Source organism: Cupressus sempervirens, chromosome 10 (genome assembly GCF_028749045.1).
Source record: "Cupressus sempervirens isolate cs-2001-9-10 chromosome 10, ASM2874904v1, whole genome shotgun sequence".
In the NCBI taxonomy this organism is placed as follows: Eukaryota; Viridiplantae; Streptophyta; class Pinopsida; order Cupressales; family Cupressaceae; genus Cupressus; species Cupressus sempervirens.
The window spans coordinates 392,573,787-392,645,875 of record NC_143127.1 but is presented as its reverse complement, the minus strand read 5'-3'; positions in this window follow the sequence as shown (position 1 = coordinate 392,645,875).

Genomic DNA, 72,089 nt, shown 5'->3' with positions numbered 1-72,089 from the left:
ATGGAAGCAGTGAAAATGACACAACAAGATTTTTCTGCAGTCAAGCAAACTATTTTTGGAATGAAACATGTTGGAAAAGAGAACATCTTGTACGTGCCACAATTGGTAGCAATAATACCTTCATCATCAACACCATCATTAGCATAATGAGTTACAATTGTTGAACTATCAAAAAAACCATCATCCATCCCCTATGTAGCAGTTGCACAAGTGAAACCACATATTATCCCTCCTTCACCAGTTTAACATAGTTTAGAGGAAGAGGAAGAAGTAAGCATTATTGAAGTCAAATAATTTGAAGGCACTAGGAAGTCTACAACATTCGCACAAGTTAATAAGGAACCATTGAGGCCACAAAGTACATGTGAGTGAAGCAATTTTTTATTGGACTTGGAAAAAGGCCTAAGACAATAATGGGAAAATAGAGAAAGAAGACTCCCATAGTTGAATCAAAATCAAAATCGAAGGAATTAGAAAGAGAGGATGTAGAGGAAGAAAAGGAAGAGAAAAAAAAAAGGAAAGGAAAAAAATAGAGGCAACAAGAAAAGGAAGGAAACAATAGAAACTCAAGATTGAAAAGATAAGTTGTATGATCATTGATGATGAAAATTTCACATAGCTGAATTTTTTTATGATTTGTATAGTAACTTTGAGAAATTTCAATTAGAGAATGTAGTGATTAGACACATGATTTTGAATAATAAGAAGTTTACTAATATACCGGGACTTATTCCTAAGGACTTCTATGCAAGACTTGTAAATAGGAAGAAAAGACTGACAAAGGAAGATAGGGACATAAGAGAAAGACCAGTTAGAAAATATTGCATGTAATAGAGAGTAAAGGAAATTTTCAAAAGATATTGAAGAATCGTGAACCTCTATTAAGCAGAAAGAATAGAGTCATTTTGATCATGGGAGGTAAATATGAAGAGGTAAATAAAAAAATAGAGGAGGCAATAGTAAAAGTTGTGAAATAATTTCAAAATTCTCCTATGCCCAAAATATAGGATAGTCACAAGGCTCATCACTATCCCAGGGCATAAAAGAAAAAGACCAAGGCTCCTGATACCTTAGAAAAAGCTAAGAAGATATCCTTCCCCTCTCACCCTTCTGTAAGGCCCCGCCAAGGGATCCAAAAGAATTAACCTAAAGTTTCACTAAGTTTTCTAAACATTTTTTTTAAAAGTAAGAATGTATAACATACACATCAAACACATAGTAGCGGAAGCAATAACATGTAATCATCAACAAACATACATTGCAAGTTACATTTCTTAAAGATCCCAAGACATTGAGTCACGTTTAAATTTAATTAATTCTAAGTCTAACAACTATCACATACATATGAAAGAATAATCAGAAACTCCAATGATCATAATATACATTTGTTCCAAATGCTCCTTGGCAAATTAATTCGGAATGCTCAATCATCCACTGTACAAGTCACAGGGTATGAAAGGCTTAAAAGAATATACATATGTAAAGATAAAGATACATCATCCTCAAATCCATGATACAAAGTACAGTAAAATAAATAAAATCATCCACCATACATGATACATCAATACATCCATAATGATAAAACATCTATCATAAAATCTAACCATCCATCATAATAATCCAAGAATATAGTGAAGGTAAATGCCAATCACGAAAACTCCAGCCACGATGACCACGGAACGGATCTCAATGGTAAGAGTAAAAGTACTACCACTCGACCGCGTGGAACCTAAATGGTCCACTCCCACCGCACTGAGGAGATAGTCTCAAGTCCCAAATAGGATAACAAAACCTATAATCATAAATACTCTCTAAGCCCAGGAAATCCTATAAGTATGCTAACTCAAGGGTTCTTAAAAAGATCGACATCTAAATCCCAGAGGTACCACAAGACACGTAGGAAACCTAATATGCAAGGGGGAAAGTGTCATCGCAAAAGTCACGTAGAAGTTACCCGAGAAATCCCTTAGGAATCTCGGGTCCCTACTGATCCTGCAGTCACTAGTATCCTCTTGTACTGACGAGGCCTACTATGGAATGCAAGGTTGTAACCAAGCGTCCTCTCTACCCCATCCTAGCCTGTACTAGCACTCAAGGCATGGGAGAGAACATACAATTATCTTGTTAGGCTCATTTTCTCTCATTTAGTGTAAATGTTTTCACTTATTAAAAATGACTTACAATGGGTTTCTCAAGGAAGCCTCTTAGGGCTCCGACCCCCATTACAAGCCACTTCCCGACTCTACACATAGATAACCTACCCTAGGCTCATGAAAAAATAAATCAAAGAATCATAATAAAACCACCTCAGTTCTATACAAGCAACTAAAAAACATCATAAAAGATAAGCCACAAAATTACATCAGTTCTTCATGAGCAACAGATAAGCATCAAATAACAATCACATGATCACGACAATTCTCTATCAGCAACTGAAGGTATCAATGATAGATCACAAAATCCAAGGGTTCTCCAATAAGTAACCAGAAAGTATCCCAATAGTGAATTACAATACTGATCGAAGACTCCAAAATGGTCATCAAATATAACTGATCGAGACTTGAAAATGGTTAAGTCAAGTATCTCAAATACGTACATCTCAGCTTCACACAAGGAAATTGGAAAGCAATAACAAACAGTAAATACAATCATGTCATAGAGCACTTCATCACGTTACCATGGTCAGGTTAAGAAAGATCGAAACCAAATCATCATGACATCACATTCACAACCCCGAGCCTCTGGTAACAACCTAAACTGGTCAACGTTAAACCAACCCCATAACATTCAAAGCACAAAGAAAACATCAAAGTCTCAAAGATTGGATTTGAAAGTATATTATTGAGTTAAGGTAAGGTTTATGTTTTAGTTTCCAGTGTTTATATTCAAGTAAAAAGTTTTATAGTTCAATTTGATTGATAATATACTATTGCGTTAATGTGAGGTTTCCATTTCCAGTTGAACGTAAGTTTTAAACAGATAGAACCCATAGTTCACCTTTACAAATTATCCCGTTCCTAACTCCAAATGAAACACCTAATTACCCTTAATTGATTTTAAGTCAAAGTCCTAAAACAATCTAAGGTAATAATTAAATTATTAATAATCCTTGTTGATTATAATAATCTATGCTTCCATTAAAATCAGTGTTATAATATTAAATTTTCTTAAACAAATTTTCAATTTAATTAATCCTAATTAAGTCAAACCTAAATAAGATTAATTAATGATACATAAAGAATCATATGATGTTTATTAATAATTTATTTATTTATAAAATTATTAATAAACAATAAAATTTCAATATAATTTAAAGTTTAATAAATTTTAAATTAACTAAAAATAATATTTAATAAAATAATTATAAAAAATGATTTAAAAAAAAGAAAACGTAATATGAAATTACGGCGTTTTTAAAGGCCCACCGACCTGTCGTCCACCTGCGGCCACAGGAGTTACTGCTGTGCAGCAGTACCACCTGCTGCGGCAGCGTGGGGAAAGGTGTGGGGCGTGGGAAGTGGTGGCCCCGCCCCACCCAAAATATATTATACATATATATATTTTTAAAAATTTTTTTTTAATATTTAAAGCAAATCTCCAATTTCAATTTTAATAAAAGTATAAAATAAATTAGTTTTATTTTTAAATGGATTTATTTAATTTTATTAAAACAATAAATATATATATATATATAAAATAAATAATGTTTATTTTAAATTTAGTTTTATTTAATTTTCATTAAGACAATATCCTCCAAGGAAAATATATATATATATATATTTTTAAAAATTAGAACTTTCAATTTTACATTCAAAACCCTTACCTAATCAAATCTTAATTTCTAAATCAAGAAAATAAGGGTTCTAATAATTCATCCAGTCTCCATGGATACAGAAATTATTGACGAACAATTAATAAATTCACAATATTGAAAGCTTAAAACTTTCATCACAGAGAATTCGGATTTACAAACCCCAGACACGAAGAAGACAGGAAAGGATAATTGCGTATTTAATCGATAATCAACAACACAAGACCCTACCTGATCCTGATGCTATTATGAAATCCCCGGGAACTGTAAGAGAATTCGCTCCTCTCAATAAACTTCTTCCCAAAATCTTTCTTTGGTATTCGCCTTCAGAAAATCGCTTCCAAAAGATGTCTCCCCAAAAATTCCCGTCCAACTTCGTATATCTCAAAAAATGAACCCCCAAAGCTGTGATAAGCAATTTCTCCTAAAATCGGGGCACTAATTGTGCGTTTACCCGAGAAGACTCTTTGCACAATTCAGTTAACTCCAAATTAACCTTTATTATCTTTTCTTTTATTTTGCATTCAACTTTCATGCACATTAAGTTGAATTATTAAATAACTTTATTTAATATTCCACTTGACTTCTATTTTTAATTAATTTATTACTTTAATCTTATGTGCACTTTTAAGAAATTAAAATAACATTATTAATTTCTATAATTTAATCTTTTAATTTAATTCTCATATTTAAACTCATGCTTAGATCATGCGATCTAGAATTCTTAATAATTTAATATCTTTCAACTTTTAATTTATTTTAGAACTTAATTGATAACATATTTAATTAATTTAAATAACAATAATATTTAGCATTTATTTAAAAATGAACTCCAAATATATTATTATTAAATTAAATAAATATTATCCTGTTCTAAATTTATCTTTGAACTTTAATCTCCAAATTTAATTCTTTTATTTAATTAATTTCTCAATTAATTAAATATAAAGATATCATAATAATTCTCTATTAAATTAAATCATTAATTAATATTTTTAATTAGAATTAATTAATAGAAAAATACACCAAGGACTCATAAAGCAACATACGAAAACCCATCATAGAAAAATACATACCAAATCAAACAAAAGGGTTATAATCACGAAATTACATCATTTGATGCATTTGGAGGGTACTTAACTCAGATACTTGTCCTAATTATCAATTAGGACAATTGACTAAAGGGTTTAGGATTTGGACTTAAGATTTTATCTCCCCTCTCTTACCATTGAGACAGTGTGATAGGGTATGCTCATCCTGACAATTCAGGGAAGTCGATACCCGGTACTTGCAACCTGCATAAAATCCACGCATGTACAAACACAATATTCTAAGCTAAACAGACAATGGCAGGAAGTGGTGCATCGTGTAGATCCCGACTAGCAGGTGACTACGACTCCCTTCCTTAACCATATCAGAAACACCATACATAAATAAAACTTGGAATGGTGCCATGCCAATAGAACTGTGATACCCATTGTTGTAAGAAAACTCCACTAGGTAGAGATAGTCCTCCCAAAGAGTCTGCCTATCCATCACGTACATCCTTAACATATCTTTGAGAACCTAATTCACTCTCTCTGTCTGCCCATCTGTCTCTGGGTGATATGCTGAACTGAAATTCAACTGCGCTCCAAGATCATGCTATAGTGATGTCCAAAATGCGGAAGTGAAAACATGATCCCTATCCGAAATGATCTTTCGGGGAATACCATGTAGTCTCACAATGTAACGCATGAAGACATTAGCTACTGAAGCTGCAGTGTAGGAAGACCTCATTGGTGCAAAATGTGCCACCTTGGTCAATTGGTCAACGGTGACCATGATAGCATCATGACGACAAAGAGTCATAGGTAATCCTACTATGAAATCCATAGAGATGATGTCCCACTTCCATGAAGGAGCGAGATTTGGTTGCAAAAGTCTTGCTGGATGCTGGTGTTTTCCTTGACTCTTTGACACTCAAGACATCTAGCCACAAAATCAGCAATGTCACGCTTCATCCCAGACCAATAGAATAAACGTCGCAAATCTGCATGCATCTTCTTGACACCTGGATGTGCCGAGTAAGGTGCACGATGGGCCTCTGATAGGATCAATATGTGAAGCTCATCCAGTAGCGGCACATAGATCCTTCCTGAATGTCTCAAAAGGCAATTTGACTCAAGGACATAGCCTGAAAACTTACCCTCCAAGGGTCTCCTGAATTGATCTCACTGCACACCTCCAGATACCATGAATCAATGGGGAGTGCCTGAAGTATTTGACACCTCAAATCGACACTAAGAGTCATAGATGATATCACATGTTTCCTACGACTCAAAGCATCAGCTACAACATTCTCCTTCCCCTGGATATATTTTACCTCAAAGTCATACTCGCACAAAAACTCCATCCAACGCCTTTTCCTAGCATTCAGATTAGGCTGCGTGAATATGTACTGAAGACTATGATGATCGCTATGTAGTTCAAATCTATGTCCCAACAAGAAATGTCTCCATCTCACTAAGGCATGAACTACTGTGGCTAACTCAAGGTCATGTGTAGGATAATTCAACTCATGATCCTTGAGTTTGCGTGATTCATAAGCAATCACTCGACCATTCTGCATTAGAACTGCTCCAATACCCTCAAGGGAAGCATCTGTACACACCATGAAATCACCTTCTAGATCAAGTACTGCTAAGATCGGTGCACTAGTCAGAAGCTCCTTGAGTTTCTGAAATGCTTCTACACATTTTTTTGTCCAAAGAAACTTCTTTCCTTTCCTCTGAAGGAAGGTAATAGGGTGTGCTATTCTGGAGAAGTTTTGAACAAATCTGTGATAATACCCAGCTAGACCCATGAAACTATGAATCTTTGACACAGTAGTGAGTGCAGGCCAATCTACTATTGTCTGGATCTTCGCAGGGTCTACAGAGATACCTTCGCCTGAAATAACGTGTCCCAAATACTATATCTTTGATTGAAAGAAATCACACTTTGCCGCATTGGCATAAAGTTGATTATCTCTCAAGCACTGCAAAACTAAACTCAAATGTTCCTCATGTTCCTTTTGGGACCTAGAATATATCAGAATATCATTGAGGAACACAAGAACAAATCTATCAAGATAGGAATGGAACACCCCATTCATTAAGCACATGAAAATTGATGGAGTGTTTGTCAGCCCAAAGGGTACCACTGTGAACTCATAATGCCCATAGCAAGTTTGGAAGGCATTCTTATGAATATCAACCTCCTTGATGCGAAGTTGATGGTATCCTGACTTAAGATCAATCTTAGAGAACACTGTAGCCCCCTTGATCTGATCAAATAAATCATCAATCCTTGGTAAAGGATACCTGTTCTTTATTGTCACCTTATTCAGCTATTTTTAATCAATGCAAAGGCACAAAGAACCATCCTTCTTCTTCACGAAGAGCACTGGAGCTCCCCATGGTGATACACTAGGTCAAATAATACCCTTGGCCAAAAGTTCCTCTAACTGCAAATGCAACTCACTTAACTCTTGAGTGGTCATACGGTAAGGAGCTCTAGAGATAGGTTCCGCTCCTGGAGTGAGCTCAATGCTAAAATCAATGTCTCTCTTTGGAGGCATGCCTGGAATCTCACTCAGAAAGACATCAGCATACTCCTGTAAAATAGGGTGATCTAGGGTCTTCCTCATAGAGTCTAACAAAAGAGTTGGAGGGGCATGTATCCAAGTTCATCTCAACAGAGCCCTCATCTCTCCTAGGTGGCTTCAGACTCACTCCTGCAGACTATCCCTTCTCCCTAGAGTTGGCTCAAATCACTCCCCTATTTCTCTTTCTATTACCTCCCTTATTGTCAAAAGGACTTTTCCTTTTCACTTCGAGAAAATGTTGATAATGCACCTAACTTTGGCACCTAAGATTTCTTCATGGTGGAACATTGAGATCAAAGGAACTTCCATGTATAGGGTTGCCCAGAAATTGAAAAATGTTAAAAGAAACATTAAAATTTGGAATAAAATTGACTTCGGCCATATTTTCTAGGATAAAGATAAGAAGACTGCTTAGCTTAGCTCTATCCAAGAAGAAATTTACCACATTGGTTATAATGATCAGAACAAACTAGAAGAGAGAGCCAATAGATCTCCATAACCTCATTTCAAAGGAAGAACATTATTAGAAAAAAAAATTTAGAGTTAATTGGTTAAAAGAAGGTGACCAAAACTCAAGGTTCTTTCATTTGACCACCCTAAAACCTCGAGAAAATAACAAGATCTCTTCCATTAAGAAAGGTCAGGCTCATTTAACCAAGGATGATGAGATTGTAGATGAAGCTATTTAGTTCTTCTCCTCCCTCCTTTCCAAGGATCCTTCTCTCTTGAATCTCAACAAAGTTGACATTTTGTCTGCTATCCCATCCTTGTTGCAACCACACCACAATTCAATGTTGAAAGCTATCCCCTCCCCAAAGGAAATATTCCTAGCTCTAATTCTCTCTTGGGAGACAAAGCCCCAAGCTTAGATGGCTTCCCAACTTTATTTTTCCAAGTCTTTTGGGAAGTGGTCAAGAAGGATTTTATTAAGGCAATGCAAGAATTCTTTGGCACCAAAAATCTTCTGAAAGAACTAAATGCCTCCTTCCTAGTTCTCATCCCTAAGACTTTGGGAGTTGACTTGATGGATAATTTTAGGCCCATAAGCCTTTGCAACTCTTTGTACAAAATTATTTCAAAGGTTCTTACCTGAAGACTCCGCAACATCATCCCTTTGATTATTTCTCCTTAGCAAACTGGCTTTATTCCTGAGAGACAGATTCTTGACTCCATTATCATGGTCCATGAGGTCATCTGCTCTCTTTAGGCTGGTAAGAAGGAAGGTTTCTTGCTCAAACTAGATATGTCTAAAGCCTATGATAGGGTGGACTAGAATTTGCTTCTGGTGGTTCTACAGGCTTTTGGTTTTCATGCCTAGGTTTGCAAGCTCATCTCTCAACTTGTTACTTCTCCTTCTTTATCTATTTTGGTTAATGGTTCCCCTTCTCTTTTCTTCTTTCCTTTGAGAGGACTAAGATAGGGCAACCCTATTTCCCCTGTTCTTTTCATCATAATGGCTGAATGCTTAGGAAGACTCATCTAGAGGAAATGTTAGGATAGGAGTTTGCTTGGTCTAAAGCCCTCTTTGGGTCCCTCAACCTTCACTCACCATCAATTTTTGTATGATACCATTTTGTGGGATGAAGCCTGTATCAGTGAGGCTAGAGTTTTCAATGGCCTCCTGAATACCTACACTAGGGGCTTAGGCCAGGCGATCAATTGGGAAAAGAGCTCGGTCTTCTTCATCAACACTCCCTTGGAGAGATAAAGGAATATTTCCCACATCTTGGGAAGTAGTATTGGGTCTCTTCCTACCAACTATCTTGGCCTACCCTTGGGCACCAGACCCCAAAATTCTTTTTGGAATAGCATCCTAGATAGATTCAACAAGAAACTCGCAACATAGAAAGGTGCCACCCTAAGCCAAGCTGGCAGGTGCACTTTGGTTAAATCCATCTTTTAGAACCTTCCAACTTATGCCTTAAGCCTTTTTGGCATCCTAGTCAAGCATGCTGATAGGATGGAGAAGATTCAAAGGGACTTTCTCTGGTCAAGATTTGATGACCATAAGAGATATCACCTCATTGTCTCGGATCTTGTTTGTCTCCCTAAATGCTATGGTGGTCTTGGCATCATAAAAATTAGACATCTCAACAATGCTCTCCTAGCTAAGTAGATATGGCACATTTTTCAAAGTTTAGGTGTCTAGAGGGATATCTTGACTGAGAAATACTTGAGAAGGAAGTCCCTCAACTCCCTATTTGATGGGTCTAAGATTCCCCATGGGTCCTACATTTGGAATGGGATTTTGAAGGCAAAGTCTTTGGCCAAATCTAAGGTTAGGTGGAAAGTTGGCAATAGGGACAATATCCTTTTTTGGCATGACAAATAGACATTTCAAGGACCTCTAAGCAATCATCCTTGTTTTGGTAGATGGGTTGAACAAAGCATAGAAAGATATGGTCTATATGTTAGAGATTACAGATCTAGAAATGATTGACATGACTTGTCCAAGCTATCCCTGGACCTTGATTCTCTAATGAATTATCTGAAAACCACCTTCCTCAACAATAGTAGGGATACCCTCATTTGGGGGAATTCTTTGGGTGGGTAGTACTCTGTTGCCTCAAGATATTTCTCCATATGGGATAGGATGGAGAAGCCAATTTGGGATAAAGCTTAGATTTTTGGTCTCACTCCTAAAATCAACATTTTCTTCTAGCTTCTCTTGCAAGACAAAATCCTAACCCTAAATAATTTAGCCAAGAGAGGCCAAATTATTCCCAATAGATGCAGCCTCTACAAACATGATCTGGAAACAGTTAATCATTTTTTTATTCACTGCCCTTTCTCTTCCAAGTTGTGGAACCTCCTAACCAGGGACCTTAGTTTTAGTTGGTGCCCCCCGGTTAGTTTCCAGGACTTCTTTAGCCAATGGAGAAGCCACCAATCTAGTAAGAATTCACATTTATTTAGCTTATGGATTCTCCCACACTTCTATTGGAGAATCTGGAAAGAGCACAACAATATAATATTCAAAGAAAGGGAATCTCCAGAATTCATAATTGGTGAGAAAATTAAAGGTCTCACCTTGGAGAACTATGCTATAACCAAGGGTAGAAACATCAAGGAAGGAGGGAACTATAAAGCTAGAAAGGAATATAGGGACAAGAGGAAATAGGAAGCCAGATGGTCCTTTCCCACTAAGGACTAGCATAAAACAAACTTTGATGGGGCAGTAAAGGGGAATTCCAATCTTGCTAGAAGTGGAGGCATTATTAGAAATAGTTTGGGTAGAGGAATTGTTATTATTTCCATCCCTCTTAATCACTAGACTAACCACTTCACTAAAGGTAGGCAGCCAACCATATTGTTAAACTGGCTTTGGCTTCAAGAATTGAGCATCTCTAGCTTGAGGGCGATTCCTTAAACATCATCAACTGTATCAAAAGTCTCACCATGCCATCTTAGACTATTGCCAATATCATTGAGGATATCAAATTCAACCTAGGAAAGTTAAAAAAGACTTACATCAGCCATATTTTTAGGGAGGCCAACCCAATTTTTGACTAGTTTGCCAACGATGCAATCACAAGAAATTCGGTGATGATGTGGAGGAACAGTGACAAATTTTTGGTTTTGGCAACTGAGTTACTCTAGCTAGACTAAATCTAGGGCACAAATATATTTCCTTTTTAATCATGACTAGATTTTCCAAATTGCACATCAGAAGAAGAGTAATAAGAAGTAATGTGGAGCCCTGTTCAAGATATAATTACACATATGAAAGGCACGCTTTGAAGGCAGGCTCGAATAGAACCACTAAAAATCATTAAAATGTTTTTATTTTTTGCATCCCAACCAATTATGTTCTTTGTAATACTACTAGTGGTTTTGAGTTTGTTGAGCCAAAGACTACCATGTTGGGTGAAAGGATTAGAAGAGAGCCTTCGAGGGAGGCAAAGAGTTGGAGGGAGAAGAAGAAGGCTTGGCGTAAGCTTGGAAAAGGTGGAATAACCAAGTTCATGGAGAAGTTGCATGGTTTTGACACTAGGGTTATGAAGGTCATGGTGGATTCTTGGAGCAATGGGAGAGTTAAAATTGATGGTTTAACCCACCAAATCTCTAAGGACTTAATCGCAAAGGTGATAGAAATCACACTAGATGACATAAAATTTTATAGGGACAAAAAGATTTCAACCAATGCTGTAAATGTATTTGTCAAGGATGATAAGGAGAGAGACAAGCTCATCAAGATTGACACCTACTATGATATTGAATCCATCAAGAAATTATGGAGGTATGTCCTCAGAATCCTCATTGAGTACATTACTCTTGATCTCAGGTTTGACAAGATAAGAACACACCATTTCGTTTTGTTGAACCACTTTAGGCATGGTGTTAAAATTTCTTTTCTCTTCTATCTTTACACTTCCATGTCTAAGTGTATTGACGGTTTCAAGAATTTTTTTTTTTACTAATCCTGCCCTCCACAAATGCCTTCTTCTCCTGTTTTATGAGTTTTTGAAAACCCAAACTAGAGGAAAATCCCTTGGTGACCCAGGTAGTGAATCAGAGGATACTACTAGTTCAAACTCAAAGGATGTTCAAGTCATTAAAATAGAGGAATCCAAAGCCACCTCTATTGCTTGCAACCCCAGTATGCCTAGTAGAAAGAGTCCTAGAAGTTGTCCCCCCCCTGCACCTCGCACCCACCCCACCACCCCCCAAGCTTGAGCCTCAAGAGGAGAAAATTGATAGTGAGGAAGAGGAGGAGATGGAAACTAATTCAGAGGAAGAGGAAAAGGAGCTAGGGAAGGACAATGTGAGTGAGGAGGAGAAGGGGAGGGTTAGTGACAAGGAGGAGGCTACCCCTGTTTCCCCTCCATGTATCCCTAGGAAAAGAAAGGTTGACTAGGCCCTAATTTAGGAAGAATCCTAGATTCCTAAAACCCATGGCCCTATCTCACCCATATCCCTGCTTGAGGAGATGAATGAAATTATGGTGGAAAGAAGTGGGGAGGTGGTAAGGAAGAATAGGAGGAGGGCTTGGAGAAATTTCAACATGGACAAAACTAGGCTAGGTATTGTTAGAGAATCGGTGAACATCCACGTGTTGGAGGACCTTGATGGCAGAACCCACTATGATGAGTTAATTGACCCTGCTATGTTGGTTATCTCCAACAACACACAAGAAATTGGATTCAATTTCATGAATAATGCAAAGAATTGCTTGGTAGAAAATTTTTCATTCTATGAAATGACTATTTTAGGAAATTGAGGCCCTTAAGGAAAAGAACAACCAAGACACCAGTCAGAATACTTGTAGGGTTCAAGAGACCACAAGAAAGAATACTACCTGGGTTGGTAACCAAAAGATCCGCGACAGCTAGGACACTAGGGATAGACAAGAGGATAGACTCTCCTTGATTGAACAAAAAGTCTAGAAGTTTGAATCCATCCACCAGGTGCTGACTAAACAAATTGTGGACACCCTATGCACTTTGAATGAGAATATTGTCAACTTGGGTGACTCTCTAATGAGAGCTGGCTTAGGTAGGGAAATTACATAGAGGACTAGGATGGATTTTGGGCAAGTGGAGTTTTCTTAGACTGAAGCCAGGGACCAGGTGAACAAGGCAGACTAGGTGGAGACCGAAAATAGGAACTAAGAAGGAACAAATAGTCAGAAGGACAAAAAAGTTGCAAAAACTCTACAGGACCTAGAGAAGGACAACCAATAGTTTGCTTTACTTTTGGTTTTGTTTTTTGTTTTGGTTTCTAGCCTTTGCCTCTTGGCCTCGGGCCTTTTGTCAATTTTTGGCTTTTAGCAATAGTCTCTTGTTAGCTAGAATTTTTAATTTTCTTTCTATTATGATGTAAACTTTTGGGTTTCAAGATCCTTGTAAAACCTATTTTACTTAATAAAAAACATAGAGGATAGTATGAATTTAGGGGAAGCAGTCCCTATTCCTACCCCAACAACAACAATACTAAAGCAAGCAAAAACAAAAGTAAGGAAGGAAAAACCATCAACAACACATGCCACAATAGCCATAATAGGAATAGATACACCAATGAAATAACTAGAGGCAACAACATCAAAGACTCCATAGATCACCATTGTCACAAACACAATGAACATTGATAGAACTAATATTATTATTGATGTAGAATAATATCCATTCAAGGATTATGGACCTAGTGTTGACAATTTGGTAGGGTATGCTAGTTGTGAGAATGGAGAAGAAGAGAAAGAAGATATACAGAAAAAGGAAAGAAGAAAGAAAGATGAAGCTAAGACGAAAGATGAGGTAGAAGAAAACAAAGTGGAAATCCAAACAATATCAGAAGAAGAAAAGGAGAGAAGTGAGAAAGAAAATAGTCAAAATTTATAGTTGCAGCTAGTCACTCATATTAGAGATGTGAGGCAAGAGACAAAAAGTTCTACAAAGTCATCAATGGAGATTTTGATGGAAATTTTAATAAGTTCTACCCCATTGAACTCATTAGAAGACCCTAAATTGGAATTCTTAAGTAGTTATTAGTGTTAACAACCAACACAATAATAGAGAAAAGAAAACACATAAAAGGAACTTAAGAAAATCTTGAGAAGATGTCAAAAAGGATGGAAAGTCTAATCAATATTCAAGTTCATGATAATAGAATTTTAGAAAAGGGAAGTAAAGGTATTGGAAGAATTTGACAACCATTTCAAGACATTGATAGAGGTAACAACAACAAAAGTGTAAGTAAGGCATGATGTAAATTTTTTGCAAAGGTATGTCAAAATGTCAAAGATTATTTGAAAAATATTGACACATGGATCAAAGAATTGTGAGGTTATAGTCATGAATGCAAGGAGCTCTATGGGAAATGTGTTCTTATAGATGAATATTGTTAATTTGTGGTGACTGATCAGGGAAGTACTATACATACTTCATAAACTCTTTGGGGTTTAGGGCATCACCCTAGAAATTTTTTTTGGTACTATTCATTGATTCACCACTAAAGTTTGGGCTAATATTTGCTAATTTATGACTGACATGTTGTAACCCTAAAGTAGAAAAATACTTGTATAAAAGGCTTAGGGCTAGGGATTGTTTCAGTGTGAGTGATGTGAAAATTGGTTCTTGTGGTAGTATTGAGCTATAAGGGATTACGAATTGTAATCAGGTTGTAATCACTAGATCATAATAATATCAAACTTGTTGTTTGGTGGACATAGCCCAGGGATTGGGTGAACCACGTTAAATCTTGGTGTCTTGTGGTCTTTCTTGTAATCTATTATTTTCTAATATTGGTTATATTTGCATGTAATTGTTATTTCTATCTGAGGTTTAATCCTAACAAGTAGTATCAGATCCTAGTTGTTTTATAGTTATTCAATGCAGGAAAGTCTCATAGTTGAGTGAGAGTCTCACGGTTGAGTGGGAGCAATGGAAGATGAGGGTAAGCTAAAGGTGGAGAAGTTTAATAGGTAGAAATTTCAGTTATGGAAGATATAAATGGAGGACTATCTTTATCAGAAGGATTTATGGAAGTCGTTGGAAGAAAAATCCAATAAACAAGGAACTACGTTAGATGTGGACTAGGAGATTTTAGATAGAAAGGCACTTGGAAGCATTCAATTATGCTTGGCACCATCAATGACATTTAACATTACAAAATTGAAGATGATTGAAGAGTTGATGGAAACCCTAGCGAAACTGTATGAAAAACCCTCCACTTCAAATAAGGTATTTCTTATGAAGCATGTAGTTAATATGAAAATGGTAGAAGGTGGATCTATTGTAGATCATTTAAATAAGTTCAATACTATTACTAGTCTGTTATCTTTTATGGGTGTTAATTTTGATGAAGAAATTAGGGATCTATTGATTTTATGTTCTTTCCCTGAAAGTTGGAATGGCTTGGCAATGGTTGTGAGTAATTCTATTTTTGGATCTAGTACCCTAAAATTTGATGATGTCATCAGTGTTATAATGAGTGAGGAAACTCATGGGAAATCCTCAGGTGGATCTACATTAGAAAGTGCTTTGAATGCGCAAAGTCGAGGCAAAATGACTGAGAGAGGAAGCAAATTCAAAAATTGTGGGAAATCAAAGGGGAGAAGGTCTCAATCGAGAGGACCAAACAACTATTGGTATTGTGGGAAACCAGGGCATATAAAGAAAGATTGTTGGACTCAAAATAAAAATGAAGGAGATAAACCAAATGGAGACAAGGAGGAAAATGTGGTAAGTAACAAATTTGAAGAGGATGCTTTGCTTCTATTTTTAAAAAGTGTTGATGATTCATGGGTTTTAGATTCTAGTGCTTCATTTAATGCTACACCTCACAGAGGTTATTTCATTAATTATGTCCAAGGGGATTTTGGACTTGTTTATTTGTGGGATAATGAACCCTATTAGATTTTTGGAAAGGGAAAAATTAAGATTAAGTTGAAGAATGGGAATCATTGGCTACTACATGAGGTAAGAAATGTTCAAATGCTGAGTAGGAATTTAATTTCAGTAGGGTAATTCGGTGATGAGGATTGTGTAGTTACTATTAATGATAAAAATTGAAAGGTTTCAAAATGTTCCCTTGTAGTAGAAAAAGGTGTGAAATTAGGCACCTTATATCTTTATAAAGGTCATATTGTTTCTTCTACTTTAATTTTTTTTATAGAAAAATGAATGTTGAAGAATAGTTGTTGTAGTTGAGTAGGGAGAACAAAAAGCTTCTATAAATTTTGATATGGCGCTATGGCATAATAGACTTGGGCACGAGTGAGAAACATATGAAAGTACCTCATTCAAAGAATGTTTTACCATGTCTGAAATGTGTTAATATGGATTTCTATGAAAGTTGTGTATATGGTGTTGGTGTTTTGAAATGCTAAAGGTTTCAAATTACCCTAATGAGAAAAAGACACATCTAGCAGTAGCTAACTCCCATTTTCAACATATCCTTTCAGACACCAGGCCAACTATAAGGTAAGACCCTTCTACTTCAGGCTCTATAAAACCTAGGTGGGTGGACCTCAAATTTTAATTATATGGTACTAGTGCAAAAAAATATTCTTGAATCTAACAAAGTAGATAAAAACCCTTATATCTCCTAATACTTATGCAATAACATAGATCTACAATAGCTAAATGCAAATCTATGAAATTCACAAGCTAAGTGAGGACATTCTATTTTGGCTCTTCAATATAAAATAAAAAGATGATTTGAATTTTATTTGATTTTATGTGTGTGGGGAATGTGGATAAAACCAAATATAGACAACAAGCTAATGATCCTGTAGCTGATCAGTGCATGATCCATTGGGAAAATTCATAAATCTGTCTTATACATTTTTGATATCCTAGACACATATCCTATGCCAAGACTCTAGATCTATCCATTTACCTTGTAAATTGGATATCAGTGTTCAATCTAAATCTCATTCTTACCTGCTATCCTCCTCAATAAACTTGCAACCCTATTGATTTCTCTGAAGCATTTACATAATTCCTTGAATTACAAGCAATAATGAAACAACATACAACCTTAAGGGACTGCAACTATCATCTAGGCTCTTTGGTCAAAGATCATAAAACATTACACATCACTAAGAAAGGAGACAAGATTTAACATGAAACTAAACACTTGCTCTTCTTTGTATTGATTTCCTTAAAATAATACATGAAAATGCATAAAATTGTCTCAAAAGATACCTAATAAACTATACTATATAATAACATATGCTATCATACAAGAGAGAAAATGGTTGAAATGAGGAATTGATGGGATGGGAAGGGGGTATCGCAGCCAAAGCAAAGCTTCATGGTGTTGAACCAGTACATCCTAGATCTTTCCATTTAGACTTCATCAATTCCAAAGCCAATTCTGCTAAATATTTTCATTCTAGAATTTCCAATATTTTCTAACCCTCTAAAATGGATGAGAAAGAAGAAGATACAGACAAGGAATGAATTCTTGGATCTAATCTAAAGATGACATGTGTCCACTTGAAATTCCACCCCTGTAGTGAAAAGAATCTCTCTAATCCCTCTCTATAACTTCATATGAAATCTTCAATCATTTTGGCCTCCAAAAGCAAGAAATATCTAAGATATTTGATGGAAATCATAACCAATTTCAAAAGACAAAGAATTTTGAAAAATTCCATCAAAATCAAGCAAATTGTGAAATACTTGCAGTAAAACACATCATTATGCATCAAATTTTGAACAAACTGAGCCAACAAAGCATATCAAATGAATCCCAACTAAATTCTATAACTACATTGATGAAATCATTGCTTGGAACTAAGTATCCCACTAAAAACACAAAACCTCCTATAGCACACATCGGTGACTATTTGTGTTAAAACTAGCTGCAAAAATAGATAGCTTATCTCCTCTCAGTTCCAATAGTATGCTACACTGCATATTTTGGACAAAAATTGTGCCCCTGAGATGAGTTCAAAATTCTAGCTGCCAGACTGAACAAAGAATTAAAATTTAAAAATTTAAAATATTATATAGTATAGAGACTATAACATCATTAAATCATTTAAATCTTTTAAATCATTTGAAATTCTAAGCATTGAAAATATTTGAATTTTGATTTTTTTATATTCATTTTATTCCCTCTCCAATATGCCATCACCACATGTCCATCCTCCATTGGTTGATATGCTCAAGCAGGGCCCACATTAATCATGCATTTGAAATATACAAAATTTTGAATATACAATAGTATGATGAAACCGTAATATCATAGCTAATGCATTTAATATCCCTGACCATATGACAAGCTCAAATTTTGGGACATCATAAACATTTGAAATGAACTCCATGATATTACAAAAATTCATAATATCATATCCCTTATAACTCCATTTCCCAACCATACGATAAGTGGCTTCATAGCATCATAGGTGACCTTCACATTTAACTTCACGATCATAGGACAACCTGATGCTACGATGAAATCTTTCCCTGGCGCAACATCACAACCCTTCAAATTTTGCTTGGTGATCCTACAATGACCATATAAACCATAACATCTTATGCCTTGGATCTAAGCCTCCTGACAATATGATGTCATCATAACATCACACACCCATAGATTTCACTTTACGATCTCATGGAAACATTTCATTCTCCTTCCCAATCACATGATAATTGGCCCATCATAGCATCTTAAGGATTTAAGTCTTACCTTATGATCAAATGAAAACCACCTTAGCATAGGATCATAGGCCCTTAAACTTGATCTCTCAACCATACGACATGGTCATAATATCACACATCTCAGACTGAGCCTCTCAATCCTATGATTACATCGTGGGATCATAGACCTCCATCTTTCACTTTATGATTTGGTGATGAGCCCTTAGCATAAGATCATAGGCCTTCAATCTTTCCATTCCTAAACTCACAATCATTTCTTCTTTCTCCAATCACATGACAATGGATTTGTTGTTGCATAGGGGTCTTGAATTTATGCTTTACAATCTCATGATTTCTTGATCTTATGATGAAATAATAACATCACGCATCTTTAAAAACTAACTCCCAATCTCCCAACTGGCCCCATTTTCATAACATCATAGGGCTTCAATTTTGGCCATCCAACCTTGTGATCAGTAACATCGAGGTACTTCAAGTTTTGCTTGGCGATTCTATAATTGATTGTAAGATCATAGATCCTCCTCATTTGGTTTTATGACCTCACAATGGGGCTCCCAAAAATTCCATGTGGCATACTTCAACCTACGTCCTCTTTCAAAATATGTTGACTTATATGCCAATTGGCTACACACACAGGCCCCTCCACATACTTGCTGCACCTGCCACAAAGAAATGTGTCTTTTGAAGACAACTTAAAATTGTGTGTTTGGGCATTTAAAATGGTAACAACTCTCCCTCATCCCCAATATGGGATAAAATGTGCCTACACGTGGTCTCCATTTATGCTATGGCCTTCCTCTCTACTATGGTCTTCCTTCAAAAATGTGGATTGCTGCCTTGGGCGTGAATGACTCTCCTTTGACCTATAGTAATGCATCTACCCTATAGCCATGGACATGCCCTTCCTCTTTGCTTGGGATATAGCTCAAAACATGGGTGCTCTCTCACTTGTATGTTGTTTCCAGCTAGGGTAATTCTCTTTTTGCCAAATGTAACTTGAGCAGCTTCAATCCATACATAATTTCATCCATCTAATGTAATCAGTTGTGTACTCAAGGAAGAAAATGCATTTATAGGGCTTGATTTTTTCAAAATTTTCAATACATGACTAAAAATTGACCATGCAATTTTTAGTCCCAATAGTGGGTCTATATAGAGATGCATGTCCCTTGTGGGCATGACAAGGATTCAGATCTCTACAAGAAGTAGACAACTCAAAATTTCTCTCGAACAACTTTATTGAAAGCAAGAAACAACTACTCCTACTATGTACAAATGATGGCCCCGGGCCACTGGGAAGTTTTCAAAACTCCTTACCTCTTTCATACACTTGATTCTCATTATAATCTTCTTGAGGTAAACTGAAACTTTCATTTACATCAAATTCACCACATACATTAGATCTTCTCATCAATAGATTAGGTGAAACAAAATCATTCTCATAGTGCATATAAAAACTTGAATTACTTTCTTTGTCTTGCTCACTATGAAAATATGAATCAATGCAATCATTATATCCATTGACATCAAACTGCAATTGATCATCACTAACTGAATCATAGAAACCTTCAACTAAAAACACAAAAGTTACATGAATCAAATTGCAAATCACCTTGTGCATCTGGATATGAAAAAAATGTAAATCTGATTTCTCCTCATTTGCAACATTAGTAGTCTATAAATTAGACTGAACATTTGTTGCAACCTCTTCACACTCAAACAACTAATTAGATACCAAATCAAAATAATCATCATGAAATTGTATGTTCACAATATGCTAATCTGTATCAATGTTCCCCTCAAATAACTCATTAGAGTAAACCATTTTATTACTATTACTTTCCTCCTCATATGAGCAATCTGAATGTATCTCAACCTCATGAAAAAAAGAAGAAATTGAACTAGCAACAGACCTTATCTCTACATCTTTCTTCTCAACATAGAAGTCATCATGTGTATTGATGTATGAACTACCATCACATACACCTCCAAAACTTGATAGAGAATATTATGAAACTATATCTTCTTCAACATCAAATTTAGGGCAAATGACTTCATCATATGTAAATGCAAAACATGGCAAAGCACAAGCATCCTTGGATAAGTTAGCATACCTTTCAAAATAATGAGCCAACAAATCTGAAATCTCATCAACACTTAACAAAACTTCATTATCAGTTTCTTTTCCTTTGCTATGATTATTATCTAGATAGCTTGACACATTTATAAAAATAGACTCGTTAGTAATACATTCTGAAAAATTAGAACTCTGATCATCACATAAATCTTCTTCTTTAGACAATACCTCAATAAATAATATCTTAGCATATTCACACTCATCACTAGAAGAAAGACTCTTACTTCTGTTATACTTTTTCTCTTCTTTACAATCATCATCATAACAAGATGATTCCACATTATACATATAATAAAATTGTTTATCATTGTCCTTTGATTCATAAAATTGAGACTCTTCATTTTCAACATCATTTTCAATGGATTCATTGCATTCACTAACTTTAGATTCATTAGCATTCAAAGCACTTTCAATCTCTATGACAAAATCTTGGATTTTAGTAATCTTTTCTAACCTTGACTTCACTGACCAATCAATTGAATGTAGTATAAAAACTTCTAAGAGTGATATTGGCCATGAAGACTCCTCAGGTCTAAAAAACTCATCAAGATTCATAACTACTTAATTAACTTCATATAAATTTGAAATCCACTAAGACCCTTAATATCACCAATTGTGTTTCTTATCATTATAACAATATTATCATGAATCTTTCTTTTTAGCTTAACAATATTTGCACAGACATTTTCAAGAGTTGGCACATCACTTTCAGACCTAGACCCTGAATCCATCTTATAAACTATTGAACACCTACCTCTATTTCTTAGTGTTGAAACCACTAGATGGAGGCAACCATTCTATTCATTCAACTTTCATGAAGGACAAATACATGAAAATTGTAAATACCTTTACATGTTGCTGGATGAAACCTCTAATCTACTGATTGGCATGGGCATAAACATGAAATTCTTCACACCATAGATAAAATCCTTATAGAGCCACCACCTCCTTGGAGAATAAAATGAAATCATAGCAGTGATTCACCTTTTGAAATCAATTACTTTAGCAAATACAAACAACCACATAAACCATTGATCAAGAACTTATACTTCCTCTTTTCAAACAAACTAGATCTACTCATAAATACTGAAAGCCTCTGATATTAAAATAAAACATGCATTGGCACAAAGATTTAGACTAGAGTCACCACTCACACTTAGTGAGAAAATATTTTTAAAACAATTTACCACTTGTAAATTCTGAACTAGAATTTCAATATGGAAAAACTTGCAAATCACTAACACCTTGAAAAGAGAATACACTTCATAATTTAATTCTTGACTCCAAAATTTTCTAAATAAAAAATGTGAAAACTAAACTAACTAAAGATACACTCATAGTAGTGATAAAAAATAATTTACATCCAATTTTCACAACATACTACTATCCATGAATAAAACTTAATTGGGGTGCATGATATTGTGAATAAGAAGACTAGAGAACACATCAGACAACTTACTGCTATGACTTTTTATACACTTCTCCTACTATATTGAATCTCTTCTTTTAAATTCTCAAGGTTTGTCTACCATTAAAATTCAATACAATTCCCCAACAGAGTCACCATTTTTTTGGTTACTTGGATAGGCAAAACAATATTGAAAATAGGATTAAAATATTTAATTAACACCAAAGATCCTTATCCTTTCAACAAAATGTAATGCCATCTTATCTCCCCAAAAAAGTCACCATTTTGTTAGTGTATTGAAATGCTACAGGTTTCAAATTACCTTGATGAGAACAAGACACATCTAGGGGTAGCTAACTTCCATTTTCAACATATCCTTTTAGACACTGCACCAACTATAAGGCAAGACCCTTCTTCTACTTCAAGCTTTGCAAAACCTAGGCAGGTGGAGCTCAGATTCAATTATATAGTACCAGTGAAAAAACATATACCTAAATCTAACAAAGTAGATAAAAACCCTTATATCTCCTAATACTCATGTAATAACAAAGAATTACAATAGCTAAATGAAAATCTATGAAACTCACAAGCTGAGTGAGGGCATTCGATTTTGGCTCTTCAACATAAAATATAAAGATGATTTGAATTTGATTCTAATGATTTTATGTGGGTGGGGAAAGTGGATGAAAACTAAGTATAGACAACAAGTTAATGATCGTGTATCTAATCAGTGCCTGATCCATTGGGAAAATTCATAAATCTCTCTTATACATTTTTGATATCCTAGACACATATCCTATGCCAAGACTCTAGATCTATCCATTTACCTTGTAAATTGGATATCAGTGTTCAATCTAAATCTCATTCTTACCTGATATCCTCCTCAATAAACTTGCAACCCTCTTGATTTCTCTGAAGCATTTATATAAATCCTTGAATTACAAGCAACAATGAAACAACAATACAACCTTAAGGGATAGCAACTATGATCTAGGCTCTTTGTTCAAAAATCATAAAACATTACACATCACTGAGAAAGGAGACAAGATTTAACATAAAACTCAACACTTGCTATTCTTTGTATTGATTTCCTTGAAATAATACATGAAAATGCATATAATTTACTCACAAGATACCTAATAAACTAGACTATACAATAACATATGTTATCATACATGAAAGAAAATGGTTGAAATGAGAAACTGATAGGATGGGAAGGGGGTATCATAGCCAAAGCAAAGCTTCATGGTCTAGAACTAGCACATCCCACATCTTTCCATTCAAACTTCATCAATTTCGGAGCCAATTCTGCTAAAAATTTTCATTCTAGAATTTTCAATATTTTCGATCCCTCTACAATGGATGAGAAAGAAGAAGATATAGACAAGGAATGAATTCCTAGATCTGATCTCAACAAGACATGTGTCCACTTAAAATTTCATCTCTTGTAGTGAAAAGAATCTCTCTAATCTCTCTCTATAACTGCATATCAAATCTTCAATCATTTTAGCCTCCAAAAGCAAGAAATATCTGAGATATTTGATGGAAATCGTTACTAATTGCAAAAGACAAAGAATTCTAGGAAATTCCATCAAAATCAAAAAAATTGTGAAATACTTGCAGTAAAACACATCATTATGCATCAAATTTAAAACAAACAGAGCCAACAAAGCATATCAAATGCATCCCAACTAAATTTTGTAACTGCATTGATAAAATCATTGCCTGGAATTGAGCATCCCACTAAAAACACAAAACCTCTTGTAGCACACACCGGCGACCATCTATGTTAAAACTGGCTCCAGAAATGGATAGCTTATCTCCTTCTAGTTCCAACGGTATGCTTTACAACATATTTTGGACAAAAATCATGCCCCTAAGATGAGTTCAAAATTTTGGCTCCCAAATTGAATAGAGCATTAAATTGAAAAATTGAAAATATCATATTATATAAACTATATAACATCATTAATCATTTAAATCTTTTAAACCATTTGAAACTCTAAGTGTTGAAAATATTTGAATTTTGATTTTTTATATTCATTTCATTCCCTCTCCAATATGCCATTGCCACATGTCCATCCTCCATTGGTTGATATGCTCAAGCAGGGCCCACATTAATTATGCATTTGAAATATATGAAATTTTGAATATACAATATTACGATGAAATCATAATATCATAGCTAATGCATTTAACATCCTTGACCATATGACAAACTTGAATTTCAAAGCATTGTCAAAATTTGAAATGAACTCCATGATATTACAAAAATTGTGTAATATCATATCCCTTATAACTCCATTTCCTGACCATATGACAATTCGCTTCATATCATCACGGATCACCTTCACATTTAACTTCACGATCATACGACAACATGATGCTATGATGAAATCTTTCCTCAAATTCTGCTTTGCAATCCTTTGATGACCATATAAATCATAATATCTCATGCCTTTGATTTGAGCCTCCCAACAAGACGATGTCATCCTAACATTCCCACACCCCCGAATTTCACTTTATATTCTCATGGCAACATTTCTTTCTCCTTCTCGATCACATGACAACCAGCCCATCATATCATCTTAAGGCTTTAAGCCTTACCTTACAATTAGATGATGACCACCTTAGCATAGGATTATAGGCCCTTAAACTTGCTCTCTTGACCATATGACATGGTCGTAATATCGCACATCTTAGACTAAGCCTCTTGATCCTATGACTACATCGTGGGATTATAGACCTCCATCTTTCAATTCACAATCTGACAATGAGCCCGTAGCATAAGATCGTAGGCCTTCAATCTTTACATTCTCAAACTCACAATCATTTCTTCTTTCTCTAATCACATGACAATGGATTTTTTGTGGCATCAAGGCCTTGAATTTATGCTTTTCAATCTCATGATTTTTTGATCTTACGATGAAATTGTAACATCATGCATCTTTAAAAACTGACTCCTGATCTATTGACTGACCTCATTTTCATAACATCATAGGGCTTTAATTTTGGCCATCTAACCCTAAAATCAATCGTAACATTAGGGCACTTCAAATTTTACTTGGAAATCCTATGATTTGTTGTAAGATTGTAGATCCTCCTCATTTGGTTTTACAACCTCACTACAGGGCTCCCAAAAATGCTATGTGGCATACTTTGACCTATGTCCTCTTTCAAAGTATGTTGACTTATATGCCAACTAGTTGCACACATGGGCCTCTCCACATACTTGTTACACCTACCACAAAGAAACATGTCTTTTGAAGAAAACTTACAATTGCATGTTTGGGCATTTGAAATGGTAACAAATCTCCCTCATCCCCAATGTGGCATAAAATGTGCCTACACATGGCCTCCATTTATGTTGTGTCCTTCCTCTCTACTATGGTCTTCCTACAAAAATGTGGATTCCTACCTTGGGCATGAATGACTCTCCTTTGACCTGTAGTAATGCATCTACCCTATAGCCATGGATATGCCCTTCCTATTTTCCTGGGATATAGCTCAAAATGTGGGTGCTCTCTCAAATGTATGTCATTTCTAGCAATGGGAATTCTCTTGTTGTTAAATGAAACTTGAGCAACTTCAATCCATACATAATCTCATCCATCTAATATAATTAGTTAGGTACTCAAGCAAGAAAGTGCATTTATAGGGCTTATTTTTTCAAAAATTTCAATACATGACTAAAAATTAACCATGCAATTTTTAGTACCAACATATGGAAAGAAAAAGAGAGTGAGTTTTGTGAACACTGGGAAGGAAAACAAAAGAGAGAAATTAGAGCTTGTGCATACCGATGTATGGGGACCAGCTCAAGTATCTTCCCTTGGTGGCTCTCATTATTATGTTACATTTATTGATGATGCAACTAGAAAAGTCTGGATTTTTTTCCTTAAATAGAAATATAATTTATTTTAAACTTTTAAGAAATGGAAATGCTTGGTTGAAAATGACACTAGTAAGAAATTAAAATGTCTGATATCTGATAATGGTGGTGAGTATTGTAGTCATGAATTTGAAGATTATTGCTCCACTAATGGTATTCCTAAACAGAAAACTTTTCTAAGGACTCTATAGGAATCTGGAGTTTTTGAATGCATGAATAGACCTATAATGGAGCGTGCAAGGAGCATGAGGTTGCATCCTGGGTTGCCCTTACACATGTGGGTAGAGGCTATCAATACTATTGTACATTTAATTAATAGAGGTGCCTCTACTCCTTTGGATTGTGGTATTCAAGAGGACGCGTGGACTAGTAAGAAGGTGAGTTATTCTTTTCCCAAAACCTTCAATTGTGAAGCATTTGCTCATATAGGTTCTAAAAATAGAACCAAGCTAGAAGCTAAGTCAAAGAAATGTATATTTATTGGATATGGCATTAATGAATTTGGTTATAAGCTTTGGGATTTTGAAAATCATAAAATTGTAAAAAGAAAGGATGTAGTATTAAATGAGAAAGTGTTGTACAAAGATTTGTTGCAGCAACAAGAGAAGAAAGAAGATGATTATGTATTGCTAGATGATACTCCAAAAGATGATGTTCCATCCATTCCTCATGATGCACAACAATTGCAACAACAAATACCACACACACCAGTGAATGTTAGATAGTCAACAAGGCAAATTAGACCTCCAAAAAGATTTTTTCCCTCTTTGTATTCTATTTTTACTAACAAATGCTAATGAACCTAAATGTTATGATAAATTTGTGTAGGTGGATGCTAAGATTTAGTGGGAGTCTATAATGAAAGATAAAATGGATTCTTTGCTGAAAAATAGGACATGGGATTTATGCAAGTTTCTTGTAGGTAAAAGAGCTTTACAGAATAAGTGGATTTACAAGTTAAAAGAAGAGAATGGAGGTAATAAAAGATGTAAAGCTAGGTTAGTGGTAAAAGGATTTGCATAGAAAAAGGACATTGATTTTGATGAGATATTTTCTCCTATTGTTAAAATAACTTCTATCCATATTGATTTAAGTATTGTGGCTACTAAAGATTTGCATTTAGAGCAGCTTGATGCTAAAACAACCTTCCTTCATGGTGATTTGGATGAAGAGATATATATGGCTTATCCGTGGGGATTTGAGGTTAAAGGTAAGGAGAACTTAGTGTGCAGATTGAAGAAAATTTTATATGGCTTGAAGCAAGCATCTAGGCAATGGTATCTGAAATTTGAGAGTTGTATGCATGAGAATGGATATAGTAGTTGTCATTCATATCATTGTGTTTATTTTTAAGAGGTTGGATGATGAAAGCTATATTATTTTATGTTTATATTTTGATGATATGTTTTTAGTTGGGTCTAACATGGATCACATTAAGGGGCTGAAATGCTAGTTACAACATGCATTTTCTTTGAAGGATTTGGGGGCAACAAAGAAAATCCTTGGTATGAAGATTTGTAGAGATAGGAAGAATAGGAAATTGACACTATCTTAGGCTAATTATGTTGAGAAGATGTTGCAATGTTTCTCTATGGAGAATGCTAATGTAGTTAGCACACCTTTACTTGGTTATTTGAAGTTGACTAGGGAGATCTGTCTTAAGACACAAGAAGAGGTTAAAATGTCCAAGGTACCCTATGCTTTAGCTATAGGAAGCTTGATGTATGCTATGGTATGTACAAGGCTAGATATTGCATATGCAGTGGGAGTCGTTAGCAAATATATGAGTCATCCATGAATTGAGCATTGGAATGAAGTAAAAAGGATTCTCAGATATTTGAGAGGAACATCTAGTAAGTGTTTACACTATGGGGGCCCTACTACTAACTTACAAGGATATGTTAACTTAGATTTGGTAGGAGATATTGATACCAGGTGGAGTACTATAGGCTATGTATTTACTATTGGTGGGATGGTAGCGAGCTAGGTTTCTAGGTTACAAAAGGTTAATTCTTTATCCACCTCAAAGGTAGAGTATGTTGCTACTATAGAGACAGCCAAGGAGATGATATGGGTTCAGTTCTTCTTAGAAGAATTGGGACACCCTCAGAGGCATAATTTTTTGTTTATAGATAGTTAGAGTGCCATTCATCTTGCAAAGAATTCAGCTTTGCATTCAAAGACTAAACACATTTAATTATGGTACCATTTCATTTAGTTAGTTTTGGATGATGGCCAGTTAAAGCTGGATAAGATAACATATAGATGAAAATCTAGTGGATATCTTTACAAAGATAGTGACAAGGGAGAAGTTGAATTCTTCTTCAGCTTTGTTTGGTCTTCTAGACTAATCAGAAATAAAAGAAGAACAATTTCTAGGGAGGTTTGATCCAGTAGGAGCCCATGTGGTAGTAGTATTGCTACAAGATCAGTCTCCAAGTTGGAGATTGTTGTCTAATGTGGAGTCTAATCAGTCCCCAAGTGGGAGATTGTTAGTTTGTGGTGACTATTAAGGGAAGTATTGTACATACTTCATAAATTCTTTGGGGTTTGGGGCATCAACTCAAAAAAAAATTGGTATTATTCATCCATTTGCCACTAAAGTTTTGGCTAATATTTACCAATTTATGGCTGAAATGTTGTAACCCTAAAGTGGAAAAAAAACTTGTATAAAAGGGCTTAGGGTTAGGGATTGTTTCAATATAAGTGATGTAAAAATTGGTTCTTATGATAGTATTGAGCTGTAAGGGATTACGGATTGTAATCAGGTTGTAATCATTGGATCGTAATAATATCAGACTTGCTATTTGGTGGACGTAGCCCAAGGATTGGATGAACCATGTTATATCTTGGTGTATTGTGTTCTTTTCTATGATCTATTATTTTTTTATTTTGGTTATATTTGCATGTAATTGTTATTTTTGTTTGAGGTTTAATCCTAACAAATATATGAGCACATTTAATGCACAAATAATGAAAAATGAGGATGAGCTAAAGTTTGAAACTAGTGAGTTGAAAAAGATGAATGTTTAAGTCATGTAGTTGGAATAGAGGATTTGAAATCTACATGATGAGAGAAGGATATTATAAATCAATAGAGAGAGAAAAATTTGTAGAGATTTTTTAGGATTAAACCATAGATAGAAATAACAATTACATGCAAATCTAAACAATATCAGAAAATAATAGATGACAAAGAAAAGAACACAAGACACCAAGATTTAACATGGTTCACCCAATCCTTGGGCTACCTCCACCAAATAGCAAGTCCAATATTGTTACAATCCAATGATTACAAATTGATTACAATTTGTAATCCCTTACAGCTCAATGCTACCACAAGAACCAATTTTTACATCACAAGACTAAAACAATCCCTAACCCTAAAAAAAATTTATACAAATATTTTTATTGCTTTAGGATTATAATTAATAATTACATGTTGGCCCAAAATCCTGATAAAATAGGGCACAATTTTATTTTTCCAGGTCAATGCCCTAAGCCCAAATTTTTTTATGAAGTATATATAAAACTTTCCTAATCATTCACCACAAACTAACAATCTTCCACTTGGTGACTGATCAGGCTCCACACTAAACAACAATTTCCCACTTGGAGACTGATCCTATAGCAATATCACTACCACATGGGGATCCCACTAGATCAAACCACCTTGGACTCTACTATTCTTTTATTCATGTACAGTATAGTAGACCAATTGAAGGTGAAGAGGAATTCAAATTCTCCCTTTTCACTACCTTTGTAAACATATCTATTGGATTGTCATATGCATGTATCTCATCCAGCTTTAACTGTCCATCATCCAAAACTAATCGAATGAAATGGTACCACAACTGTATGTGTTTGGTCTTTGAACGTAGAGCTGAATTCTTTGCAAGATGAATGACACTCTAACTATTTGTAAACAAATAATTATTCTTTTGAGGGTGTTCCAATTCTTCCAAAAGGAACTGAAGCCATATTATCTCCTTGGCTTCCTCTATAGTAGCAGCATACTCTGCCTCAGTAGTGGATAAAGCATTAACCTTCTTTGACCTTGAAACCCATCTCACGATTGCCCCACCAATAGTTAATATATAACCTATAGACTCTGGCTGGAATCAATATCTCCTACCAAATATGAGTCAACATAACCATGTAAATTAGTAGTAGAGCTCTCAAAGTGTAAACACTTATTGGATGTTCCTCTCAAATATCTGAGAATCCATTTAACTACATTCCAATGCTCAATTCCCAAATGAATCATAAACCTGCTAACAACTCCCACTCCATGTGTAATATCTGGTCTTATACATATTGTAGCATACATCAAGCTTCCTACAACTAAAGCATAAGGTACCTTGGACATCTTATCCTCCTCTTCTTATTTCTTGGGACACATCTCCTTGGTTAACTTCAAATAACTAGGTAAAGGTGTGTTGACAACTTTAGCATTCTCCATAGAGAAACATTGCAACACCTTTTTAACATAATTAGCCTAAGATAGCATCAATTTCCTATTCTTCCTATCTCTATAAATCTTCATACTAAGGATTCTTTTTTCTACCCCCAAATCATTCATAGCAAATGCATGTGCTAACTGGCATTTTAGCCCCTTAATTTGATCCATGTTAAACACAACTACAAGCATATCATCAACATATAAACATAAAATAATGTAGCTGTCATCATCCAACCTCTTAAAAATAAATACAATGATCTGAATGACACCTACTATATCCATGATCATGCATAAAACTATCAAATTTCATATACCATTGTCAAGGTGCTTGCTTCAAGCCATATAAACTTTTCTTCAATTTTCACTCTAAGTTATCCCTACCTTTCACCTCAAATCCCTGTGGCTCGGCCATATATATCTCTGCATCCAAATCACCATGATAGAAGGCTATTTTAACATCAAGCTTCTCTAAATGAAAATCTTCAGTAGCCATGGTACTTAAAATAGTATAGATAGAAGTCATCTTTACAACAAAAAAAAATATCTCATCAAAATCAATGCCCTTTTTTTGTGCAAATCCATTTACAGCTAACCTAGCTTTAAATCTTTTTTTACCTCCATCCTCTTCTTTTAACCTATAAACCCACTTATTCTATAAAGCCCTTTTACCTATAGGAAACTTACATAAATCTCAAGTCTTATTTTTAAGCATAGACTCCATTTCATCTTTCATTGGAGACTCCCACTAAATCTTAGTATCCACCTACACAGCTTCATTATAACATTCAGGTTCACAAGCATCAGTAAGTAAAATAGAATAAAAAGAGGGATAAAATATTTCTAGAGGTCTAATTAGCCTTGTTGACTATCTAACACTCACTAGTGTATGTGGTATTTGTTGTTGCAATTGTTGCACATCATGAGAAATTGCTAGAACATCTTCTTTTGAAGTATCATCTAGCACTACATAATCATTTTCTTTCTTTTCATGTTGCTGTAATAGTACAAAACTTTCTCATTGAATATGATATACTTGATTCTTACAATTTTACAATTTTCAAAATCCCAAAGCCTATAACCAAATTCATTAATGCCATATCCAAAAAATACACATTTCTTTGACTTAGCTTCCAACTTGGTTCTATTATAAGAATCTATATTAGAAAATGCTTCACAAACAAAGGTTTTAAGAAAAGAACAACTTACCTTCTTACCAATTCATGCTTCCTCTAGAATACCACAACCCAAAGGAGTAGAGGGACCTCTCTTAATCAAATATACAATAGTATTGATAGCCTCTAGCCACATATGTATGGGCAACCCAACATGCAACCTCATGATCCATTATGGTCCTGTTCATGTGTTCAGCCGCTCCATTTTCCTATGGAGTCCTTGGAATAGTTTTCTACCTATGAATACCATTATTGGAGCAATAATCTTCAAATTCATAACTACAATCCTCACCACCATTATTAGATCTCAGACATTTTAATTTCTTATCAGTTTCATTTTCAACCAAGCATTTTCATTTCTTAAAAGTTTGAAATATATCAAATTTCTCTCTAAGGAAATAATCTCATACTTTTCTAGTGGCATCACCAATGAGTGTAACATAATAATGAGATCCACCAAGGGAAGATACTTGAGCTAGTCCCCATACATCGGTATGCACAAGCTCTAATTTCTCCTTTTTTATTTTCCTTATTAGTCTTCACAAAAATCACTCTCTTTTGTTTTATATACACACAACTTTCACATAAATCTATATTAACACAATTTAGACCTGGCAAAACTTTCTTTGAATGAAGTACTTTCATACCTTTCTCACTCATGTGCCCAAGTCTATTATGCCACAATGCTATATTAGAATTTACAATAGCTATTTATTCTCATTGCTCAACTACACAAGCCTCATCACAAAGTTTCCCTACTAAAATTAAATTCCTACTTAGCCTTGGAACAAGTCTTACCTCATGTAGTAGCCAATGATTCCCATTTCGCAACTTAATCTTAACTTTTCCCTTTCCAACAATCTGACAAGGTTCATTATCCCCCAAATAAAAAAGTCCAAAATCCCCTTGGACATAATCAATGAAATAACGTCTATGAGGTGTAGCATGAAATGAAGCACCAGAATCTAAAACCTATGAATCATCAATACTTTCTATAGGAGTTGATAAAATTTGACTCCTCAATGTGCCAAGATCACTTCCATGCAAATAGCTTGCTGAAGAGAAACCAAAGGAGCAAGAGCTTGAAGCAAACAATGCAAAAAAATATTTCACAATAGGAAAATGAAATTGCCATGTGAATGGATGAATTTACAATGAGAGAGAGAGAGACCAAATATAAAGTCCTCAAGGAAGCTTCTAGAACAAGATGAAAGGTGGTAGAAGATAAGGTTGACAACTAAGCACACTTCCACAAAAAGGTGGAACATGCTACAAGGGAACAAATTCCCATGTTGTCAACAACTCATCACTGCAACTATTAACTACATGCATTAACCTAAGTAAGCTTAAGTAATTAGAATAAATAATTAGTAATTAACTAATCATTTATTCTGACACCCCCACCTTAAGTGCAACTTAGGGGAATCCCTTAAGCTCACAAAACTAAGAGAAAATGTAGAATGGGTCCCAGCAACAAGGCCATGTTAGGTACCCATGTACAATGCAAATAAATGCAACCTCTACAAATGGAGGAAGAGGGAAAACCTCATGGGAAAAACCCTCCCCCAAAAAGAGGTTAAAAACATGTTGAAAATAAACATAAGTGAGGGAAGGAGGGCCTCAACTAGTACCCCCAAGAACAAGTTCTATAACCCCAAGTATAGACCGCAACTAAAGATAGTGTGGCAATGCAAATGGTTAGTGAAGATGTCAGCAACCTATGCATTAGTGAGAATGTACTACAATGCAATAACACCATTCTGGATTAGCTGACAAATGAAATGCATAAGCAACTCAATGTGCTTGGTGTGCTAATGCTCCACTAGGTTTTGAGAAATGTGGATGGCACTCTAATTATTGCACCACAAAATAGTGGGATGATTGGGAGGAAAACCAAACTCAGTCGTCAACTGTCAAAGCCATAAAGCCTTTGGACTACCAAGTACTATGGCTCAGTACTCATCCTCTATAAAAGAAATTTCTTGAACATGTTGCTTCTTGCATGACCATGTTATAGGACCAGAGCCAAGATAAAACACGAAGCCAAAAGTAAAATTTTTATCATCGACATCATCGACCTAATCTAAGTTAGTGTAGCCAACAATGTGTGGAGTCCCTATGGTGTAATGAATGCCATACATGAGTGTGCCTTGAATGTAGTGCAAAATATGCCAGGCAGCTTTCCAGTGACTCTCATGAGGGTCTTGAGAAAACTAAGAGACAAGGCCAACTACAAAGGAGTTATCAGGACAAGTGTGTGTCAAGTACAACAAGCTACCAACCAACTACCAATACAAAGTAGCATCCATGAAAGGAAAAGAATAGGAGGTAGAAAAAGTGACACTTGACTAAAAAGGAGTGGGAGCATGCTTGCAATCAAGCATGTCAAATCGGCGAAGCATGTGAAGAGCATACTTCTACTGATACACAAAAATCCCAGTAGAGGACTGAACAATCTAAAGACCAAGAAAATAGTGCAGCAAACTAAGATCAGTCATCTCAAACTAGTCCATCAATGCATGCTTAGCATCCTAAAGCATAGATGATGAGCTACTAGTGAGGATAAGATCATCAACATATAGAACAAGAATCAAAATCTTGTCTCCAAGATGCTGAATATACACTATGGGATCAGAATGGTAGCAAGTGAAGCCTGTAGAAAGTAGAAAAGAGTCCATCTTCTCATACCAAGCCCAAGGGGCTTTCTTGAGACCAAACAATGAGAATCGAAGTCTAAAAACCAAGGAGGGATCCTACACAAATCTTGGAGGCTGCTCCATATAAATCTCCTCAATGATATCATCATGTAGGAAGGCACTCTTCACATCCATCTAATAAATAGGCCATCCTTGTGAAGCTGGAAGGCAGAAGACAAGATGGATAGAATTCATCTTGGCAACAGGAAAAAATGTCTAGGTGTATTCAATAACCTCACCCTATGAAAAACCCTTCGCAACAAGACAAGCCTTATGCTTATCAATTGAACCATCAATAACATACTTAGTACAATAGCTCCATTTGCATTGCACTAGCTTTCTCCCCTTAGGAAGATGACAAAGATCCCATCTTTGATTCTTCATCAAACAATAATATTCCTCCTCCATTTCACTATCCCATTCAAAATATCCTATCACTTTTGTAAATGTTTATGGATCATCAATGATAGAATTACTAAGAGACTAGAACCTACAATATGAGAATGGGTGTGACAAGAAGTGGCAAGGTCACCAACTAGAGATCCTACAACCTCAACTATAGCTTGAGCCCATTTAGGCATCTAGAAAGGATGTCATGGTGGAGGTAAATGGGGATCACCGTGATCATCATCCACATCATCTGTGGAACAACCTAGAAAAGAGGAGGGAGTAGTGGGATATGAAGTAGGCACTAGAGGCAAGGAATGAACTGCAAGAGGGTTCTCATCAAACTGGACATCTTTTTGAAATAAGACCTCTCTAGAATCAAGATCAAACAACCTGTAAGCCTTAACATCCTTTTAGTAGCCAACAAAAATGAGTGGTCAGCTCTTCTACTCCATTTCTTTCCTCTAAGAATTAGGTAAAAATGACCATGCTGCACTCCCAAAAACTCAAAATGATCATACATCAGGCTTCACATGAGACCAAGCCTACTTAGGAGTCATATGTCAAAGTTCCTTGTAAGGCATCTAATTCTAAATATAGTTGGCACAATTGACTACCTCTACTCAAAAACACAAATCCATGGACCTGGACAAAATCATGCAATTAGCCATCTCCCATAGTGTTTTGTTCTTCCTCTTGGCCACACCATTCTGTTGAGTGTAGGGCACTAAAAATTGATGTTGAAGACCATGCTCAGATCAGAAAAAATATTTGAAAGCTTGGTTCACATACTCCCCTCCATTTTCTATGCATATCCACTGAATAGAAAGACTAGACTACTTCTCTACAAATGCCTTAAAAACTCAAAATGAATCAAAGACATTAGACTTGTACTTAAGAAAGTACAACCATGTGCATTTGGAGAAATCATCAATGAATGTAAGCACATATCTAGCACCTGAAAAAGGAGTAGGAAATGACATGAGGTCACTATGAATCAACTCTAAAGGTGTCAAAGCACGAGTGGCTCATCCATGTGGAAAAGAATCCCTATGTTGCTTTCCAAGTGCACAACCCTAACAAACACCATCTAGATAGGAAATCTAAGGAAGCCCAAGAAAAAGTGCCTGTGTGCTCATCTACTAAAGATATCTATAATTAACATTCCTAAAATATTCATGCCAAAGTCTACTTACTGAATCTACATGTGCAACTAAACATGAGCCTGTGTCATTAGAAGACTCAAATAAATCAAATCTATAGAGATGACATGCAGAGTCAACACTCCCAATAGCCACAATCATCTCAAAATCATGTAAGTCTTGGATAACCACATCATGTGGTGAGAACTCAACTATCTTACCAGAGCCAAAGTGGTAAATCTGATAAATAGAAAATAGGTTCATTGAATTGTCAAGGACACAAAGCACATCTTGAAGAGAGCCCCCAGCTAGTGCAATAGAACTAGAACCCAAAACTTAAAATTGTGAAGGGTTCCCAATAGCAATCTATATGGAAACACAAGAAGCAAGTAAAGTAAGAAACTTAGGAGTGTTTTTCATATGGTGAGAGACATCAAAATCAAGAACCCATGTAGGCCCTGAAGTCGTAGCTCAAGAAGAAAGAGCATGACCTTTCCCTGTAGGGGAGATGAGGACTAAGGGGCTGAAATATGATGTTCCTTCATGCCTTTCTCTAAAGCCTCCAAAAATTTCCAACACCTAGAAATAGGATGTCCATCCTTACTAAAAACATTATAGGTCTCACTAGATTTCTTCTTGGTCTTGGAGGTAGACTCAGTAGACTTCAAAGAATCCTTACCCTTTGAAGGGTTTGTTGGAGGATTAGCTATAGGCTTAGGATCAGATTTTGATGTGTCTTTCTTTGATTTGATTTTCTTCTTTGATTTCCCCTTATAATTCTAACCAACCAATGCTTGGCTGGAAGAGCTAGAGGCATCCACCTATTGGATCTTTGCTTATTCATGTGTCAACCAATCATAAAATGTCTCAAATGTAGCCATCCTATGTCTATCACCAAGGGCATCCATAGTGGAGTATAAAGTGGAAGAAAAAGTCTGATACTATCCTTGTAACTTTGAGAGTATCAAAAAAATGCACTCATCATCTATTTTGTTTTTCCCACATCCTTGAAGAACTACACACAGGGATTTGAGCTTCATTAAGAAGTCTTCAATGGTGGAAAAGTTGGTTGGTGACAAAGAAGTCAAATATGCATCTAGTTGAAGTGAATAGAACACATTCACTTAGCCAAACAAAGTCTAAAATTTGAGCCAATAAGCATATGGAATGGTCAAACCATCCAAGTGAAATAATAGACTCTCCAAAATGTTTAGTGCAATCAATCCCATGGCCTCGTCCATTTTTTTCTTATGCTAAAGAACCTCAAAAGCTTGTATAAGAAGAGCTTGATTCTCATCTAGACATGACCTTAAGCCCCTTGACATGAGAAGCCTTGTCATTTGTGCTTTCCAAGTGTGATAGTTGTGTGGAGTGAGACGGGTCACAAATGGATCCACCATTGAGAGAGAAGAAGATGGAAGTAGAAGGGTCTTATTCTAAACTAAATTATAGAAAAGAAAATACCCCTCCCCCCCTCACCCACAATAGATAATGATATCCCTCAAATATCACAAAAAATAACTATGGAAAGCAAGAAAAACTAAAAAAGAACCTAGATTCTGGATGTAGAGGAGGAAATAGAAGCCTCTACTTTGATGCCAAAAATGAGAGCTAAAAAGAATTAGAATCTAATGAAACTAGTACCATTATCTCCATCTTTGAGTCAGCTTTTTGGTGCTTCTTTCAGATCAAAAAAATACCTCCATATGCTCAAGTTATGGCCAAAAAAAAACCTTGCTAGAAAAATATGATCATTGGATTAAATTTGACGCTCGTACTAACATCACTAGAAAAAATTCTAATTCCCAGATTGTTGATGTTAGCACAGGATCTAGTAGTGATGACATCAGTGGCTAGAAAGATGATCTGTCACTAGGAAAAGCTTACGTCAGCAAACAGTTTGCTAATGTAGAATGGCTACAAAGTGAAATCATCACTAGAGCAGTGACTGGTCGTAGTGGTACCCAGGAGGAGAACCCAATGGTGCAGCGACTGCATTGCTAGTAGAGGCAGAGGAATGGTGGTGTGCGGGCCATGGCTAGGGCTAAGTGCTATGTGGGAGGCATGGTCAAGCCTTAGTGGAGCATGGGTGGTGTGTGGGTCGCCCCACAGCGGTGTGTGAGTGCTACTATAATGGTGGCTACTTTTTTATTAAAAATAAAAAAATCATCTGTACAATCCGTATGGTAGCTTGTAGGGGGGCTAAAAATTTTCCCTGACACCCAGAAGCTAAAATTGACAAGTTTTATATGAATCTTGACTATAACTGGCCTTCCAAACAAAATGGTAGCATCCATTTGAGCCCAAAGTGCTTCAAAAAATTGCTCTACCCTCAGATTGAAGAAAAATGCACAAACAAACTAGGGTTTGTGTCTTCAAATCATAGCTTCAAAAATCTTTCAATTAAGAAGCATCAAGCAGGCTCTGATACCATATAGGAGTTGATAAAATCTAACTTTGCAATGCACCAAGATCACTTGCATGTAAATAGCTTGCCGAAGAGAAACCAAAGGAGCAAGAGCTTGAAGCAAACAACGCAAGAAAATATTTCACAATAGGAAAATGAAATTGCTATGTGAATGGATGAATTTAGAATGAGAGAGAGACCAAATATAAAGGCCTCAAGGAAGCTTGTAGAACAAGCTGGAAGGTGGTAGAAGATAAGGTTGACAACTAAGCATACTTCTACAAAAAGGTGGAACATGCTAGAAGGGAACAAACTTCCATATTGTCAACAAGTCATCACTACAACCATTAACTACATGCATTAGCCTAAGTAAGCTTAAGTAAATAGAATAAATAATTAATAATTAATTAATTAATTATTTACTCTAACACTTTCTAAAGACTAAAGCAAAGCATCCTCTTCAGATTTGTTACTTATAGGGTAAACTTTACGAAAGCCACCTCCAAAAAAAGATATAAAATATTGGAGAATATTTCATTATTTTGAATAAACAAAATTATTTATATTGGCAAAACTCTCAATTTTTTATTCTAAATATGATTAATTTTGGTGCTTATTTTTTAATCATAATTTTTTTTGTATAAAATATTGACGAATCTCAATAATAATAGGAATTTCATTAATCACCATGGAATATTACAAATCAAAATAGAACATTTTTTTACCTTGTGGAATGTTATGAGAATCGTTACATATACTTTAAATCAATAGTGAATAATAAATATTAGTGATATATCCCTAAATTAACTAATAACTATGATAATTATTGGTTAGTTCAATTTAATTTCTCCAATAATATATTATATTTAGGTTACTCAAATCTATTCATGTAATGAATATTGTGGAGAATATTTGAGTTTGAATTTTTCAATAAAATAAATTATCGAGCAATTTTAAATATTCTAGAATTGAATTTTATAAAACTATAGCAATTTAGGTTGTATCAAATCTTAAATTATTAGCCAAAATACTAGCCAAAAAAATCTAAAATTAGCCAATTTATGAATATTAGCCACTAAATTATACCCTTGTTACTTACCACATTTTCCTCCTTGTCTCCATCTGGTTTATCTCCTTCAATTTTCTTTCAAGTCCAACAATCTTTCTTTTTATGCCTTGGTTTCCCACAATACCAACATTCATCTAGTCCTCTCAATTGAGATCTCCTCCCCTTTGACTTTCCTCTTGATTTCTCATGATTTTTGGAATTACTTCCTCTCTTAGTCATTCTACCTCTACTTTGTGCATTCAAAGCACTTCCTAATGTAGATTCACCTAGGGATTTCCTATGAGTTTCCTCCCTCAAAATAACACCAATCACATCATCATAAAATAGGGTACTAGATCTAGGAGTATAATTACTTATAGCCATTACTAAGCCATTCTAGCTTTCAGGCAAAGAAAACAAAATCAAGAGAGCTCTGACTTCTTCATCAAAATTGATACCCACAAAAGATAACTAACTAGTAATAGTGTTAAACTCATTTAAATGCTCTAAAATGGATCCACCTTCTATCATTTTCATATTAAATAAATGCTTCATGACAAATACCTTGTTTGAAGTGGAGGGCTTTTCATACAATTTCGCTATGGTTTGCATCAACTCTTCTGTCATCTTTGCTTTCGTAATATTAAATACCACTGATGATGCCAAGCATAATCAAATGCTTCCAAGTGCCTTTCTATCCAAAAGATCCTAGTCATCATATGACATGGATCCCTGATTCTTGGTTCTGCCTTCCAATGGCTTCCATAAATCCTTCTGATAAAGATAGTCTTCCATTTGCATCTTCCATAACTAAAATTTCTACCCACTAAACCTATCAACCCTGAGCTTACCCTCATCTTCCATTTCTCCCACTCAACCATGAGACTTTCTTGCAGAGAATAACTCAAAAGAAACCTCACTCTGATACCACTTGCTAGGATTAAACCATAGATAGAAATAATAATTACATGAAAATCTAAAGAATATCAAAAAATAATAGATGACACAAAAAAGAACACAAGACACCAAGATTTAACATGGTTCACCCAATCCCTAGGCTACGTCTACCAAATAGTAAGTTTGGTATTATTACAATCCAGTGATTACCACCTGATTACAATCCATAATGCCTTACATGTCAATACCACCCACAAGAACCAATTTTCACATTGCAACATTGAAACAATCCCTAACCATAAGCCCCTTTATAAAACCATTTTTACCACTTTAGGGTTATAATTGATATTTATATATCAACCCAAAATCCCAATAAAATAGAGCTCAATTTTTTTTTTGAGAATTTATGAAGTTTTTATAGTACTTTCCTAACCAGTCACCACAAAATAACAGAGATTTTATTTTTTGAGAGAATACTTATCCCTAAAGATTGATATAGTTTAGAGGATGCTGAAGGATTGTCTTAAAACAAAGACATCCTATGAACATTATAGCTACACATATTTTCAATCAATTGAGTTAGCATCTTATGAGTTATGTGCACTTTTAATAGTTTCAGACTCAGCAAGGGTAGCATTAAATAAAGGCTTAACAAACCTAAAGAGCAACTTTGTTAACTGTATTGCATTGTTTCATAATTCATCGGCATGAAGAAATTGAAGGTAGTAGTAAAAAATAAATTAGTATATAGTTTTTTACCCACGTTTGTCATAAACGTCAAAGGGGGAGTTAAGTAAGGAAAATTGTATGTATATGTAAGGAGAGTGTAGTATGTGATAGAATATAATCAAAGGGCGAGTAATGAGTAATTATGAGATATAAGGATGTAAGATGGTATAAACATAGAATGATCCACATTTTGAAATTTTGTAATGGCTATGTGAAGAAATTCACAAGTTTTGAAAATTTTATTTTTGGAACTTAGCCAATTTTTCATATATTGCCATCAATGCCAAAGGAGGAGATTGTTGGCAATTTGACTTAGGTGGATATGATAGATTTTTCATTTATGGAAACAAATACTTAGTGTTAAGTGAGAAAAGTATGGAGATAAAGATTTGGCAGTAATACTTAAAAAAAATTCTAAGTATCATGAAGATTATCTATCAACACAAGCATAGTTTTGATTGTAAAGATTCAAAAGATATTATTGGCATGTGTGCAATTACCTAGTGATAGTACAATATCTCAAGATATTGTACCTAAGTGTGTGGGGTAGTATGGTAAGCACAGATAGAGTTAAAATGGTTTTTCTAGTTACAGTTATGAATAGAAAAATTAAGGAATCAAATATTTTTATGTTAAGGAATTATGGATGACATCCTATATGTTAACCCTAAGTGTGCAAAGCATAATTTGTTCTTTTGAGATATGTGTAAAAGCATGAAGGCCTATAGTGCATAATATTATGGAATATTATGGTATAAATGAAATATTTGAAATGATAGGTTAAGTGTGGTTATTTTGATATCTATGCTATTTTTTTGTGATACAAATTTTGTGACCAGGGAAATAAAGAGGCAATACATGCGAAGTTGGCACAATGAGCTAGAAAGACCATATTAGATATTTAAGATATTAGTAGTTACAAAAAGGTTTTTGTATCTATACTTTTGTATATTTAATATTATTTTAGATTGCATGTTTCGGTAGTGGGCTCATCTTGCATATAGTTTGTAATTGTAATAACAACTCCTAATAGGGTCAAGACTTCTTACAAGGCCTGGTCCTCTAACAAGGACCAAGATATTATACAAATGCAATAGACTCCTAACAGGGTCAATATATTTCACAAGACACTTTGATTAGTGGATCATTTTGTGGGTACCATCTCCACTGGGGTTTTTCTTAGCCAGGGTTTCCCTAATTTAAAAAATATGATGTTATGTGTTGCATTGCTTCATTTTTTTGTTTATTGTTCAACATAATCAATTTATTAATTTTTGAAAGTTATAAGATTGTGAATGATATCCATAGTTGGGAAAAAAATTGTGGAATACTTATTCCCACCCTCCCTATCTATATTTCCTATTTCTAACAATATCTTGATCTTGACATAATCCTTGTTATTGGTCACTATGGTATGGATTGAATACAATGCCTTAGGCTAGCCATGAGTCTTTAATTGTTAAAAATCAAAACTTTTTTTTTCTATTTTTTGACATAGGTTTTTTATATATGGAATTTATTTGTGCCAATCTAATGTTGTTAAGATTTTTTGTTCATAACCTGAAGCCTCAACTCTAATTTTTTCATTACATTTATAAGGTTTAATTTTCTCTATGAAGGGCTCTATTTGTAACTTGAACTATAAACGATTTTCATTTTAAGATGTTGGTTCCTTCCATTTTTTATTTATTTTTAAAAAAAGTGGCAAGCCACTGATATTATATTATAATAAAAAGTTGGTTCAAAATCTCATTTAGGAAAGAACTAGAAAAAAAAACCTTCATTCCTTGCAAAATACAAAAAGGATTTTTTTTTGAAAAGGACCAACCTAGACTAATGATGGAAATTTATAAATGGCCTTATCAAAATATCCTTACAATTCAATAAAAGAGCTCCAAGAAAATAATGCCAAGAATATTTTTTGATGGCATATTTTGAACCTTCCCATTTTTAAGTTGTTCATTTTGAAATTGTGTATTGCTTCACTACTAGAGAATACCTACACTTGTAGACATCTTTTTTAATGGTTATATAAAGAATGTTTTTTTTTGTTCCTATCATTTACTTGATGTCATCTATTAGTGGTATTATGATGAATATTGGGGTTTCTACCTTATTCTTTTTGGTATCTAGTCTTAATGGCATTGTAATGAATATTGCTTTTGTTATTGTTGTATCATCTACACCATCGTATCATTTATGAATGTATTCATTTATGCATTATTTCTTGAGCCACTCATTTGACCCACACCTCCAAGTTTTATAGAAGATTTTAGAACTTGGACTTACCTAATGGGTATCCCTAAAGATGAATCATCCATTGAAAAAACCAAATTCACAAATGCTAGAATATGTGGGTTATACTGAACAAGCTATTTTACATCAAAAATATTAGGAATACCCTACAATAAGTTCCCTTGACTAATTATAAATGGTTGGAAACATATACCTCTTTGTTTGATTATAATTTGGGCCTAGATGTTCTAGTTGTAAAAGGAACCCCAAAACAATTGGACATTCTTGCATTGTTTTCATTTACTCTACTAAATATCCCTCCCTAAAATGTTGAAAGAGTGTACTATGATATTTGACCCATAGTAGCAAGAGCTTAAAGATTCAATCTTTCTAGTGAACAAACTAGACCACAATTTACTTCCATAATACACCAAAGGAAGCATTCAATCCATTGGGTTATTTTCCCGCTCCACTCAACCTTCTTAGGTAAAGCATATATTTTTGCAAGTGACTTGCCACATTTTCCCTTGCAAGCCCATTATAGTTGACTATGATGACATCCAGTCTCCCAAGAAAACCAACACATCACTCTAATTCATTCATACTTAAACATCTATAACATAATTGAGGTGTACTCTATATACATAAGATGCCATACCTTTTTATGATCTTTTCTTTTTTATGATATTCCACCACACAACATCATTAATTATTTTTCTCTCCAATTTTAAATGATGTACACTTATAATTTCATTGTTGATTTACCCTTTATCATTCTTTAGCAAACCTATTACTATATATTCAGTTCTATTGTTACTTTTCTTTTATGTGCTTGATATCCATGAGGGGTTTTACAAAGTCTTACTTAGTTGGTGTTACTTTTTGATTTCCCATGGTTCCTCCTAGTAGTAAATGAGTTACTATTAACTCTATTTTAATTTTCATAGTGGAAATTTTGACATTTAAATGTGACAGCTTGTAACAATAAATACAAATTGTATATGTCCATACCTTGTGTAGAAGTATTTCCCTTTAATGGACTATAGCTATACTCTTTCAAGTTACTTTGTAAATTCTTATGAATGTCATTTTTCTACTCTTATATTTCAAAGATATAAGTGGTCTCACCTCTCATCTTATCTCTAAGTGAAAATTTTCTTTGTTATCATTGTATTCTACTCTTTCTAGAAGCTACAACCTTAATGCAATTCTTAAAAAGAATTTGAATTTTTTAGCATGCTTGATTTGAACTATTTGAATGATGTGTAGACATTTATTTCCCTTACTATACGTCTATAGAAAAATATTTTGTATTTTAATCATGGAAACAACATTTTATGTTGTAAGTACTTTGGCATATAATCTAAATATCATTCATATGTCTTATTTATAATATGATCATACACTTTGATATTTTTTCAATGAAAGGAAACTACAAACTTGAAATACATGTTCTTGGAAAGTTTTAAATTGATATTATGTATATACCACACCATGGATTATGAAGGCCTCCTTGACATTCCATGAGCTCTAATATTTCTCTTGAAAAACAATTCTAAAGTTCCCTAATATAGGCTTCCATAAAGTTTTGATTAAGTAAAAATAGGTTTTAAAGGACCTGAAACCTTTTACATAGGAACATAACAACAAGAGAAAAGAAGACTAGAAGAACTGTGCATCAATACCCAAGAACAAAATGAACTACCACAAGAAGCATTAAAACAACTAGCAAGAAAGGACAACAAAAAGACAACTACAAGGCATTTAGTAAATCAACTACCTAGTCTACAAGGATGTTCATGTAATCCACAGAGGCCTTCAGATCATCCATTTCTTTGGCTTCCATGACCTCAATATTTTTTGAGTTAGCCTTGGTATGCATGTTGGGTCCTTGGTCATCTTTCATGTATGATTTTCTAGTATATATTTTTCATAAAGTTGTTATACCTTTTATTGTATGATTTTTCACTCTTGTATAAACCTTAATGATCTTTGTACTTCATTCTCATATAAATTATATTGAATACCATGATTGCAATTTATTTGATTTTTATTGATAATTGTGTTTTGATTTCATCTTGTTGTTAATAATAATGTCATAAATATCATGTGTCCTTGCAGAATGAAGTTTACCCTTAATGGTAATGTGAATATGTTTCCTCAAGAGCTCTTTGTTTTTAACTATACACGATAAATCCTATAATAAACATTAGTTGATTTAACTAATACTTACAATAATATCAATTTTGTAGACCACCTCAATAATAAATTTCCTTTTAAAATCTTTCCAGTGTATATAAAAATTATTTAGGTATAGGAATGATTAATGAGAGGGGAACATGGGGTGAATTGGTAACTTCCAACCCAAACAAACTCATAGTGACAATAAACTTTATCAAATAGTTTTGTTGATTAAAACTTATTTAACCTCTTAGCAACATTATTGGTAAAGTGAGCAAAGCAATGAGGAGGAAATGGAATAAAGGAGTCAGAAAATAAGGTTCATGTTGTTTAAGGAGATCAAGGATTTGTACGAGGAGAAGGATTAAAGGTGTCTAAATGTAAGAATCAGGTTTATGTTGTTGATGAAGATTAGGGCTTTGAAGGAGGAGAAGGATTAAAGGTGTCAAATAGTAAGGATCATAATGTGGAGCCCCAAACCATGGAAAAGGCAACTAAGGATTTATTGTTTGAGAAAGAGCAAGAGATTGGTAATCTAGAGGAACCTCGGATGGAGATTTTAGTCAAAGAATATTTGGCCCCAATCAAAGAACTAGGGGGAACTCCTAATGAATATTTTCATTAAAAAATGAAAGGAAATAAAGGAGAAGAGGCTAGCTAGGTAGGGTAGGAGATGGGAGCTAAGGCTCAGAATACTTTGGATCCCTCATTGGCTTTTTTGGAGAAGCCTTCATCTCCCAATGCCTTGAGGAAGAACGTGGTAGATTTAATCAATAACTCCTCCCTAGAGTAGATATCTAAATTGGAGGAATGGATAAATAGCTATTCTCAAGACAATAAAGTCAAGGGGAGCTTGGTTAAAAAGAAGAAAAATCAGAAAGAAGATCATCTTCTACTAACTCCAGCAGCAACTAGAAGTAGGACCAAAGTAGATGTCAGGTTAAAATCTAAGTCTCTAGGAAGAAGAAGTTTGAGTTAAGAAATTCAAGATGAGGCCAGAAAGAACTTAGTAGATGGGAACCAGAGAACCATAAAGGAATGTTCTGTTAAAAAGAAATGAAGATCATATCTTGGAATATAAGGGACCTAAATGGTGCCCATAAACAAGATTTAGTCCAGAATATGATCAAAGATCAAAGACCTAATTTTTTATTGATTCAAGAAACTAAGATGAGAAAAGATATAGTAGGTAAATTATCTTTCAATAGCAATATGAATAGTGAAGCCATAGATTCAGAAGGTGCTATAGGGGGAGTTCTGACGCTCTTTAAAAAAAAGGTTTATCATATCTTCACCATTCTTAATGAGGGTAATGCTCTTCTTTGTAAGGCCTCCAATGTGTATAGTGGTGAGTCCTAGTTCATTCTAAATGTGTATGCCCCTAATACTAAAAGGGAAAGGAAGGTTTTTTGGAATAATATGCTTGATGCTATTCACAATAGTAATATTAAAAAAGGTGTTATTATGGGGGATTTTAACACCAATCTTTTTGATGAGGAAAAATTAGGAGCGTTGGCCCCAGATCAGTAAAGAAAATTAGACCTCTTTAATTTCATTGATATTCTAGCCTTTTTGGATGTTGATCTTCTGGGGGGATGTTTCACTTGGTCAAATAGGAGAACTAGAGAGGATGGCATCCAGGTTCATTTGGATAGAGCTCTCATTTCCCTAGACTGCATGCAAACCCATATGTGCAGACTTTCTCTTCTTCCTAGAGTTGGGTCAGACCACTCACCCATATCACCTTCATTCAATCCTTTGATGGTCAAAAGGAACTTCCCATTCCATTTTGAGAAAATGTGGGTTTCCCATCCAAATCTAGAAGCTAAGATTTCCTCTTGGTGGAATATAGAGGTAGAAGGTACATCTATGTTTTGAATAGCTCCAAAATTGAAAAATGTGAAAAGAAACATCAAAGTCTAGAATAAGATGGATTTTGGACACATCTTTCAAGAGAAGGATGAGAAGACAGATCAGCTTCAAAAAGTCCAAGAAAGGATCTAGCAGGAAGGATACAAAAATAGAGTAGGATTGAAGAAAGGGCTATCCTATCTAACCTTCACAATATAATTAGCAGAGAACAGTACTTTTGGAGGCAAAGTTCTAGAATTAATTGGCTTAAAGAGGGGAATTATAATACCAAGTTTTTTCATCTAACCACTTTAAAACAATGTTCTCACAATAGGATTTTGAGTATAAAGAGGGGGCAAGTTTCATTGACAAAGGAGAATGAGATTGTGGAAGATGCAGTGTAGTTCTTTTCTTCTCTCCTTTCCAAGGATTTTTCTCTTTTGCTAAAAGACCAAGAGGAAATTTTGTCTTCAATTCACACTTTGCTATAGGAATATCACAATTCTATGTTGAAGGCAATTCCCTCATTATAGGAAATTTATCAAGCTTTGCTATCTTTCCCTACTGACAAAGCTCCAGGGCTGAATGGATTTTCAACTTTCTTCTTCTAGAAATATTGGAAGGTGGTCAAAGGGGATGTGGTAAAATAAGTATAGGAGTTTTTTGGGGCCAAAAACCTTTTGAAGGAACTCAATGCTACTTTTTTGATGTTAATCCCAAGAATTCTAGGGGCTGATATGATGGAAAAATTTAGGCCTATAAGCCTATGTAATTATTTCTATAAAATCATTTCAAAAGTTTTGACTACTAGGATTCTTAGTGTTCTCCACTTGATAATCTCTTCACAACAAATTAGCTTTGTCCCAAAGAGACAAATCCTAGATTCTATTATGATGGTTCATGAAGTTATTCACTCTTTGGAAGCTGGGAAAAGGGAAGGATTTCTACTCAAGTTGGATCTATCTAAAGCTTATGATAGGGTGGACTGGGATTTCTTGAAAGTTGTTCTCTGGGCTTTTGGTTTTGATGCCCAAGTTTGTAAACTTATTCTTCAACTGGTCTCTTCTCCCTCCCTAGCTCTTTTAAAAAATGGAGCCCCCTCAAATTTCTTCTTCCCCTTGAGAGGGCTTAGATAGGGTGATCCCTTATCCCCTATTCTATTCATTATAATAGTAGAGTGTATTGGGAGGTTAATCCTGAGGAAAAGACAAGAGCAAAGTCTGCATGGTTTAAAATCAATGTCTAGACAGATTACCTATGCCCATCAACAATTTGTTGATGATACTATTTTGGGTGGGGAAGCCATAGTACATGATGTTAAGGTGCTAAAGAGCTTTCTAGATACTTATATGAGTGGTTTAGGATAGGCCATAAACTAGGATAAAAGCTCAGTATTTTTTGTAAATACCCCAATTGAGTGACAAAGAAAAATTGCTTACATACTAGAATGTGGAGTGGGATCTCTTCCAGCTACTTCCTTGGTATGACTCTGGGGTCAAAACCACCAGATTCTTTTTGGAATGGCATTATTGATAGATTTAGCAAGAAGTTGGCTAGTTGGAAAGGAGCTATGCTCAGTCAAGCATGAAAATGTACTTTTGTGAAATCAACTCTTCAAAATCTCCCAACTTATGCCCTTAGCCTTTTTGGGATCCTAGTTAAGCATGCTAACACAATGGAGAAAATCTAGAGGGACTTTTTGTGGACATGGGTTGAAGAAAATAAGAGATATCATCTTGTGGCATGGGACAAATAGTGCTTGCCTAAATGTTATGGTGGTCTTGGCATTAGAAAAATCAGACATCTCAACAATTCTTTACTAGTGAAGCAGATATGGCACAGTTTTCACAGTTTTCAAAGTCCATGAGAATGGCAGGATACCATGGGGGAAAATTATTTGAGAAGGAAATCCCTTAGCTTCTTATTTAGCAAGGCTGAACTTCCCCATGGATCTTTTAATTGGAATGGGATTCTTAAAGCAAAACCTTTGGCTAAATCAAAGGCAACGTGGAAAGTTGCAATGGAGAAAGTACCCTTTTCTAGCAAGAAAATTGGTTAAGCTAGGGGCCCCTCATAGATCATCCTAATTTTAATAGATGGGTTGAAACATGTCTAAGAAAATTTGGTTAGAAATTTAGTGACTACAAAGATGACCATTGAGGGAAAGACCTTTCACTAGTTTCCCAAGATCTTAAACCTTTGATGACAATTCTGAATGCCATGATTCTTAATAATAAGAGGGATAAAATCATATGGGGAGACAATTCCAATGGATTATACTCAGTAGCTTTAGGCTATTTCTCACTGTGGAATATGATGGAGCAAACTATCTAGGCAAGGGCTTGGATGATTGACCTTACTCTAAAAATCAATATATTATTCTAGTTACTTCTCAAAGAAAAAATACTTACCCTAGATAACCTAATTGAAAGGGGTCAAATTATCCCTAATAGATGTAGTCTTTGCAAGAATGATTTGGAGACAACCAACTACCTTTTTATTCATTGTTCCTACTCCTTTGAGGTTTGGGGTCTTATAACCAAGGACTATGGTCTCTATTGGTGTAAACTAGCCAATGTCTAGGATTTCTTTCAACAATGGACTAGTATGTATAAAGGAATGAAGACATAGATCATAAGTTCCTGGTCTCTTCCACATTTCTATTGGAGAATATGGAAAGAGAGGAATAATCACATTTTCAGAGATAGGGAAACCCCTACTTTTGATATTGTAGACAAAATCATTTCTACCATGAAGGAGGATTTTGGCATCAGAAAGAGAGGAGACATTAAACGAGAAAACAACATAGTAAATAAAAAGGATAGGGAGAGGAAAATATAGGAAGTTAAGTGGCTTCTCCCCCTTTAAGATTGGTATAAAGCCAATTTCAATGGGGTAGTGAAAGGAAATCATGGCCCCACTAGATGTGGAGGAATTATCAAAAATGGTCATGGTAAGGGAGTTGTGGCTTTTTCTTATCCCTTAGGGGTTTAGAAAAATCATTTTGTAGAAGCTAGGGCAGCCTGTCATATTGTAAAATTTTCTTTGGCTACTAGAATTGAGAACCTTTGGTTGGAGGGAGATTCATTAAATATAATAAATTTCTTAAAAGGCTGCACTAAGCCGTCTTGGACCACCACAATTTTTGTGGAGGAGATTCGAGCAGACCTAGGAAAATTTAAAAGGTTCCATGTCAGCCATGTGTATAGAGAGGCCAACTCAGCCATGGACTAGTTTGTGAATAAGGTGGTAGTCAAAAACATGGCGATGACCTGGCATAATGGTGATATCTTCTTAATGGTTGTGAAAGATATCATAATGCTAGAATGTATCTAGGGAAGTACAAAGACAATCTTGCATTAATTATAGAAATTCATGCTATAATGCAAATAAGACAAGATTCTAATGAATATCATGGAAAGTTAATTACTCTCCATCATTTCGTGTATTTGTGGCATGTTTTATGGGTCAATTTTCCTATCCCCATTAAAATTACCAAAGGTAAGAAGGTTTTAGGGATTCAAAAATTATAGCAAGCTAAAGTCTCTAAGTGCAAGATTGTTGAACACAATTTCAAGATGGTTGGAGAGAGGAGCAGGAAGGAGCCAACTAGAGAGGCAGAAAAATGGAAGAAAAGAACCAAAGTCTGGAACTAGCTAGAGAAGGGAGGGATAGTGAGGTTTATTGAGAAACTCCATGGCTATGATAAGATCACCAAGCTCATGGTGAATGCCTAGAAGGATGGCCATGTTAAAATTGATGGGGTTTCTCATCAAATCAATGCAGAAATGATAGCTTAGATCACATAGATACCCATGGAGGGGATTGATTTTTATAGGGATAAGAAAATGTATGCCAATGCAGTTAAAGATTTTGTGAAGAATGAGGAAGAATGGAAGCATTTAGTGAAGGTTGAGACATACTATGAGATGGAGTCTATTAAAAAGTTGTGGAGGTATGTTTTAAGAGTTTTTATTGAATACATTTCCTTGGACACTAGATTCGAAAAGGTCAGAACACATCACTTTGTTCTATTAAATCATTTTAGGCATGGCATAAAAAATTTTCTTCCATTTTATTTTTTTTACCTCGATGAGTAAGGGCATTGAGGGTTTTAACAAAAAACCCATTGTAAACCCAACTTTGCATGAAGGCTTGCTCTTGTTGGTTTGTGAGTATCTAAAGACTCAAATGAGGAGGAAACCTTTTGGCCACTCTAGGGATGATTCAAAGGCCACAGGGAGTTTGAACTACTCAAATTAAGAGGATGTTCAAAGTCTCAACTTAGAGGAGGAGGAAAAAACCTCCTCAAAAGGCAAGAAGTCTAAGGGAGGGGGGGGAGAAAATTCCTCCTCCCTCTAGTTTTGTTCCTAGTAGAAAGAGCCCTTAGGGATTAAGCCCCAATCCAGTGAAATAGGAGGAAGAGGAGTATAATGAAGAGGAAGAGGAAATGGATTCAAAGGAAGAGAAGAAAGGGGAAGATAGTGGGAAGGTGGGAGAAGATATGTCCATTCAGTTAGGGAACCCTAAAAAGAGAAAGGCTGAGGAGGAGCTACAGCTAGAAGAGAAAAAAGATCAAACCCCTAAGGCTTTGGGGCCCTTACCTATAATCTTTCCATTTTTGACGGTTAAGGATACTATGGTGGAAGACAGTGACGAGATAGTCATGAAAGATAGATGGAGGTCATGGAGAAATTTCAACACCCAAATGGTGAAGATGGGGATTATTAGGCAGAAAATGAATCTATAGGTCCTAGAGGATGTAGAAGGAAAAGCCCACTTTGATGAGCTCATAGACCTTGCTCTAGTGGAAATTTATGATAATGCAAGGGTAATAGGGTTCAATTTGTGTAACAATGCTAAAAATAGCATGATAGAGAATTTTCGTTCTATCAAATGGATGTTCCATGAGATTGAGGTGCTCAAGGAGAAAAGGGGTTTAGAGGAAGGCCACAGGATGAGCAAAAACTAGAGTCATCTTACTGGCCAGGAGGATTGTATCTCAAAGGTTGAGAAAAGGGTGTAAAAGATGGAGATATCAAACCAAAACTTGGCTAATCAAGTGATTGCAACCCTAAACACTCTAAATGAGAACATCAATAGCCTGGTTGAATCACTGAAAAATGTAGGAATAGGAGAGAAAAATGGTGAAAAGGATAATGTGAACTTTAGGAAGACTGAGGGTGAGATGAAAGGGTCCAGGGGCTAGGTGGAATGAACCAAAGACTCAAATCAAGAATGTGTAGGCATGGAGATCAAGAGCGCCAATGAGGAAGCAAAAAATTAGCAGGATCAAGATAGTGAGAAATAATTGCTAGTGGTCTATTTTTTGCTTCATTCTATATTTAGTTAAGTGTTTCTGTGTCTACTAGCTGTGGGCCAATCTTTTGTTTCTAGCTTTTGTATCCTGGCCATGAGCCTATCTTTTTTTCTGGCTTTCATAGGAAACTACATAGGGTTTGGACTTTATTTTATATTATTATTTCATATATTATGTAAAAACTTTTGGGTTTTAGAATCCCTATAAAACCTATTTTTCTTAATCAAAAACATTATTGGTAAAATAAAAATCAACATTCAAGCAACACATAGAACATCCACACAATATAACAATAGATTTATCTTATGGAAAGATGGTTAGGGTGAAAGCCATGGTGTGAGAATATTTCCCACAAATATTTCTACTCTTTTGGAGTACACCTTGTTGAAAGCCTACTTGGTTAAGGGTTATAAAATCATTATTAAATGCTACCCAATTAAGGTATTTCTATGGAGACTTGTTAAAGTCTTATGCCCTATTAGGAGTAACCTTGTTAGAGGGTTTTAAACACTTTTTTTAGAATGTCACCTTGTTAGAGGAATTGCAGTAGACAATTATTAAAGAGAGACAACTAAAAAATGATCTATAGATCATCGATGTAGGAGTATTTGAGGTGTAAGGGAAATCTTATATCACCCTAATAATATTTTTATTTTTGTCATTTTCAATATAGGCCTTCTTAATGTAGAGTTACTATTTGTGAAAACATACTATTTTTAGTAAGTTGGTCATATGAGCTTAGAATGTTTGACTTTTATAGGTGGATATTCTTCTTAGTTATTTTACCTTGCCAATTGAGCATCATTGTCATACCATGTAAGTATTGTATAAGTTGCTAGGATTTTTGGGGAAAACATCTTTGAGCTCAAATTTGAAGGCTTAAATTGCTCTAAAAAGAGGTTGAAGCTCAACTGAGTGCACTCACATGATCAGGGTGTTGTAGATCAAAAGTTTTCATTTTTGAAATTTTTTTATAATAAGCTAATCAAGGGTAGGGTTTGGAAGTTATGGCCTCCAAAAGTTGGGCTACCTAAAACTAAAATTTATAATTATTATGAGTTGAATATATATAATAAATATGAAAATAATAATTATTTGGGCATTGGTTGACCTCGAGGTTTAGGAATAAATTTATAGATCCTTCTTGGGTGGCATAAATTTGTCTAGATAAGGAAGCCCCTTGAGATTGTCTAGGGTAGTTCTTTGTGGTAGTAATTTGTAGCTCTAACTTGTATAATATTGTAAAGAAAGCATCCATGTACATTTGGAACATATTATATCTATAAAATCTATAATTCCATACTTTTGGAGATAATATGAAGCCCATATTTTGTTCTTGCAAATTATTGTTGTGTTTCTTTTTATTATGTGTTTGTGGCATTAAGGGGAGCACCCTTCATCATTTACACTATTCTTCTTAATCAAATCCAATAAAGTTCCTCAATACATCAACATAACACATTTGTTCCTTTATTCTAATTTTGTATCTTCCTCTATGAATGCAACTTCCTTCTTCCTTCACAACTTTGCAACAACACTTAGGCATCATAGCTCAATGTGACTTCCATACAATACAAATATTCTTTTTCTTCTTCTTAGGTAGAAATTCTTTAATGACAAAACCTAAACCTTAATCTAGTGCTCCAATTTAAACATTATAATCTTTATCATGTCCTCCTTCTATTTCATAAGTTGTTTTTGTCCTTCTACAAACTTCTGTATGAATCCATCCTTAAATGTATTACCTAGATCTTTGTATCATCACATTTTTCCTTAAATCATGCCTCAATTATCCATCTATCCAATACAATTCACTCTTTTCAATAATAATTTAAACTTTAGAATTACACCTTGAATCTTCATCAATTGTTCTTCTCTCATCGATAATTTCTTGTTATTTTCAATAAGCCTTTATAATTTTGGTATTTACCTTTCCATGCTTTGTTTTGATATGATCATTTCCTGTGTACCCATATGTTCAGTATTCATGTTCATTTTACAGTTTACAAATAAGACTAAATTATTATTTTTAGATTCTTAGTTTATCAATAAGATACTTCCTTTACCTATTTCTCTATTTAGTTTATGCATTATAATTTCCCTATTTCCATGACTTCCAAATTAGTAGATCACTTATATGTTTACTCACTATAGAGTGTTGTCTTCAACATAGAATCTCAACATCTTCATGAGTCGTATCCAACAATCAAGTTAATGAGATATTTCATGGATATTTGATAAACAATTAAATAATTCAGTTATACATCAATATTAGCCAATAATTCATGCCAAATAGCTTGATTTCAATGAAAATAGTCTAAATCATTATCCTATTACAACAATGTTCCAATCTATATTGTATCATCATCATCAACATTTTTACCTTATCAATTAGCATCATAATTAACCAACTAATCAATTATGCCAAAAATCTCCCACTTTCGCATTGATGACAAACACTTTTATTTTACTACTATAGTCATAAGTGGAAACATGTTCGTCTATAATCTTCCTAAGCATCATCTTCATGTAGTTTCCCCACCATCCACTTATTAAACCAATACTCCCTCATAGTGTGTTCATCTTGTTCTAAATTATTTTACTTCTCTACTTGCTTGGTTCTTTGACATTGCCCTTGTTTATCTCAACATATCCTCCTTTTTTAATATTCTATCTAAAAATTTGTTCATAATATTCTCCCCCATATTCTTATGTATACTTATGTCTATTTTTAAATAATTATCTCTCCCTTTGACAAAAATTTTGAAGGAAATCAACCCTTTTTCATTTACTTTCTCCTGATATGTTACCTATTCTATATTTCTTTTTTCCCAACTTCCTTAGACTTCTTTCATTGTGGATAAGTCTACTTGTACATCAATCCATGCTTCTAATTTTCTATTTTATACTACAAATTGATGCAACATGCATCTTCTTCCTTAGTTGATAGAAGATAGGGTTAGGACCCTTAGTCTTCTTGTAAAATATCCAAAGCTCTCCTTAGGTAATGGTTTAGTAAATATATATGCATGAAAATTTTTCCTTAGTAGGAATGTATTCCAATATCACCTCTTTATTTTTTACTTATTATCTTAGAAACTAATACTTTATAGCTATTTGCTTAGTCTTTGAGTTCATCACTGGATTCTTTGATAAGTTTAAGAACTAGTATTATCACAATGAGCTACAACAAGTTACTTCTTATGTATTCCTTCCACTATTTGTTTGATCTATTATACTTATCAAAAATTAATAGTAGCATCGACATATTCATGTTAAGTTGGATATTGTGAAATAAAATTCTATTTCTTACATGTCCATGAGACTAATTTGTTACCAAAATAAAAAAATCCACCACTTGTATTATTTCTATCATCAATGCTTCCAACCTAGTCAACATCTGTATGTACTATTGTCACAAAAGTTTGCACCCTTGTCCAAAGCATTTACCTAAGGACAACCTTGTGAAACATGAAAACAACCTCCATGCTGTGGGACTTGAACTGTGAGGTTGAGTCTTCAAAGAAGGCCAACTTCCTTTACTATCAAGGTGCACCTAGATACACTTGGAAAGGAAAAGGGAGAAGGAATGCATAGAAAGAAACTCTATCTTACTTCTAACTTAAGGGGGTGATGCACCAAAATAGAATGTTGAAACTAATCTCTTCCCATATATGCACTTTTGAACCATCATGACATCAAAAGATATAGACATCTAGACTTGTTTTAATCTAACAATAACATGCATATCATAAAACCCAAATAAATGACACAAGGAAGAAGAGAATTCACTTATATATCATTCATAGGCCAAAAGGAGATACAGTAATGCAAGATTGTAGATATCCACAATACACTAATGAGAGGCAAAGAGGTCTTGCACAATACATCAATGGCTAGAGGAGATAAGGTAGAATGTCATATAAGTTTTGAGGCAATGGAAATTTATAGTGAACTTGCAGAGCAATATCAAAGAAAATAGAGAAGAGTCAACCTTAACAAGATTTACAAAAACTGCCTTTATAGCTTAGGCATAACTAAGATATTTTCTATCCTAAACCAAACTCAACCACTACCATTTAAGACTACAAAAAACAATCATGTAGATTTGGAGAAAATCTAATCTTGGCATAGATTCAAATATAATGAAATCTAATATTTTTCAAAAATAGAGCCTTGAGAAGAAATAACTGTTCCATTAAGTCACTCTGACCAAGTAGATGGATAAAACTAGAGGTGGTGGAGTGTTTTCCTTTGTTCACTGGGCACAAAATTCATTGGAAAGTGGTTGGAAATGATCATGAAGAGTAGATCGTGCAAGAAAACATTCCTTTTGACTATTTTTGGCTTATAAATCAGCAAGGTCAGTAGGTCAACTAAGTTCTACAACCAGAAAGTGCCACATGGACCAATATTCTTTTATTTTTCTGCCACCTCGTGAGGTCTTCATGTGTTTGACCACAAAACCTACTAGCTACACCAACTTTCCAACTTAACAATGATGTCACATAATTGTCAACCTTAACTATGACTGCCTTTCTTTCAAACTGAGTCCACAAGGAAACATGTCCTTCAAGAACTTCCCCACATTGCTTAAAGTCCACATAATTCCATGATGTAGTAATGTGCTAATCATCGATCTATGAAAGATTGATGATTGACAAATTTTTTTATCATTACTGCACATGTCCTTATATCTTTTGGGCCCATGAAGTACTCAATATTAACCTGGCATCCAACTAGCACCACTTTAAACCCTGGTGGCTCCACTTATCCACTGGTCAAGTAGGTGCATTACCACATCAACTTGTCACTTTATCACTATAACTAAATAATGCACAACTTTCCACAATGACAAAGTGACCACCATGGATCTACTTGCATCAGATGATAGGAGGTAGAAACTAAGAACATGTGGCTCATGACCTTAACATGTCAGAAGCTCAGCTAATCAAAATGGAGCAACAACAAAATTCCACATCAACATTTACCTGGCACCCTTTGGAATAGCTGACCCCATTTGTTTCTCAAGCATAAGATTAGAACCAAGCGAAATTCCCTTTATGACCTTATGATATTTGACAACTTTGTAAGATCTTTCATCTTCACCTTTGGCCTTATGATTCTACAACATCCCTAATCTTACGACATCCTCTGACTTTCATAGCATCTTATCACTAACATTTCTCCCTCCCAATGCTATGCTTAAGGCTTCTATCATAACATCACAAATGAGCCCTTTAAGATCTCCAACCACTTGACTGACGTAGAATCTTAATCCTTTCTCTTTCTTCTCATGATCCTATGACTCCCTAATCTTATGACTCCTCGATCTTACAAGTCTGACGTAACATCAAAAACCTTTAAAATTTGCCTTGTACTCTCCTAATCACATCGTAGCATCATGAACCTTTTAACTTTCCCTCACGATGCTATGCCATATCATAATATTGAAGGACCCTTGCTTCACTTTACCGATATTATGATGACCTTTGCTATTATGATCTTACAATGGACCCCTTGTCGTAGCATCTCATCTTCATAATTTGGACTCCATGATCTTACAACCATCATAACATCACAAGCCTCCACTTTCCCTCATGTGATCTTATGAAATTTCATAGCATCATAGGTCTTTTAACTTTTCTCCAATCCTTATGATATATATTTCCATGGTATTGAATATTAAATGGGGAGTGGCCATTTATCTTTTAAATTCAAATGTGGTGACTTTGGAAGAAAGGAAAAATGGCCAGCATGTACCTCAAGATTAATATATCTTTTTTTTCATATCATAAACCATAATCTTTATTTACTTTAGATATTTGGATATCCTTTTAATCGTTTTCATATGTGAATCCTTAGGATTGATGAAAATCTTATAGCTATTTTGACTACTTGAGATATATTTGGTCTTCTATGAAGAACATATTACAACTTTCCTATTATTGATCTAGATAGTATTTCATTTATGTCATTAGAATCATCTTCTTTTGGTAATTTATAGGTAGTAATTGTTGGTGTACCAATAGCTTTTGAATCTTCCATTCTAAAAGTTTTCAATATCTCCCTAATATACTAGGACTTTAACCAAGTAATATAGATATCTATATCAACTAGTGTACTTCCAAATAATAAATAATTTAATTTCTCCTATCATAGAAATTTCAAACTCTTTTCTCATTTCATTAGCAAAGGATCTTCTTGTGAACTCATTTCCTCAAATATTATATCATCAAAAAATATTTCAGCAATCAAGATCCTATATTCACTTTCAATTTTGAATTAAATATTTATATTATCACTTGTCTTTCAATAAAATCTTTATCAGCAAAGAGTGCAACCATATATACCAAGCTATATGTTCTTGGTTGAAACCATATAATGCTTTCTATAATTTTCAAACCAAACCCTTACCTTTTTCTTTAACAAATCCTTCAGGCTATTCTTACTAGTTGTAATCGATACTAAGAGGGGGGTTAAATTAGTACCAAATCCAAAACTAATTACTCCTTGAGCCACTCCAAAAACACATAGTGCAAACTACTTAAGAACTAAGATCAAGATAAATGTAGTAAAGAAGAATTAAATAAGTTTACACGCAAAAGTGTCATCAATTTAATACATAAATTTATGCATGAAAAACCTTAGTTAGAGGATGAAAACCATAGTGGGCATATTATACCAACTAGCCCTTATAATGTGTGTAAAGGGTTTCCCTTTTAGGAGCTACAACTATTTATTTTGGAGACAAATCCTACCAAGAATTTCCATAACCTATTAGGGTTACACAAGCATGTGAAAGCTACCTTATTAGAGGATTTTACAAGTATCCTTATGAGAGGCACCTTGTTAGAGGATTTACAATAAGCTTAATAATGAAGCTTTACCTATCAAGAGCTACACATAGATACAATGGTAAGAAATAATTCTAATTTAGTACACCCAAAATGTGGCACTAACATGCCATGTAGATCTCCAATTCATATCCTCAAAGATGAACTGGCTTTCTGTGTAAATCTCCACTATATATCCATGAAGATGAACTGACTCATTGCTAACTTGATGAGTTATTTGGTCTCACCTCTCTCTTTGGTTTTTTACATATCCCTATCATTTTATCTTCTTTCTTAGCAATTTCTTTTCTTTCTAGTCTTCTCTTTGATCATTTATGTGCATTCTTATGCACACTCTTCTCCATTTCTCAAGCTTCTTCATGTTTTCTTCTCCACTTCAAAAATCAACTACTCCAACTACTTTCCTCTTTTTTTTATTGTTTATATTAAATCTATGATGTCAGAGCACAATTAACCCATAACCACATTATCGTACTCATTTTTGAATTTCATGTGTTTTAGATTGGTAGTGCTCCCAGTCTGTCTATGAACCAATAATAGCCTTCATCCTTGCCTCCTTTCAAAAAAATTCTTTTTTCTTCAATCACATTCATTCTTCCAATTTCTGTTTTGTTACATCCATCATGACTCACTTCATTGATGACCTAGATCAACTACCTTTCACGCTTGTCCATCGGTGGTGGCATAGTGCACATAACTGCATACCATTTTACTCTTCTATCAACAACCATAATACCTTGTGATTTCTACTTCCCTTGATGGGTTGTCAATCAATATTCCCATTAATGACAATACTCTTTATAATTCACAAACTTCATGCCAATCACACTTGTATGATAAAACAACTCTCATGTGGTGTTGATAGAAAAAGCTCCTTTATGCTTTGCAAAGTCTCCTTTCTTCTAAGTTTCATGGCCTTAGCATTTTAATCATCTGTCACCTATACTAGTGAATAATATTTTTCTAGTAATTTTACTTAGCATTCTTTTGTTAGATATCCCTCTAACAATGTTCTTTCCTTGTTGATGTTCTTCATGTCAACATCTTTTATTAGTGTCTTCTCTTTTTTTGTATTTCTCCTCCTACTTGCTATCTCATATCTCCCTTATATTTTCTATAAATATTTATTTTCATATTCATCTACCCCGTACAATATCTTGTTTACTATAACATTCCCCACCTTTCTACATTCTCTCCCCCTTTCTCCATTCATTCTTCCAAATTTTATCATCAATGATAAGGGTTCTATAGGGTGTCAAGAACATCTTTGTATTGACTCTATGTACTAGCAAGATGGGTATTCCACTATTAGATAAATAAGAGGGGGGTGAATCATTTATCACCAATCATCCTACAAGTCCTTAAACACTTTTCTATAAACTTAACACTTAAATATTCTAAATCACTAACTTGGTAAACAAATCAATCCTCATATTAACATTCAACTTAATATTTGTAGTAAATAGTTAACTTCATATACGTAATATTAGAGTAAACTTCATATGTATATTGAGTTGCCATAATGAATAGTAAACATAAAATAATACTCCATGAAATCAACATCCACACAATTTGACACCAGTATTTAATGTGGAAACCTTGTTAGGGAAAAGCCACCTAAGACCAGTAACCCAAATTCCACTCTTCTAAAGTGAGCTCTGTGAGTATCCAACCTTGTTAAAGGTTACGTACACATTGCTAATATGACCTAGTTAGTATTTCACCAAAGATAATCTAGACCTTATCACTCCATAATATTTAGAGCAGTCTACTCTAAAGTAATTATAAACATTCAACAAAATGTCACCATAAAAATGAATTTCCAAATAAGATTGTTAAGTCTTCTCTGTTATGAGATCTTTTGCTAGAATTATTAGAGAGTCACAATGAAATGATCTATTTGAAATAGAAATTAAATTTTCTTTAGAAGATCTCCATTTCACTCATTCTCTTTTCTTTGTCCATCCTCCTTTTTTCTGGCTGATCCACTCATATACACATCAACTTCTCACTTTACTTGCTAGATCTCACAATACTACTCTTCTCAACTTCACCTTCTATCTTCTTCTTCACAAGTAACTTGATCAGCAACAATGGACATCTTGTTCATCCCTTAGATAATGCTACTTCACTAAATTCTTCTATGTTTTTTCACTTAATCATGATCATATGATCTTCATTCCATTAAAATTCATTGAATCTAGACAATCAGGTATCACACCTTTACCTTGAATTTTGTGCTTTAATTCAAATCATTAAATATTTTTTATTAGATATTCTTTGAATTTATCTATCCATTGATCTCATGACCAAATTTATCTTTAGCTTTGAAAATTCTCAATCAATTTTTTATATTCATCAAATGTTGGCCTTCAATTGAATCTTCTAGAAATTGTTCTTCTTTTCCTTTCCTGATCAACTCTATACTTCTCTTGGTTAATACTATTCTCACTCAATCAATACTTGTTGCGGTTCCACAACACATGACTCATTTTTTACTTTAGAAATGGGGACCGCCCTTTTTTATTTTGATTCACAAGAGATCATTCCTTAGAATAGGGTATCTTCCAAGGTGCCTTGGGGAATGGAACTTCTATAGTTCAGGTTTAGGATTCAAGTTAGTTAGCATCATTAAAAATATGCTAGCTAGGAATATCAAGTTCTACATAAAGGCCAAAGGTGCATACAACCACACCTAGTGCACATGCACACCCTAACAAGTTGTGCCATGTGTGCTACCTTGACCTATTTTACAGGTGTGCATAGACACACGTATGCACCTTCCAAAGGTGCACTTGGTTTACCCCTTTCTAGGTGCATAGACTATGGAACTTGACCTAGTTAGCGCACTAGGAAGACCCTATGTAAGTGTGCTAAGTGTGCTAGTGTGCAATTGTGCCTTTTGTTAGTTTTTTACCATTTTTGTTAGTTAGGTCTAGTCGTTAAGTGTTAATTTTACCCACTAGCACCACTATACTAATGTTTATCTATGTGGCATGTGCATATTCAACATAGGCACCTTGGCATTTCAGATTGAAGAAGCAGGAGTTCAAGTCCATGATAATGTTGGACTATAAAGAGGGCATACATCCTCAAAAATATAAGGACTAAGTACACAAGAGTGGTCCTAGACCTCATTTGAGAAAAACCTAGAAATAATTTTCAAATCTGGGAACTTTGATTCTTTGGCAAATTTGAGCACCTTGTACAACTCCCTAAAGGCATGCTAAGTGCAAAGGTGAATTTTTTATTTTTTTGGGGAAATCATTTTACCTCCAAAGTTACAAAGGTGTGCTAGTGTACATATCAAAAACATCTAGAGGTCCCCAAGATTACCATGGCTTCCTCATCTATTGGACCAACTAAGATCATACACAAACCTATAACTTTTGAATTACAAGAGTACCCAAGAAGTCACACTTCATGGATTAGAATCAGAAGTGATAAATACTAAATTTTAATAGATTTTATACAAGAGTAGAATGAGATAAGATTAATGATTATATTGAGAATATATTGACCAATAATAAGGTCATGTTATCTATGTATGAAGATATCATGAATATGTAGAGAACACATGCCCAACTATTAGAAGTGGATAAACACTATAGTTTAACCTACTTAGAGACTTTTTATGATGAGTTCATAACATTACTATGCTTAGTGAAAATAGTTGTACAAAAATTCAAGCATCACTTGAATAAGTATCCTTTAAGGATGATGTTAGATGTATATTCAAAATTGAGGAGATAGTAAGGAAGTTGGACTCTAAGCTAGATGATTTTGTAGAAGTAAGGAAAGAAGTTCATTATTTTCATAGGGAAGTAAGGAAAAATTATGAAGCTTTAGACATGTCATATCCTTAATAAATCACCTCCTCCATAAAAAAAATCTCAAAGGGGGACATCCAAAAATCATTATGATTGAAGGTCAACTAGACCCAGATGCTGGAAAATGAAAATTATGCACTTAGAATAATTTTGTCACTTTTGGAAAATTGTGGACTTAGAAAAAATCTTGTCAATTTTGGTCCTTTCAACAAGGTTCTCCTTTCACAAAGGTGCACTTTTCATAAGCTATGCTTTTCATAAGCTACAACGAACACATAGGTGCACTTTTCATAAGGTGTGCCAAACATAGAGGTGCACTTCTCACAAGGTGCACCAAGCACTAAGGTGCACTAACCATCTTAATTAGTTGTGGTTGTGCCAATAGTTAACTATTAGTTCTTATTTTGAGCATTACATGCACCAAAAGCACATTTTGATAGAACTTTATTTTCTAGAAATGCCTAGAGAAGGCCGACCTTGTATTTTTTGAAGCTCTAGTGACTCCTAGATCCTCTCATGGCTTCTCTCCTATTATCTTCTACTCCTTTTTTTGGTTTAAGTCATGCAAAGGATCATGCACACATTAATTGATATAAACAAGTTTAGAGAAATACTTAGCACCATTTAGAGAGTCACTTTGTATATAATTAGCTTTATTTTATTAGTTTTTTGCATAGTGTTTGTTGAAATTTAATTGAAAAGATCACTATTCAAGAAGGAAGATTACTAAAAAGAAGGGAGATTGTTGATAAAGAATGTTTTCAATCATTTTTTTGTCACTGATGTCAAACCTTCTTTTTCATAGAATGACAGTTGCTTATAAGATCCAAGTGTTATCGCTTAGTTGATTGATGAAGAGGATTTAATCAATAAGATGTAACAAAAGCACCTAAGGGAAAGGTTGAGTTATGGTTTTGTAATGCAGTATAAGGATTAGTTAAGACAATGGAAAAATGATGTATAGATAATACACTTGAAGATATAGAGGTTGGGTACACTTAGAAACTCTAGATGAATAAGTTGTAAGAAAGTTGCCTACAAAGCTTAACTAAATTCATTAGTGGGTGCTAAGCAAGCTAGTTCATGCTGAGTAGATTATCAGTAAGTCTTTAGAAATGCAAAATCTAGTGTGTGCCAAGTGAAATAGAAGGAACCAAGCAAGTAATAGGTGCCAAGCATTAGAAAATTTTAGTTTATGCTAAGTGAATCCACAGTAGGTGTCAAGCATCAATAAAACATGGTGTCAAGTAACACAGTATGTGTTGAGCATTAGAAATTCAAGTGTTGAGCTGTTACATTATTTGAAAAGTCAAAGATTCACCATATCTAAGTCAAAAAGTTTATTACCTTGAAGTTTATGAACTAAATAGAAGATAAGGATGATAAGCTGGTGGAAGAGAATTTTAGGTTAACTACTTTTAGGTGAATATAGGTGGATTCTACATGATGTTTCTAGAAGAGACAACATTAAGGGTAGATTCATTAAATCTTACCTAATCCATTCAAACCAAAATTAAGAGTAGAAATATTAGAGTGGGAAAATTATTCTAAACTTCTATTTAAGGAGTTACAGTCAAGAAGCAAGAGTTTTTGGTTGGAGGAAGTGTGTGGTGTCAAGAAAAAGACATCGAGAGGGAGGAACAGAGTATTGAGACTTTGCTTCGATAGGTGACCACAAAGATGATTGCACTGGCACAATAAGCATGAAGACTTAAGGAGATGAATCTTGAAAGGAGGACAAGCTATGAGAGTTGTAGAGACTAAAAGCCAGACAAATTTGTGAGCTGAATTGAGATCTAAAATTTTCAAGTTATGTTGTGAGCTGTATCAGATCAAAAGCCCTTATCATTACTCTCTAGCAATTATATCAATTAGGTTAAAATCCTATGGACTTAGGTTGGTTTAATATCCATTTTTTAAATCCTTTAATGGGTTGACATTCCAAGTGAATGTTCTAAAGTCCTTTAACCAAGCCCACTTCTAATAGAGTGGTTGAAATCCTTTAACTAGGTCACATTTAACAATGTGTTGTAGCCTTCAACAGGGTAGGCTTTTCACAAGGCATCACTTCAAAACAATGAGAAAGGAGTAGTATGTTACTAGTGGTTTTTTCCAAATTATTGGGTTTATACATAAATCATTGTGTTATGTATTGTTCTTGCATGTTGATTTATCAATAACTTCCAAAGAAGAATGTTTAGCTTGGATGCATGATTAGTTTAATGGGCTCATTATACTTAGTGAAAAAAAATTATTAGGACATTTGGACCTTGAATAATTGATTCACACCCCCCCCCCCCTCTCAATTATTCTAAAGAATTTCCAACAATGTTTGCATTAGAAGAGCTCTCACTCCTAACACAAAACAAGGAGAGGGTTTTCTATAAATACATGGATGCAATATGTGCACCAAGATGATATTTTGATGCAATACTAAATTCTACTGGTGCTCTCATTCTAAGTGTAGTAAATCTTGTCAGAATGTGTTATTTTTTATGAATTCATGTTCATGAATAGTAATGGAGCTAACAATTTTATTGTTTATGATAATTATGCAATCTTTTAGTTTTCATGTTTTTCTTATGTTAACAAATTTCGTTGTTGCGACTTATTAGATAAATGGTCACTATTGTTCTTGTGTATTTTTTTGCCTTGTGTGGGTGTACTTTTCGTGGCTGCATGATTTGATGAATTGAGAAACATATTTTAATTTTTATTAAATTTCCCATTGAAAATTACATCAAGGGAGTGTAGGAAGTGTTTCTACTAATTTTATTGGTTTCCTTCTAGGTCCTTTTGATAATTTAATTTGCAGACATTTTTTTTCTTTGGCTTATATTTGTTAGGAATTTCCCTCTCAATAATTTTCTTTAATATCTTATTACTCTATTTTCTTTATTTTATTTCAAACTCATGGTTAAAATAGGAATTTAAATTATTTCATTGATTAGAAATTAAATTCATCATAAAATAGAAAATACAAAAATGCATTAGGTTTTTGGTTACATTTCATCAAAGTTGTGCAGAATTGACAGAAACTGTATGTGTGAATATGTGGCCTCTGCTAACACACACACTTCAACATGATCTTTATTTGTGGATTCATCACCGGATGAACATTGGATTGTTCATTCGAAAATCAGCTAGCAAGGTGACCTGTTGCCTTCTATCTAAAGGGAATTGCTTGTTAGATATCCTCATATTTGAAGTGTTAAGCAACCAGACCCTCTAAGAATGAAGGATTTAAGAAATGAAATTAATCTATATGATTATGCAGATTAATCTAGAATGAGAAATGCATTCTAATCTAAGAACAAGTAAAGGAAACTAGATTAATCATATGCATATTATGCTAAATGAAATTAAGCTAAGGATGCAAATGTATGTAAAATATGAGCAAATGTGAGAAAATGTGAGTATGAATTCCAGCAACAATTTGATGCAAATTCCAAATTCATTCTCTCTCTAAATGAAGAGATGAGGGTCTCCTAAATAGACTTTCCTGAAATCCATCAACAGTTGAGATCGATTTCAATCAACGGTCAGGATTAAAGGTGAAGTTCAGTCATAAAAGAAGATTCTCAAATTAAAGGGAGTTAACTAATTTAATTTGAGTAGAATAAGGACTTAACTAATTTAATTTGAGTAGAATAAGGAGTTAACTAATTTAATTCCTTTTTTATCAACAATGAACTGGGAATTTCCCTTTTTGAACTGAAGAAGGATTTTGGAGAGATATTTAAATCTAATAAAATGAGATATGCTCTCATAAATATATTTCCTATTTAATTAAATAATTTCATTTAATTAATTAGAGAAACTTTCTTATTTAATTAAATAACTATATTTAATGAATTAGGAATTACTCCTATTTAATTAAATAACTTTGTTTAATTAATTAAAGAATAGCCTTCCATTTAATTAAATAATTTTCTTTAATTAATTAGAAATACCTTTCCCATTTAATTAATCAAGATAGGCGTATTTATTAAATTAAATAAATTTAATCCCATAGTACATTAGCCTTAGGAGATAATTTAATTTAATAAAGTATAAATACTTTTAAATTAAATTATAATTAAATCAAGTAGGTTTAATGTGACTAATATGACTACGTACTATAGGAATTAAATAAGAAATGTGATGAATGTAGATTAGGGTCTTCTGCATTTGACAATTAAGTCAAGTAGCGAGTTAGATCAAGAATGTGTCTAATGAAATAGGACTTTAGCAATGATCAAAATAGAGTAGAATTGGTATCATGGCAATAAGCCAATTTTGGGGTATTACATTTTTCCCCTCTTTGAATGAATGTGCAAGCAGCACATTCAATTCAAAGAAAATCAGAAAGTATGATACGCAGATCAAAAAAAAGAGATCAGTTCCGAAATTGATTCTATAGAGACCAATTGATGAGCTTTTAAGGACTATCTCTAGAATAGAGCTTAATCCCAAGGAATCCAAGAAGAATACCTAGATACCTGAATTGAAATAGATAAACTTTTAAGGATCATCTCTAGCACGAAGCTTAATCCTAAGGAATCTAGGTAGAACACCTAGATACCTAAGTTGAAACAGATAAGCTTTTAAGGATCATCTCCAGCATGAAGCTTAATCCTAAGGGATCCAAGTAGAACATCTAGATACCTAATTTCATAAGATCTAAATATGAGTCACAAAATCATCCCCAAAATGAGGCTTGATCCTCAGGAGTCAGGGTTTAGATTGTCTCGATACCTATCCAGCAAACTCAGATTAGAAATATTATAAGATGTGATCAGATGATGAAAAGATGAATTAGATGACAAGGATGCTAGAAAGAGGAGGACAACATGCCCCAAGTAATGAGATGCCCCAAGTGAGAAGGACATAAAATGGGAACCAGATGCCCCAAGCAATGAGACTCAAAATGAGTTGAAATTTAGTTCAATGATGTAATCATCCTGCCCCCTTGGGAGAGAAATCGAAAGATGTCACACCAAAAGTATGATGTAAGGAGATTGATGAAAGATACAGACGAAATCCAAGGTTTAGTAGAATATAGAAGAGATTAGAATGATCAGAAGAAATATAAAGACATTAGAATGATCAGAAGAAATATAAAGAGATCAGAATGATCTGGAAGAAACATGAAGAGATTGGAACGATCTGAAGAAATTTGGAGAGATCAGAATGATTTGAAGAAATATGAAGAGATCAAAATGATCAAAAGAAATTTGGAGGTTGATCCGAAGTGATTTCGAGATCCAAAAGACCAAGTTTGAGTTGAAAAGATTACAAGAATTGAAAAGTATCAGAAAGATTTGGATTACACAAAAAAATTCAAAATGCATTTTGAGCCACATAAGTGTGTCAGATTTTGAATTCGATCCCAAAAAATGGGTTTAGAGCAACCAAAGAAGCCAAGAGGGTGATTAATCAATCATTTGTGTAGTTCGTAAAAGAACATGATACTTTGAAGAGATCAGCAATCCCTCATCAGAGAAGGTGAAAGTATATTTGCAATTGAATCGCATGCTTATGCAAGTGAAGTATGTAATGCAAGACTATGTTAAATGCAACCCTAGGTCTAGTTACCAAGCCTCGATATTTAATCATCATCGAATATAAAATAAAGCTCGTATGTTATACAATTTCCACTGACATTGTAATCATGGAAATATGAATATAACATGTGTTATTAGTTTATCGAGATTAAATGTAAGCATTCAAGGCATAAGAAGCCAGAATGACCAAAAAATTTGTCCCTTTTAATGTAGCAAGTTAACATAAGCATCAGAGCATAAACGCTAGGATGACCTAAATTTTTCTTGCATGATAGGCACACCAAACACATGGGAGATCCCTCTTATGCTAAGTATTTAGTATTCATTATGTCCACAATGACCCTTGCATTTGTAACCTGAGACAGAAGTGCACTAGATATACTCGCAGTGACCCATACGTTCAGTTATTAGGATAAGTATCAGTATTTACTGTAGCATGAAGAGTTTACTCCAACAAACAAGGAGAAGAACCAATGTTATTGATGTATCTGTATAAAAGGAGTCGAGGTACACACGGCCATCCAATACGAGATGGAGGCTCTTATAGTGGACACCCCTTTTATAGGAACGTATCAACTTGTTGGAACTAAACCACAGACAAAAAGCCAAGAAAAGATCATGCCCCTAGTCATTACTTCTCTAGTTGAAGATGACATCATCAAGTTGCTCGAGGAGATATGATAAAACAAAAACAAAGCAAACAAAGAAAAATCTCAACATATCCAAACAAGTATATCATTTTTGAGTTTAATGTTTTAGGATTGATGTCAAGTGTCAATGTCCAGAATACATTTGAAAGAAATCTCTTCAGTAGGGTGACAACAGTAGGCAGACGCAGTCACAACGACTAGTGACTGAGGTGAAAGAGGAATCTTCATGATGAAGAACATAAGAAGGACTGAGTGATAGTAGGCAGACATAGCTAGGACGACTGGTGACTGATGCAAGAGAGATCTTCCATAAAGAAATTTGGAGATATAACCCAAGCAACAGTAGGTAAACATAGCTAAAATAACTAGTGACCATTGTGAAAGAGATTCTATGAGGAGAATCTTGAAGAGAGTGTCACTAGTGATAGTAGGCAGATGCAGTGAGGACCACTAGTGACTTTCACAAAGGATATTCTCTAAGGAGAATCTCAAAAATAGTGACACTAGCGATAGTAGGCAGGCGTAGTGAGAACTACTGGTGACTATCGCAAAGGAGATTCTATGAGGAGAATCTCAAAAAGAGTGACACTAGTGATAGTAGGTAGATGTAGTGAGAACCACTGGTGACTTTCGCGAAGGAGATTCTATGAAGAGAATCTCAGAAAGAGTGACACTAGCAACAGTAGGCAAATGCAGTGAGAACCACTGGTGACTATCGTGAGAGAGATCTTCCATAAAGAAATTTGGAGACATAACTCAAGCAACAGTAGGTAGACACAGTTGAAACAACTAGTGATCACTGTGAAATAGATTCTATAGGAGAATCTCAAAAAAGTGACACAGGTGATAGTAGGCAGACGCAGTGAGGACCACTGGTGACTATCGCGAAGGAGATTCTATGAGGAGAATCTCAAAAAGAGAGTGACATTGGTGACAGTAGGAAGATGTAGCGAGGACCACTGGTGACTATCACGAAGGAGATTCTATGAGGAGAATCTCAAAAATAGTGGCACTAGCAATAGTAGGAAGACGCAGTGAGAACTAGTGGTGACTGTTGCGAAGGAGATTCTATGAGGAGAATCTCAAAAATAGTGGCACTAGTGATAGTAGGTAGACATAGTGAGGACCACTGGTGACTATCGCGAAGGAGATTCTATGAGGAGAATCTCAAAATTAGTGACACTAGCGATAGTAGGTAGATGCAGTGAGAACCACTGGTGATTGTCATGAAGGAGATTCTATGAGGAGAATCTCAAAAAGAGATTAACACTGACAACAGTAGGCAGACGCAGTGAGGACCTCTGGTGACTGTCATGAAGGAGATTCTATGAGGAGAATCTCAAAAATAGTGGCACTAGTGACAGTAGGAAGATGCAATGAGAACCACTGGTGACTGTCACGAAGGAGATTCTATGAGGAGAATCTCAAAAATAGTGGCACTAACAACAGTAGGCAAACATAGTGAGGACCACTGTTAACTGTCACGAAGGAGATTCTATGAGGAGAATCTCAAAAATAGTGACACTAGTGATAGTAGACAGACGCAGTGAGAACCACTGGTGACTGTCGCGAAGGAGATTCTATGAGGAGAATCTCAAAAATAGTGACACTAAAGGGGGAATGCCCCCGAGTTGTAACAAGACTCAATCCATGGATATATGAGCAAAAAGTAGGAAAAGCATGAAAGCGACTGTACAGAGTAGCCAAAAGATGCACTGCAAGATGGAGCATTGGGAACAAGAGGTGCCTATTTACTAAGTTTTCACCTTCTTGGTAGGATTCTCTTTTTTTTCTACCATGATGCCTATTTCTAGGTTTTCACCAATGGAACTTTTCTATTTTTTTCTTCTTTTTTTTTTCTATTTTTGATTTTTCACTTCTTCTTTTTGTGTTGCGAAGGTGCCTACTACTAGGTTTTCATCAAGGCAACAATTTTTTTAGGACTTTTTTTTATTTTTAGATTTTTTTCAAGGCATATAGATATGTACAAAGAGCTTGCTGAGATTAAATCAAATGTAAAACCACTTCAGGTGGAGAGTGTTGATAGGCTCTTTAAACACTTCTCCTTCGGTTGTGGAAAGTTGATAAGCGCCAGATCCATATACTGCAGTAATGATGTAAGGACCTAGCCAATTTAGTTTAAACTTTCCCTTTTGCATTTGTTGTTGTTGATTCTTAGGGTTCTCTCTCAGGACAAGGTCACCCAGCTGGAAGTCACATGGCCTGATTCTCTAATTGTAGCTTCATGCCATTCTTTGTTGATACGCTCGTAGATGATCACATGCCACTTATCATTGTTCATCCAGTAACACAAGCTCTTGAAGCCGAGCTATCCTATAGTCATCATCAGTGATAAGGCCTTTCATGGAGATTCTAAAGGTAGGAATCTCGACCTCTATTGGAAGAACAACATCTGCCCCATACACCAACGCAAAAGGAGTCGTGCCCATTGGAGTCCTAATGCTTGTCCTATATTCCCATAGGGTTGGGTTGATCTAAAGATGCTAGTCTCTCCTTGACTTACTGACTGTGCAATGAAGAATTTTGAGGATCACCTTATTGGATACCTCAACTTGGCCATTACCTTGGGGGTAATAAATGGAAGACCAATGTTGTGTGATCTTGAATTTCTTGCACAATTCCTTGAAGTCTTTATTCTTGAATTATCCTCCATTGTCAGTAATGATTGAGG